Source organism: Apium graveolens, chromosome 1, assembly GCF_009905375.1.
Source record: "Apium graveolens cultivar Ventura chromosome 1, ASM990537v1, whole genome shotgun sequence".
Lineage (NCBI taxonomy): Eukaryota > Viridiplantae > Streptophyta > Magnoliopsida > Apiales > Apiaceae > Apium > Apium graveolens.
The window spans coordinates 31,618,198-31,690,286 of record NC_133647.1 but is presented as its reverse complement, the minus strand read 5'-3'; the positions used below and the strand labels follow the sequence as shown (position 1 = coordinate 31,690,286).

The window sequence follows — 72,089 nt, the reverse complement described above, 5'->3', positions numbered from 1 at the left end:
ATATCTTTAATTAAATAATGTAATAAATAAACTATTTTTTATGAAAAAGCATTAAATATCGTGCCATTTTTCAAATAACATGTTAATGAAAATTATTAATTTTACTTTATAGTTGTAGTTTAATTTTTTCTAACGAGAATGAAAAAAATAGGACTTTAGGAGCACCTCTTTATAAATTCACCATCATTGAATGACATTTTAAACCTAATTTTTTTAAAGTGAATAATTAATAATTAAATCGATTTAGTATATCTTCGTTGTTTTAACGGAGTTTGTGACATCTAATGTCAAATTTTGAATATATTTAAATATTGGATCAAGTTTCGGATGTAATAATGTAAAACCAGTAAGTTAGTAATTTTGATATATAATATCAATTGACTTTATCATATAAAGACCTCAAAATATTAATTTTTATTAATATAAGATAATATAAAATTTATCCTTATTGGTAAGATATTCTCGTCGAGCTAGTAATTTAAATTTATTAAACCTAGATAGTGATAATGTATTTCGGCCGGGTCATGTAGTCAAATTTCAAGTATTTTTTCAAAATGGGTAAAATTCTGATTTTGAATCTAGTAATTTTGATGCTTATTATCAATTGACTTGATTCTATAAAGACATCAAAGATAATAATTTTTACCAACATAAGATATCACAAAACTTTTCTTTGTTGGTAAGATTTTCTAGTCGAACTCGTAATTTAAATTAAATCCAGGTAGTAATGTGGTATTTACGGGAATGTCATTTAGTCAAATTTCGAGTATTTTAAAAAAATAGGTCAAGTTCTAATTTTGAATTCGAAATAAATCGAAATACGCTAATTATAACTTATCTAAATATGTAGTACACATAAATATTATTTATATAAGTGTATCTCTTTTCAACATATAAAAAAATTATTTATATGTATAATATTTTTATTTAAAATATATATATTAAATATGTATGAGACATACTTTTCAAATTAAAAATTATTTAATAAATAAGGGAATTATCCGTTTATGTACTATGATTAACTTTATATCTTAAATTCAATTGTTCAAAACTAACTCTACAAATATTTTATAATCATGTTTAAAGTTAAATAAATTGTCGCTATTTATGACACTCACATATTATGTGTATAATAAAAAACTTAAGTAGCACCGTGGTGTAGTGGTAAGGTGATGTGCTTGTGAATGTAAAGACTTGGTTTCAATTTCTCCTAACAACCTCTTTTATATAAATTTAAATTACAGGGGTAAATTAGTTATTTCACTGAGACTTTTTAATCTCATGAATATTATCACCATATTCTCTTATTATATATAGAAGAGATATAAATATTTGCTCTTGGTGGGGTTCGAACCTGAGAGTTTTAGTATTTTATATATAATAATATAAATATTTGCTGTTGGCGGGGTTCGAACTTGGAAGTTCGAGTAGTATATATTCTTTTAGTTTTTGAATCTAACGGTCCTGATCACTTGCAGTTAGAAAAAGTGTTGTTTCAAAAAGTTGCCGACTATTTGGTAAATTTTGTATCAAATCTGTTGAAGAACGAAAAGCAAATATATAGGTGTTTGGTAAATAATTTGTATAAATGTTGTTTAGCAATGTGAGACATGTTAAGATAAACTAACTAGTTTTTGTCATAATTAAAGTTAATTATTGTGATTTGTCACTAACAAAATCAAAAATAAAAAAGATGACCACTTTAACAAAATTAATGTTATACAGTTTGATAAGTAAATTACAATAAAAAACTCAAATAAACTACACCATTATCAAACTAGAAGCAGTTTAATTTCTATTATTTGTTTGGCTTTACTCTAGTGATGTTGGTATATGATCCGAAAAAATATCTCTTGGCACAAAGTCTGGATTTGCATCAATCCCGTTAAAAATTGTATCTCCACTGGAATTTAGTCAAATATAATTATGCAGTGTCATTATTGCGATAACGATATTCCTTTGAGCATTAAACCAGTAAGAAGGTATATTTGATATAATCTTTCACCGTTTTTTTCCAAACTCCAAAAGTTCTTTCAATGCAATTTTTAAGTGATGAATGTGTTTTATAAAATATTTTTTTTATCCTTGTGCTGGTTGACCACGCCGAAATTCAAAAAGATGATATCTAACTGCTTTATATGGGCCAACATATTTCATTGATTGAGGATATCATGCATCTACCAAGTTGTTTTTACCTGTATCATTCATTAAAATGTTAGTTCACATATATAACTTCAAATGTATTAATGTGATAAATCTTGCCATGTGGTGGAGCTGAAAAATTAGAATTCAACATATTAATGGCTGCATTAAAAAGATGAGCGTCATGAGTTGTGCTTTCCCAACCTGCTAGAACATATGTAAAACGCATGTCAAAATTACAGGCCGCCATAACATTTTACGTTGGTACAATTTTTCTTCCCACGAATCGTATTTGATCATTACGGGTACACATGCATGTATGTGAGTGTTGTCAATAGTACCAATACAATTCTATAAGTAAACACAATAATGAAATCATTATATTTCTTAACTAAAAAAAGAAAGTAAATACAATATTTTTACCTTGAAATGAGGCATATATCTACGATCGTTACGGATGTGAGATGAAATTTCTTTAAATTTTGGATCATCATGTTTTATCATGTCTATTGCCAATAAACAAACTTCATGGAGAAACTCATGAAAAACACGACCAATTATTTTACCAGAATGTTGAAAACGTCCCTGTGTATCCCTATTCGATGCACCTTGCGACGCCATCAAACTCGGGGGTTAGGAATGAGAACCCACAACACTAATATACTAATATAATAAAGTAGCATAAATAAAATAAACCCCGAAAGCTACAAGGATCTAAACAAGATAAAGTATGAGACAATATTACAACTACCAATCAGAAAATAATATATTATACAACCCTTTTATAAATTAAATCAAAATACGATTCTGACTTGGAATCGCCAGATGACTCAAAAGTATCTGAACCGGCTATTACATTCCCCACCAACAAACATCGTTTTCTCACACTGCATCTACCTGATCTGGCACCTGAAATTTGACGGTACGGAAAGGACCGTCAAGGACACTCTTACGAGCGGTGCGCTTAAATCTGACAATCTTCTTGCTTAACTGTTAGGTCACATAATACTGTAGAAGGAAGTTGAATACAGTGATTAATACAATCAAATCGATTTAAAACACAAGTAACAGAAAACAGATGTATTCGATATAATAAACTCTGTTACAACGGAACTGTTCTCTCTCAGTGATAAACAAATATCACGAGAGCTGCTAGGTTACAACGTATGATCTTCTTAATGATCGTAACACATATAGTGTAAACCTATGTCTGTATTTATATAGTACATAGTTACAAGATAACTTCTAATTGATATGAAATATAATTTTATCTCCTAAAATATATCAATCGGATATCTTATATAATTCTTCTAGTCCTCTAACTCTTTCCATGCATATCTTCTTCTGTATTAGTCTCGATCTTCTACTGTTAATCAGCTTCCTTCCTTAAATGTTAGTCCTCAAGTACTTAAGTTCTAATATCCATCTTCTGACAATCTAAGTCCTGATATCCTTAAGTTCTGACTTCCAGTAAGTCCTGATTCCAGTAAGAACTGATATTTCCTGTTTGTTAAGATTTGAGAACTAAACATGAAACATATTAGACATGACATCTCAAATATATCCAACAATCTCCCCCAACTTGTAAATTATGCAAGAATATACAAGTTAATATATTTGATGATATCAAAAACATTTAATTCAAACGCAATAAGAGTTTAATAAGACTATCAATTACAACTTACGGAGCATCCAACTTTTACTATCATCACTGGATCAATCTGAATCCATAATGATTCTTAACAAAAAAAATTACCAGTTTATTTTCAGCTTTCCTCAGAACTTCAACTAACTGTGCTTTGACCTGCATCAGTCTTCTTCTTTACTATCACCAATTTGATAAATGGTTGTTCTGAGAGCTTGAATGTATGTTTTGTCAAGTCCATCACCAAGTCTGATAACTTTAGGATGTGAAGAGTTTTCATTATAACATAAGCATCTTCCTTTCATAATAACTTCCACCTTAGCAGAATTCTTCAGCATAGGAATTTCTCTTTCATCATCTTCAGTAATTATTGGACTGTACTGAGAAGTCTTTGTACCAGAAATTCTGAGTAGATCTCTTATAGCCTTCAAAATATATTCTGACCATCTTCTTGTAACATCAGCTTTTACTTCCAGAAGATAGTGAATATGTTGAAGTTCTCTGACAGACTTCTTTAGCGCATCAGTATCAGCTAGTCTATAAGTCCTTCAATCTTTGAGAAATAAGATCAATTTTTCTTTTAGATTCTCTTTATCATGATCATCTATCATAATTTGAGCAGACAGCACTTTGTCAAGGTGCTTTTGTTTGATTTGTTCATATGGTTTGTTTGTCAACATGAAAGGATCTCTTAGAGTAACTTCTACTCCTGTTTGAATCTTCTCTTCATCAGAACCTAATCCAGCTCTATCTCTAGGTTGCTTGGCTCTCAACCCAAATGTAGCGAGTTGATTAATCATAAGATTGTATTTTGGTTCAACCGGAGTAGCTTTCTTCCATAATAGCTTCTTCTTATCAGCAATTGTCATTTTCTTCAAATCAACTTGAGCAATGTCAGTAGTTGATGTCTTGATAGCTTGATCAGAATATGATGTTTCTTCTATAACTTGTTATCCTTCATTTTGAACAACTTGAGCAGTGTCAGAGGTTGTTTTAGATTCTTCATTTATCTTTCTTCTTTTCAGAATTTGAACAGTTTCATCTTCAACAAGATTATCATCAGTGACTTGAACCATTTTACACACAGGTTTCATCAGAACTTGAGGATTTTTCATCTCCAGTGGCTTGGTTGGTTCATCAACTTTTCTTTTCCCTTTGTCTTTGGGATCACTCTCAGTCTGTGATCTAGTCTTGCACTTTGAATCTTCAGGATTTGACTTTTCCTTGATCATAATGCCTTTTTCCTTGGGCCTTGGAGGTTTCTTTGTATCAGAAGCTTTAGACTTAAGATTTGTCTTCTCAATTGCAAATCTAGCTTCTTCCTCCTTGAGAGCTTCTAAATCCATTCCTATATTATGTTTCAGAAACAATCTTCTTGCTATCTCCTCATCAAGTGTCTGGATTTTAGGATCTTTGTAATCAACAGTAGTCTGCTTCCCCTTTAACTTCAGAGTTTGCAAAAACTTCTGAGAGTCTTCAGATTTCTGACTGAATCAGAATATCAGAACTTAACTTCAGACTTTGTTTATCAGCACTTGACTTCGGAATTTTAACATTCACAGCATCAGAACTTGACTTGTTCTGTATAGAAGATTTTCCTTGAACTTTTCCTTGACCTCCGCTCCTTTCAGAGTTTCCCTGGTCATCACTTTTGTCATCCTTTTTCTTCAGTTCTTGAGTAGGTGAGTATTTGGACTTAACTACCTTTTCCCCATTTTCGGCATCATCAGGAAGTAAGAGAGAGAGAGAGAGAAGAAGTTCAACTAAAGATTGGAATTCATCCAATTGAGCTTTCTAAAAAGCTTGATTAGCCAGGACCTCAGCAAGTTGGGCTTGTTGCCTCTCTTGATTTTTCTCAATGACTTCAACTTTTTCAGAAATAGGTCTGATATATCTGTTCTTGTCAAGCTTGATTTGAAGATCTAGCTTATCAGCATGTTCTTTGAGTGTATCAACCTTTTCATGAGTAGAAGTATGTAGACCTTGAAGATATTTGGTAGACAGAGCTGTGATCTTGAATTGGGTCTTGAAATCAGCATTTGTGAGCAACTCATCAGCTTTTGCAATATGCTCTGTCAAAACTTTAGAACTTGGAATAAAAACTGATTCATTCCACTTCTTGGTCTACTCCACACCTCTGTGAGTATCCTCCCAAGGAATATGTGCTTCTTGTTCAACAAATTTCTTCACCAAATCTTCCTTGCCCAGAATAGGAACTTGAGTCTCAGTAGAAACACTGTCATCAGAACTTGAGCAAGATTCATTTTGTTCTGGTAGCACAATAGTATGTGAAGCAACTGGAGATTCAGGAACAACTTCATTTAAATTCTGATCATCAGAATTTAGCTCCAAAGCTGGCGTGGTTGATGTAGATGGTATCTCAGCATGTAAAATTGGAAATTGAGTTTGAGATTGCTGAGCTTCTTTAGATAGAGCTTCCAGATAAAGAACACTTGGTATATTCAAATTGTGAATATATATTTCAGTATTTTCAGTTTGTTCTTTAGCATCATCTATAGCTTTAACAGGAGAGACATGAGGTGTTGACACAGTATCCTGAGGTTGAGTAGGGAATGGTAGAGCTTCAATTACCACAGGTTCTGATGAGATCAGAGATTTCTGATCCCCTTCCTCAGCTTTAGTTGAATCCTCAATTATAGGCTTGGCCTTGTACCTTTCTGCCCTCATTTTCTTCAATCTCCTTGCCAAAAAAGGAGTTGTTGCAGCATCATCAGTACTTACAGATTTCCTTTTCAAAGTATCAGAACTTTGAGCTGTTGTTTCTTTCTGAGAAGTAACATTCTCAGCTTCACCTATCACAGGTTCTGATGCAGAGACATGTGCTTCAACTGTTTCTTAAAACACCATAATTTATTATGGACCATAATTGAATCAAAACATTCATCAAACGATAAAGTTGAAATGGATGAAGTAATGATTAATAAATTAGAACATTCACAGTCACATAATATAAGAAACAAAGACTAAATCTCGTAATTAAGGAAATTTCATTAATATATCAAACAAGTAAATTTCATGAAATTTATCGATTACATGCAAAAATTACAAGATAGTCCTATTCTAAGAATCTTAATCATCAACAACCTTAGTCTAAGAAGCCTGACAAAGCTGATGGTGAAGAGATACGGATGGATGACATTTAAATCTTCTTCCTATTTTCAACAAAGAGAACAGCAAGACGAATGATTTTCTCCTGCTCTTTAAGAATACGGAGATGAACTTCTCTTTGGAAAGACAACAAATCATTTTTAATGTTGGCTGGAAGTTGAATCCAGATGTCGAAAGGAATGTTGGTGATATGATATGAAGTCGGAATTCCATTTCTAAAAATGGTCACAGTGTTTGTGTCGTAGCAGTAAAACCAACTAAAATGAGCCATTGTTTGAGAGAAATGAAAAGATGTGATTTTACTGATGAATGATCAGTCATTTAAATAGCCAATGGAATACCAAGGGACGCGAGGACTGTTCGAAGTTTAAGAGTAGAAATAATGATGCCTCGTCTCCCTAGACCAAAGTACAATAATAACAGTCAGTAAAAAATAAAGCAGGAGTTAATGAGCACGGGAAATAATTAACAATTACTATGCACATGTAGTTTTTCAGGACATACACGTTAACCACTAACCCATAATGATTATGACTGTTTTTATTTTTACCCAAATATTTTCTGATTTAAATATGACCGTTTTAGTTTTAACCACAGATAAGTCAAGTAAAGAAAAATGCCGCGTAAGCATCAGGGTTTCATCAGGATTTAATATCAGAACTTAACTTATATCAGATTTTAACAGTCATCAGAACATGGCTCCTGTACTCAATAAGTGAATATCTTTTTCTGTAATTCTTCATACAAATACTGACTTGTTTCTTCAGAGTTTAATCATCAAAACTTTCATCAGAACTTGTCCTCAGAATTTGTGCAAATGACACTTAACTGTTTGTCAAAAACAACTTAATCACCATAGTAATTTTCATCGTTCATATGGAGTGAAAGTGTGTGCATTCAGCAGAATATCAGATAGAGATTAAAGTTTGATAAACTTTAGTATATCTTAGAAATAAGGCATAACTGAGAAAAATGCTTAAAATCTGTCATCAATCATGAAGTCTACTATAGAACAAATTTATGCAAGAGTCCACCTCAACTGTTTGTGCTCATTTTATGCATCTTTTAAAATTCCTTTTTATAGTGGCTTCTCAGTGTAAGTGAGTCACGACTGCTTATCAGAATCTATGCTGTTATCAGAGTATTTCTCCAGTAATCAGAGAATGTGAAAAGTCACCAAGAAAAATTTTGCTTTTCTAATGCATATTACTTAATACTGGCAATGCACTTGGGTCTTCCCTTCCACATATTTACTCTAGATCTCAAAGGAGTACCTGACATTTATTCTTCTTTTCTTTTCTTTTCTTTTGATAAGTGAGGCTTATCAGCACTTAGTTCATCCTTAAGATTTACTGACATCAGAATTTGACAGATAAGAAACAAGAATCTAGTTTGTGACTTAGTAATAAGATACACAAAGTAAACTTGACTAAGCTCAATATCAGAATTTGTTTGTGTTAATGAGTTTCCATATAAACAACTAATTCAAACATGGGATTTCTAGTATGTTAAAGACTACTAGGTCAGTATCTAGCACAGTTATCCTCACTGGATTGAATAATCACAGAGAATTCAAAACATTTATCAGAGTATATAGATCCACATCAGATAACAATCAATATTTAATGAATTTTCAAATTAAGCACATATTACATAGAGATAATACAATCGATAAATACTGATCATAAAGTCTGATGCATGATAATAAAAACTAAGCAGATTTAGAGAAAGAACCTGAAACCATTCCAAGTTCATTTAATAATCTTATAAAAGTTGTTTCACATAGTGGTTTTGTGAAGATATCTGCTAGCTGTTGATCCGTTGGGACAAAATGCAATTCCACTGTACCTTCATCCACATGTTCCCTTATGAAATGGTACCTAATGCTGATGTGCTTTATCATTGAGTGTTGAACTGGATTACCTGTCATAGCAATAGCACTTTGATTATCACAGTAAATAGGGATTTTAGAAAATTCTAACCCATAATTCAGTAACTGATTCTTCATCCAAAGTATCTGTGCACAACAGCTTCCTACAACAATATATTCTTCTTCTGCAGTGGATGTGGAAATTGACTTCTGTTTCTTGCTAAACCAAGAAACCAATATGCCTCCAAGAAATTGGCAGCTTCCACTAGTTCTTTTCCTGTCTATTTTGCATCCTGCAAAATCTGCATCTGAGTAACCAATTAGCTTAAAATCTGATTCTCTAGGATACCACAATCCTAAATCAGCTGTACCCTTGAGGTACTTGAAAATTCTTTTCACAGCTATTAAGTGAGGTTCTCTTGGATCTGCCTGAAATCTTGCACAAAGACATGTAACATACATGATATCAGGTCTACTTGCAGTTAAATAGAGTAATGAGCCAATCATATCTCTGTAGTTAGTTATATCTACTGATTTACCAGTATCTTTATCTAACTTGGTTGCAGTGGCCATGGGAGTGGATGCAGTTGAACAATCTTGCATTCCAAATTTCTTCAGTAAATTTCTGGTTTACTTGGATTGACAGATAAAAGTGCCTTCTTCAATCTGCTTGACTTGAAGGCCCAGAAAATAGCTGAGTTCTCCCATCATACTCATTTGATATCTTGACTGCATTATCTTTGCAAACCTCTCACATAGTTTGGAATTTTTAGAACCAAATATGATATCATCAACATATATCTGTACCAGAAGTAAGTCCTTTCCATGGTTGAGGTAGAATAAAGTCTTGTCAATTGTGCCTCTGTGAAATCCACTTTCCAGAAGAAATTGAGCTAAAGTCTCATACCATGCTCTTGGAGCTTGCTTCAGGCCATCAAGTGTTTTGTCAAGCATGTAGACATGATTGGAAAATTTAGGATCTACAAAGTCTGGAGGTTGTTCAACATATACCTCTTCTTCCAATTCTCCATTGAGAAAATCACTTTTTACATCCATTTGAAAGACTTTAAACTTTTTAGGAGCAGCATAAGCCAAAAAGATCCTTATGGCTTCTAATCTAGCAACTGGTGCTAATGTTTCATCATAATCAATACCCTCCTGTTGAGAGTAGCCTTTTGCAACCAGTCTTGATTTATTCCTTGTAATTATGCCATCACTATCAGTTTTGTTTCTGAATACCCATTTTGTGCCCACAAAAGATCTGTTCTTTGGTCTTGGCACCAGGGTCCAGACTTTATTTCTTTCAAATTCATTTAACTCTTCCTGTATTGCTTGCACCCAATCAGCATCTTGAAGAACTTCTTCCAATTTCTTTGGTTCAGTCTGAGACAGAAAGGAATGATATAGACATTCACTTGAAGTTGCAGTTCTAGTTCTGACACCTGCTTCAGGATCTCCAATGATTAAATCAGGTGTATGTGCTTTAGTCCACTTCCTTGCAGATGGAAGTTGATCTCTAGAACTGGATCCTCCCCCATGATCCATGTTGTCTCTACCAGCATTTTCTGATGCTCCCCTGTAGTTATGCTCTCTGAGACTTCATAATTTGATTTTGATTTTTCAGGAGTTGAAGAATCAGAGCTTCCATGATTATCAGAACTTGGCTCATCAGAACTAGATGAATCAGAACTTGAAGAACCAGTGACAGGTTCTGATGCTTCTCGAGAGTCTTGAGATGTGGTAGGATCTTCAGCTTGCTCCCCCTGGACAGGTGCATTTTCCTTTGGAGTAGTTACCACAGTTTCAATGACATCAGAACTTAAACCATAAGTACTTACAGGATCAAGATTTAAATCATCAGAATTTACAGAATCAGAATTTAAATCTTCATTCTCAAATCTCAGCTGATCATGATCATTGAAATCTTCAAGTCCAGTAATCTTCTTATCATCAAAAGACACATTGATAGATTCCATGACAACCCTTGTTCTTAAATTGTAGACTCTGAAGGCTTTTGTAGAAAGTAGATATTCAACAAAAATTCCTTCATCGGCTTTTAGATCAAATTTTGACAGCTATTCAGGATGAGTCTTAAGAACAAAACACTTGCATCCAAATACATGAAAATATTTCAGATTTGGCTTCTTTTTCTTTACCATCTCATATGGTGTTTTTCCATGCTTGTTGATAAGTGTAGAATTCTGTGTAAAACAAGCAGTTTGCACAGCTTCAACCCAAAAGTAGGTAGGCAGCTTTGCTTCCTCAAGCATAGTTCGTGCAGCTTTAATGAGAGTCCTATTCTTTCTTTCTACAACTCCATTTTGCTGTGGAGTTCTAGGTGCAGAAAATTCCTGCTTGATTTCATGCTCTTTGCAGAACTATTCCATGATTGAATTCTTGAACTCAGTGCCATTATCACTCCTTAAGATTTTAACAGAATTTTTGACCAACTTATCCAGCTGTCTGACATGATCAGTTAGAGTAGATGCAGTTTCACTTTTCTTGTGCAAGAAGTACACCCCAGTGTACCTTGTGAACTCATCCATCATAACCATAACATGTTTCTTCATTGTAATAGACATGACATTAACTGGACCAAATAGATCAACATGCAGTAGGTGATGAGGCTCAAGAATTGATGACTCAGTTTTGCTCTTGAAAGAAGATTTTCTTTATTTTGCCTTTTGACATGAATCACAAAGGCAGTCCTCAGGAGCAAATACTGATTTTGGCAGTCCTCTCACAAGATCTTTCTTCATGAGCTCATTTATATTGTTGAATTTTAAATGAGAGAGTCTTTTATGCCAATTCCAGCTTTCTTCAATTGATACTCTACTCAACAGACAGATTGCAGAACCATCAGTACTTGTTGAAAGTCTGGCTTCATAAATATTACCATGCCTGTATCATTTCAGAACCACTTTGCCTGTAGATTTGCTTACAACTTCACAGTGTTCTTCAAAGAAATTCACATGATAACCTCTGTCACAGTTTTGACTTATACTCAACAAATTGTGTTTAAGTCCTGAGACAAGAGCTACTATTTCAATGATGACATTCTCAAGATTAATCTTGCCATATCCCAAAGTTTTTCCCATGTTTCCATCTCCATAAGAAGCTCCTGGGTCAGCTTTCTTCACAAAGTCTGATAGTAGGGCTTTATTTCCAGTCATATGTCCTGAACATCCACTATCCAGAACTAGGATGTTCTTCCTGTTGCCCTTTAACTCAACAGCATCAGAACTGCTATTAGCATTTGCCATCAAGGCATAGTTCTCCTCATCTTCAGAACCTGAAGTGTTTGTCCAGCTTTTCTTCTTTGTGACAAGAGCCTTGCCTTTGTTACTTTTTCCTTTCTTGCAGTCAGGAGATATGTGGCCTTTCGCACCACAGTTATAGCATTTGACGTTCGAGTAATCTCCTCTGTCAGACTTTCCTCCTTTGCCTTCAGACTTTCTGAAGCCTTTCTTATCAGAACTTCCACCTTTCCTGGAAAACTTTTTTCCCCTTCTGAATTTTCTGTAGGCTATCTTTGTGATACCCTTTACCATAAGAGCACACAACTTCATCATCTCTTCATCAGCATCTACTTCTGGTAGACTTTCAGTTTCTGAGTCATCATCATCATCAGAACTTGATGAATCTAAATCAGACTTTATGATGAGAGCCTTTCCTTTGCCTTTCTTTGAGGCAACCACTTTGGGGGATTCCTCATCAGCTTTAAGAGTAAATGTCCTTGACTTTCTTCCATGTCTCTTGCTTCTTTGATCCATCTCAAGTTCATGAGTCTTGAGCATACCATAAATTTCATCAAGAGTAGTTTCATCAAGAGCATAGTTGTCTCTTATTGTTGTAGCCTTCAAATCCCAACTTTCAGGAAGAGCTAAAAGGAATTTAAGATTTGAATCTTCAAGATTATATTCCTTTTCCACCAGTGACAGATTATTCAAGAGTTTGACAAATCTGTCATATAAACCAGTTAATGACTCATCAACTTTTGAGTCAAAGTGCTCATACTCTTGAGTGAGTATAGTCCTCCTGTTCTTCTTGATTACATCAGTTCCCTAACACCTTATTTCCAAAGCATCCCATATCTCCTTTGCAGTCTTGCATTGAATTACCCTGTTTGACATGACATTATCAATGGCACTATGCAACAAATGCCTTACCTTTGCATCCTTGGAAATCAATGAGATATCTTTTGCTGTATACTCACTTTTTTCCTTTGGTACAAACTTTGATGGCTGATCTGCAACTACAACAGAGAGCCTGGTTGGCTTATGTGGTCCTTCATAAATTCTGTCAAGATATTTTGGATCTGTAGCTTCTAGAAATATAGCCATCTTCACTTTTCATATGGGATACTCAGAAGGTCTCAGCATGGGAACCCTAATAGTCTCATATCGAATGTGGGTTTGAGTCTTTGGAGTTTCTTTAGTTTTTGTGGGCTTGGTTGGAGTTTGTGAAAGGAATATGTCCTAAGTCCAATCATGTATTAGGATTTAGGAATAACTTCCTGTGTAATCTGTTTTGATTTCATTGATATTAATAAAAGACTTGTTTTGTTTTTATTACGGGCTTTATCTATTTAAGTGTTTAAATAAGATATACCATAGTTTAGAGTAAAGCTTTTTATGGATTATGATGAGATCATAATAGTGAGACCTAAAAGATGATAACTCTAAACTTAAATAGTTCCTGGTCGTAGGATTACTAACTGGTAATTAATAATCCGCAGAGATCGGTACATACTATGCTTGCTTCATTATGAAGGATGTCTGTTCTCATAGACATTTGTGTGGTGACACTATAGCTAGTATGTAGGTGCTTATTATAGAATAAGTTCACTGAACATGACTCGCCTAGCTGAACAACTGATGGAGTTCACTCACGTGTCAGCAGTTGTTCACATAGTGATAGTTGTACAAGTATCCTTAGACTTGAGGTCATCATAGTCATCTTGTGTACACTGAACTATGCTTTGGTTTAGTTCTTAGTCTCCAGGGACAATTATTAGGGCTCTACTGGGTATAGGAATTTGTACACGAAGATAGTGTATGATCAATAAAGGATCTACCCCTTCCAGTGAAGGAAGCGAATGTTCAAGGCTGATCCACTTATGCTAGTTCAGGAATCTCTGGCCAGAGTGAATGAAATTAGAAAGGAGTTTCTAATTTGCATAGAACTAAGCATAGTAATTGGTAAGCAAGTGATTAAATTAGATAGGCTTGACACAAGATCCATGCCTTGTATTTAATCGGGACATTGTAGGGTAGAAGGAGTTTATTGTACGGTAACTATTCACTGAATAGGTTCTTGGTATTCTAAGCAGTGAATTCGTATTATCCGGATAGTCGCGATATGCTGAGAAGTATCCCTCACGATGTAGAATAAATGTGATTAATTAATTAATCATATTTAATAAATTAGAGAATTTATATAAATAATGATAAAATAGTTTTATTATTATTTATTTCTACTACCGGCTTAATATTGAACCTACAGGGTCACACCATAAAAAGAGAATGATTTAATGGTGGAGGAATTAAATAATAATGGCTAATAATTATTTATTTATGAAATAAATAATTAATTGGCAAATTTAATAATTGATTAAATGAGATTTAATTGATTATAAATTAATTAAGAAAAGTTCTTAATATTATTCATTAAAAGATTTAATTTTTGGAAACTAAACCAAGAGAGAGAATTATTTCTAAAGTGTTTAGAAAAAGGATTAATAATTAAAATGTGTTTTAATTATTAATAAGAATAATAAATGGGTTAATAATAATAATATTTTATGGGAAAATTTCAGCTGAAAATTTTGCCTATAAATATACTATTATAAACCCTATTTTTATTCTAACCCCAATTTTTAGAAAAACCTAATTCTCTCCACCTCCTCCTCCTCCTTAACGTCGTTTTCTTGGTGGATACCGGTGGAGTGCTTCACATTTGAGGAGCAGCTGCTAAGGATCTCCGATCGTTGCTTTTGGATCGCATATTAAAGGTTAGTATTCGTTCCCTATGTTTTAATCACGATTTATATGCTTTTATTTGGATTTTATATGTGTAAAAGTGCTTTTACATGCTTCCGCTGCGATTAAAATCCAACAATGGCATCAGAGCTTAGGTTATATGCATATAGATCTGTGGTAAAAATTTCAGAATTTTATGTGCTTGTATGAATTAATTATGATTTTTACAAGTTATATTATGGATTAATTTTGTATGATGAGAAATCATTTCTCATAATAATTTTGAATGTTGATCTGGGTTCTACAAGTGTTGTAGATCGTCTGGGTATTTTTTTCATAATTTTATGATGTATAGATTTTTTATTATGAATTTTTGAAGTTGTTGCAATTAAAATTCGTAATTAAAAAGTATATATATATGTATATTCTGTTGTATATATATATGGCTGTAAATATACAACTGTTGGTTGTTGGCTGCTGGTTTGAGGCGGTGGAACGGAAGACAGAGTACAGTACGGTGGCACGGTGACCAAGAAAGAAAAAAAAAACGGCGATTGACTGAAAACCGGAAGGAGGACCGCGCGTCGACCACGCGCGCGTGGGGCTCACGCGCTGGCGTGCCACGCGCGGCGCGTGGTAGACACGCGCTGATGACGTCATGCTGACGTCATCAGATGACGTCATGCTGACGTCAGCATAGGGGGTGAGGCGCGTGACGCGCGTGTGCGCGTGGAAGACAGTCACACACGCGCCTGACAGCGCGTGTGCGCGTGGGGGCGCGTTGGGAAGCTTCTTTTGGCGCGTGAGGGTGTGTGGGAGCTCAGAATTGGGTGATTTTGGTGCCGTTGGATTCGTCTTTTCGAGACGCTTCTAATGGTATATTATATGATATTTTATGAAATTGTTTCGAACTGTTTATAGCTAACAGAAGTGTTTTAAAGCTGTTTTTGATCGTTTGAATTGATTTTAAATGCTTCATGTGATACATAGAGATGTATAATGCTTAGACCTACATGCTAGATGATGTAACATGCCTACCTTGATGTTTATTCATGTTTATATATGTGATATATGCTTAGTTTATCATGCGATGATAGATTTAGGTGAACTTAAATGAACATAAGGCGCTTGTTAGACAATATAGTATAGTGAAATTGTTTCATAACCTTAAGAATAATATTATGAATACAATCATGAGATTCTTGTGTTTATGAAACACGTAATTGAATATGAATTTTCGATATGAGAGAAAGGATGATTCTGTCAACAACAGATTTCTATCTGTAAGAAAGGGTTATTAAGTGACGCCTCTTGACAATGCTCCACCCGATCTGGGAATCATCTGATTATTGATTATTGATTTGAAATATTTAATTTAAAAGGAAGAATCTCTTTATAATATGATTATGATTGTAACGTAATATAATCTCTCTAAAATTAAATAATATCAAGTAGTAATTGGCCAATGACACAACGGGCTTGTGTCGGTCATAGTCTTCCAACATGATAGAAAAGTAGTTCTTATTTTTGAATCATTGTCGGTTCGTGCTACAGCCGAGGGCTTTGATTTCGAAATAAGAAATACTTGTCTATTACATAGAGATGTGTACATTGAATAAGAATCTAAAGGTCGTTACGTGCCACAGCCGTGGGCCTTTGGGGACTGATTCAACTGTACGGAATGTTGGGTTAGACTTGACTTAGAATATTGAGTTTTTCGTGCCACAGCCGAGACTCAATTATTCAAGAGGCTAAAGTTTGATTAGGGAATAACATAAGATGTAATTGACAAGAGTTGTCTGCCTATTGAACATTACATGGCGGTTCGTGCTACAGCCGGGGTTGTGTAATGGAATGTAGGATCCCTATTCCCACTAGCATTATGAATGCTTAATTTTTCACGTAGGGGGTTGAATAAATTAGATAAACTAGTGGGAGCCACTTATGAATAAAGACCCAATTCATATAGTAATTTGAAATGAAATCGAATATTTGCTAAGTATTGTTATGTGTTTATCATTTACAGATTTACTTTATACGTTATGTCTTCTGCACTATCACTCAGGAGCATACTAGATGCTCACAAGTTGACTGGTCCTAATTATGCTGACTGGCTTCGAAACTTGAGAATTGTTCTCAGGATTGAGAAGCTGGAATACGTGATTGACTCACCTAAGCCTACTGAACCTGCTAGCGATGCGCATAATGATGAACATGTTATGTATCGTAAGTGGATAGATGATGCAAATGTTGCTCAATGCATCATGCTAGCTTCCATGAACATTGAGCTACAAAAGCAACATGAGCATATGGATGCTCACACTATCCTCATGAATCTACAAGAGTTGTATGATGTGGCGGGGAGGACAGCTCGATATGAGATATCGAAGGAGTTGTTCGGTTGTAGGATGTCTGAGGGATCATCTGTGAATGACCATGTACTTAAGATGATCAATTTGATTGAACGTCTTGGACAACTTAGTTTTTCCATGGATGGGGAGTTGAGCCAAGACTTGGTCTTGCAATCGCTTCCGAGTTCGTTTTTCACAGTTTGTTGTGAACTTTCACATGAATAAGTTGGATGTCAGACTGCCTGAACTCCACAACATGTTGAAGACTGCGGAATCGAATTTTCCCCCTAAGAAGAGTTCTGTTCTTCTAATTGGTGAAGGTTCCAATCCTAAGAAAAGGAAGAGGAACTCTTCCAAGAAGAAGAAAGTAGGTGAAGAAAAGCCGGTTCCACCAAAAGCTGAAGACCCCGAGAGCAAAGTTGTTTGCTTTCACTGTAACAAGGTGGGGTACTGGAAGAGGAACTGCAAGGTTTACCTTGCAGAATTGAAGAAGAAGAAGGGTAGTGAGACTGCCGCTTCTGATTCAGGTATGTTCATGATAGAAGTGAATATGTCATTAAGCCAAATTTCTACTTGGGTATTAGATACCACCTATGGTTCTCACATCTGCAATTCGTTGCAGGGACTAAGGAGAAGTAGAACTCTTGAGGAAAAGGAGGTGATTCTATTGATGGGAAATGAAGCAAGAGTTGCTGCTGAAAATGTAGAATCGTTTCATTTACATATGCCTACGGGCAAGACTATTGTTTGAAATAATTGTTATTTTGATCCCTCGATTGTGAGGAATATTATTTCTATTCCCATGTTAGACTTGGCTGGATTTTCATTTATTATTAAGAATATTAAATGTTCTATTCTTAGAGATAATATTCTTTATGGACGTGGTGCTTTAAATAATGGTCTGTATATATGTGACATAATTTACTTCAGATTGAACAAACTAATAAAAGAAATGGGATGATGAAAATCTCACTTTATAGTGGCACTGCAGTCTCCATTTAGTAGACATGGAGAGAGGACTGCAAATTTGCTAGGAATGGTACACACAGATGTATGTGGACCAATGTCTAAGCAAGCCATGGGTGGATTTTCATACTTCATTACTTTCATAGATGATAGATCTAGATTCGGATATGTGTTTGATGAAACACAAGTCTGAAGCCTTTGAAAAGTTCAAAGAGTATAAGTATGAAGTGGAGAAACAACCAAACATAGTATTATAACTCTTCGATCAGATCGAGGTGGTGAATACTTTAATGGAGTGTTTCTAGATTATCTCAAAGTAAATGGTATAGTCTCCCAGTGGGCTCCTCCAGATTGGTATCTGAAAGGAGAAATCGAACTTTGTTAGACATAGTTCGGTCCATGATGAGCTATGAGAATCTTCCAGTATTCCTATGGGGTTATGCATTGGAAACCTCAACATATTTACTGAATAAGGTGCCTTCCAAATCTGTTCCTCAAATTCCGTATGAGATATGGAAAGTAAGGAAACCGGGTCTTAAACACGTTAAGATTTGGGGATGTCCAGCTTATATCAAGAAAGTTGACCCAGATAAGCTGGAATATCGATCCGTAAAATATAGTTTTGTGGGATATCCTAAAGAGACTTTAGGGTATTACTTTTACACCGATCATCGGGTGTTTGTCTCCAGACATGCTACCTTCTTGGAAAAGGAGTTTATCCTTGAAGGAAACAGTGGGAGCAAAATTGAACTTGATGAAGTTCAAGAAGCACAAACTACTACGGATCAAGTGGAAACACCTGTTCTGACTGAACAACCTTTTGTGGAACAGCCCATTCATAGAACAGGTAGAGTGTCTCGCCAACCTGAGAGGTAATATGGCCTTGTCATTAAGAATGACAATGAGTTGTCGATCATTGATGATGACGACCCTGTGACCTATAATGAGGCTATGAGTAGTGTTGACTCAGAGAAATGGCAAAGTGCCATGAAATCCGGAATGGAATCTATGTATACGGTATACGAAAGAATGATTAGAGCAGATGGGCAGGTGGAGACCTATAAGGCCAGGCTTTTGGCAAAAGGATTCAAACAAAGGCAATGGATTGACTTTGATGAAACCTTTTACCTGTAGCCCTGTTAAAATCAGTTCGGATTTTGCTTGTGATTGCTGCTTACTACGACTATGAAATCTGGCAAATGGCCAGATGGTTTTCTTTCCAAGGGAAATGAAAACCTAGTGTGTAAGCTGCTGTGAACCATATGTGGTTTAAAGCAAGCTTCTCGAAAGATGGAACGTTCGTTTTGATGAGACAATCAAAGAGTTTGATTTTATCAAAAACGTAGATGAACCATGCGTCTACAAAAGGGTTAGTGGGAGCGCGGTAATATTTCTTGTATTGTATTGAAATAGAGTTGACATACATAACAACATAGCAGACCCACTCACAAAGCTACTTTCTGAAAGTCACTTTGATCTTCATAAAGACTAGATGGGTATTAGATACCAGAGTGATTTGCTTTAGTACAAGTGGGAGATTGAAAGAAATATGTCCTAAGTCCAATCATATATTAGGATTTAGGAATAACTTCCTGTGTAATCTGTTTTGATTTCATTGATATTAATAAAAGACTTGTTTTGTTTTTATTACGGGCTTTATCTATTTAAGTGTTTAAATAAGATATACCATAGTTTAGAGTAAAGCTTTTTATGGATTATGATGAGATCATAATAGTGAGACCTAAAAGATGATAACTCTAAACTTAAATAGTTCCTGGTCGTAGGATTACTAACTGGTAATTAATAATCCGCAGAGATCGGTACATACTATGCTTGCTTCATTATGAAGGATGTCTGTTCTCATAGACATTTGTGTGGTGACACTATAGCTAGTATGTAGGTGCTTATTATAGAATAAGTTCACTGAACATGACTCGCCCAGCTGAACAACTGATGGAGTTCACTCACGTGTCAGCAGTTGTTCACATATTGATAGTTGTACAAGTATCCTTATACTTGAGGTCATCATAGTCATCTTGTGTACACTGAACTATGCTTTGGTTTAGTTCTTAGTCTCCAGGGACAATTATTAGGGCTCTACTGGGTATAGGAATTTGTACACGAAGATAGTGTATGATCAATAAAGGATCTACCCCTTCCAGTGAAGTAAGCGAATGTTCAAGGTTGATCCACTTATGCTAGTTCAGGAATCTCTGGCCAGAGTGAATGAAATTAGAAAGGAGTTTCTAATTTGCATAGAACTAAGCATAGTAATTGGTAAGCAAGTGATTAAATTAGATATGCTTGACACGAGATCCATGCCTTGTATTTAATCGGGACATTGTAGGGTAGAAGGAGTTTATTGTACGGTAACTATTCACTGAATAGGTTCTTGGTATTCTAAGTAGTGAATTCGTATTATCCGGATAGTCGCGATATGCTGAGAAGTATCCCTCACGATGTAGAATAAATGTGATTAATTAATTAATCATATTTAATAAATTAGAAAATTTATATAAATAATGATAAAATAGTTTTATTATTATTTATTTCTACTACCGGCTTAATATTGAACCTACAGGGTCACACCACAAAAAGAGAATGATTTAATGGTGGAGGAATTAATTAATAATGGCTAATAATTATTTATTTATGAAATAAATAATTAATTGGCAAATTTAATAATTGATTAAATGAGATGTAATTGATTATAAATTAATTAAGAAAAGTTCTTAATATTATTAATTAAAGGATTTAATTTTTGGAAATTAAATCAAGAGAGAGAATTATTTCTAAAGTGTTTAGAAAAAGGATTAATAATTAAAAGGTGTTTTAATTATTAATAAGAATAATAAATGGGTTAATAATAATAATATTTTATTGGAAAATTTCAGTTGAAAATTTTGCCTATAAATATACTATTATAAACCCTATTTTTATTCTAACCCCAATTTTTAGAAAAACCTAATTCTCTCCACCTCCTCCTCCTCCTTAACGTCGTTTTCTTGGTGGATATCGGTGGAGTGCTTCATGTTTGAGGAGCAGCTGCTAAGGATCTCCGATCGTTGCTTTTGGATCGCATATTAAAGGTTAGTATTCGTTCCCTATGTTTTAATCACGATTTATATGCTTTTATTTGGATTTTATATGTGTAAAAGTGCTTTTACATGCTTCCGCTGCGATTAAAATCCAACAGTTTGTTCTTTTTCAGACATGATTGTTTGGATCTTTACTGTATGTGTGTTAACTGGATAAGCTCTGATACCACTTGTTAGGTCACGCAACACTGTAGAAGGGGGTTGAATACAATGTTTAATACAATCAAATCGATTTAGAACACAAGTAAAAGAAAACAGATGTATTCGATATAATAAACTCTGTTACAACAGAACTGTTCTCTCTCGGTGATGAACAAATATCACGAGAGCTGCTAGGTTACAACGTATGATCTTCTTAATGATCGTAACACATATAGTGTAAACCTATGTCTGTGTTTATATAGTACATAGTTACAAGCTAACTTCTAATTGATATGGAATATAATTCTGTCTCCTAAAATATATCAATCAGATATCTTATATAATTCTTCTAGTCCTCTAACTATTTTCATGCATATCTTCTTCTATATTAGTCTCGATCTTCTACTGTTAATCAGCTTCCTTCCTTAACTGTTAGTCCTCCAGTACTTAAGTTCTGATATCCATCTTCTGATATTATCTTCTGATAATCTAAGTCCTGATATCCTTAAGTTCTGACTTCCAGTAAGTCCTGATTCCAGTAAGAACTGATATTTCCTATTTGTTAAGATCTGATAACTAAATATGAAACATATTAGACATGACATCTCAAATATATCCAACATTAACTATCAAGGTTAGATCAACACAAATAAATGAGCTAAAAGGCTCAGCAAGTAACTAATAAACAATTCTAGATATCAAAACAATAACGACATTCTGATTCTTAATACACTAGGTGGCAGTATCTTAACGATATATCGGAAAGGATTTAAAGAAAGGGTTTCAAGGAATTTTGAGGTTCAAATTCTGTATACTCAATTTTCAAGATCAAATGACAGGGTTCTCAAATAGGCTCTCTCAATATTAAAAATTTCAATCAATATAATTCCATTCAAATCAAAAAGTAATGAATAGCACTTATCGCACAATTAATAATCTTTTACTTCCAAAATTTTGCAAAATAAAACCCTTGATTAGATTATCCATCTTTTATTTATGATAGTTTCATATTTAGCATCTTTTTAATACCTAATTCATGGTCATTTCATAATTTTATTAATAAATAAATTATTTATCTTGTTTTATAGTAAAATTAATAAAATCAAAGTTTTAGTTAGAAAATGTGCAAATAAGGAAGGAGATGAACTATTCTAGAAGTCAACGGAATTGGAAGATAAATAGAATCATTTAGCTGTTAAAATGTGGACTACCCACATTTTCCAACATAAATATAAATAACTCCTTAGTAACCAATGTTATATAATTATTTTCTAAACATTTAGCTGTTTATCTTTGGATCATACAATTTAGTCACTCCATGTAATGGGTAGGTTTTGAGTTATACGGCGAGACGAGGACAGATCATGCTAGCATGTTATATGATGAGTTATGGCCTTTATTTTACGTGACAGCTTTAAGAATTTTCCGATGTTCATGATGATCAACTCTTCTGGTCTAAATACGATATGCATTTGGTTTGTGTTAACAGATAAATTTAGTTAACAAAAATTTGTGATTAACGGCCGAAATCAAGATATGCAGCGGTGGTCGGTGATTGGAGCTCTCAAACACGTACCATCGCAATGTGCCTACGTGCCTCCTTTTATGGAGGATCAAGCCATATGTAATTTTTTGGGGAAAAACCAATGTGGACTTGGCTTCTGAGGCCCAATAGGAGTTGTCGAACCAACTTCCTATTATAACTCGAACATTAATTTACTTTAGCAGTGCCAAAAAACGCGTAGTCATAAAGGCCCAAATCTCGATTACGACTTTAGAAATTCACGAATAAGGAAACTTCCCGGCCGGTGGATATCCCATGCGCTACCACTATCTTCATCGTTCGTAATCGAATGTGTAACCACAACTTATCGCAATTACTTACGCACATCCTTGCCCCCCGATGATAATCCACCGGAATACGGGACAAGTGATCACGGACGTATAAGTGCGAAGTGTGAGATAACCCCAAAGTCTCCCGACGAGGACAACCTGTCCATTGTAGAGACAAGGCTCCCAAAATACACACCAAGTGTTAACAACCATTCCCCTACGAGGATAACTTGCAAGACTATAAAATGACACATTTAATACGTGTTTTTGGAGAACGGGCTCCCGGAGGCCCCTTCATGCTCTAAGGGCTTTAGAGCCCTCTAAAGGCTCCTCTGGACTCCTAGGGTGCGCCTTAGGTGGGATGGAGATCCTTCGGGTTTCTCCTCTTCACTTATATAATTGTTGTGTTTGATTCACTTCTCATTTAAGTTGTGGGAGCAATATTCTTGCTAATTTATTATAGTTATCCATTTTGCATTGTTGAGCGGCCACTTCCCCGGAGCCCGGATCATTATTTACTATTTTATAGTTGTATTCATTCTCCCTTAGCTTCAGAACACCTTTTATAGACTTATTCATCAATATTTATTCTTCTTCGTCATCCCCTGCTATATCGACTGTCGTAACATTCTTGCTGCAGCGAACATCATAAACTTCCCTTGTCGTGGCCGTTGTAAATCTTCGTTATAGTAGTTGTCAAAAAACTTTGTGTAAAAATTTATGAATCATCATCGTAATTCCTCATCATTGATGGTTTTCGCAAACGGTCGATTGTCACCGGTGCTCAGGAGATGTGTTCACCGGAGCTCGTACTTCTTTTTGCTTGACGATGATCCGACCTATTTCCTTTGAAGACCATATAAAATATATGTGACAATTTTATGCCATAACAGTTTATTTTCTGTAATATGCTCATGAACCATTAAAAATAATTTTTCATCATATAGATCGTAAGGTGCATGTACATGTGATGGTAATTTCATATGATACATGGATTTGTGGAGTACCCGTGATCAATTATATTAGCGGGACTCCGACCACTTTTGCAAGTTCACATGGTTGAATGATAGTTTATGTAATATTAGCTATAAAATCTATCTATATAAGTTTTATTGATCTTAGAAAGAAATTTACTGCATTATAACTTGGTGCATTAGACATACTACAATCATGCATAATCGTTGAACCAAAAATGGATGTAATAATTCACGAAAGTTGAATGCACAAGTAAGTTAAATTAGACTTAGCCCAAACAATATTTTATGTACATGCAGTCTAACAAAATCAAATTTTCTTATCATTCAAGTCCAAATAAGCCTAATTTCTTCCAATTTTGAGATTTTTTCTATTTTATATCATAAATATTAAACTATATTTAAAAAAAATCTATTACTAACAAGTTTGAAAATAGTAAATGTGCATACACACACAGACACAAACACACACCTTATCACTTCGAAAAGGTTCATCCCAGGGTTAACAAAATACTTATCAAAAATATATTATTGATGTAACTCATCTTATACTTGTAATCATAAGTACTGAGTTTCAAAAACAACAATAGCAAACAGATGCTTGGGAAAGTATTGAGCATCTTCAACGAAATATTTAAAGGCCAGACTCGTCAAAAGAGATTTTGATACTAGTAAGACATTATACACTTGTAAACATGAGATCATTATTCAATTGAACTGCATGTTCTACAAATTATTGGGTATAGAGTAACTTGTTACTTTGAATTTCTCAGTTGTTCTGGAGGCTCAGATAAATCTGATATTATAGATTAATACTTATTTTGTTTGTATTTAGAATATGAATGGGACAAAAACACTAAATTGATGACCATATTAAAAATTGATAAACCAACATGAATATGTCTTATGTGCCCATACTCATGCAGAACAATAAGAGTGTCTAAGGGTTATTACATTAAGATGTGATCTAAATCTATTGCCAATCTTAAGACTACTTTCAAACAGGTTTCGAAGCCTACATAAGTTGTTGCAAATAATAATTGTCACTATTAAGAAGCCGAGTAATTGGAAGAGAAAATATTATACTTATTTGCAGCATCTGAAAAAAAAATGCCGAGTATCAAAATTTCAAGTATCGAGTTAGGTTTTAAATGGCGCGAAGAATAAAATCGTTGATGGTAAATAATAAAGTCTAAGTTAGGTTTCGAAGTAATATCGATAATTGATAGCCAAAATTCGAACTCAATGTGAGGATTGTATTGTGGTACACAGTTCAAAATTAAATTTCAGAGTGAGGATATAATTGTGATGCGATATGAAAAAAAACATGACAATAGGAAGTTTAAGTTAAATATTTGATCGGGAAGAAATCTAAGCATTGATACTATATAATCATAATAATATATTGATTTATGTCATTTCATTTACAAAGTTGAGTTAATAATAATTATAAAAATGACTAATTACAAAAATTTTTGTTTATTACAATAATTGTAAATTTTCAGGAATAATTATGGAATATTGATTGATAAAAAATATACCACTTGTTATAAACCTTGACTGAAAATATTAGTTATGTTTAATATAGAGGAAGTATAGGAGAATAGAAGATATGGAGAGAAAGTTGTATCTCATTTCATTAGCTAAATGAGCTATTTATAGTAGTTGGTTTACAAGTCTTACTAAGTAAGCTATTCAAATCTTTTTCATTAAGTATTACAAAACTTCCTCGATAAGCTTTACAAGTCTTCCTCGATAAGCTTTACAAGTATTCCTGATTAAGTTTCTTTCTTAAGAAGCCGTGCAAGTCTTCCTCAGTAAGATTTGAGAGACTTCCTCGATACGCTTTGACAATCACTTTATATTTATTTGAATATTTTAACACTCCCCCTTGATTGTCAAATGCGAGTTATTGCAAAGATTGACTACCTCGTTAAAACCTTGCAAGGGAAAACCCAGTGGGATAAAAACCTTGACGAAGGAAAAAGAGTACAACCTCCCCCTGAATAAAATGTCTCACATTTTGACATTTTGATATAACAAACTTTTTAACCTCCGCATACCCATATTATTTCTCAGCTTCTCAAATATCGATTTAGGTAGTGACTTTGTAAGTATATCCGCCAGATTATCGCACGAGCAAACTTGTTGTACATCAATATCATCATTTTCTTGAAATTCATGAGTGTAAAAGAATTTTGGCAATATGTGTTTTATTCGATCCCCTTTTAATATATCCTTCATTAAGTTGTTTGATGCAGGCCGAGTTATCCTCGAATAAAATTGTAGGATTGTCTGAAATACTTGATAATCCACATGATTCTCGAATATGTTGAATGACTGACCTTAGCCAAATACATTCTCTACTTGCTTCATGAATTGCTAGTAACTCTACGTGGTTTGATGAAGTTGCAACCATAGTCTGTTTTGTAGACTTCCAAGAGATAACAGTATCACAATATGTAAATAGGTAACCTGTTTGTGATCGCCCAAAGTGAGGATCTGACATGTATCTAGCATCTGCATATCCAACTAGCCGTGATCTTGAATTATTTGGGAAGAATAGTCCAAGATCGATTGTCCCTCGAAGATATCTGAATATATGTTTGATTCCATCCCAATGCCTTTTAGTAGGGTCAGAACTAAATCTTGCCAACAGGTTTACTGCAAATGCAATATCAGGTCGTGTGCTGTTTGTAAGATACATGAGAGCGCCAATTGCGCTGAGATATGGAACTTCAGGTCCAAGAGCCTCTTCATCTTGTTTTGTAGGACGGAGAGGATCCTTTTCAATCTCGAGTGATCGAACAACCATTGGCGTGGTTAGTGGATGAGCTTTGTCCATGTGGAACCGATCAAGAATCTTTTCAGTGTAGTTTGATTGATGAACAAATATTCCTGAAGATAAGTGCTCCATTTGTATACCTAAACAAAATCTTGTCCTTCCAAGATCTTTCATTTTAAACTCATTTTTCAAATAGTTAGCAGCATTAGTAATATCTTCAGTAGTACCGATAATATTCAAATCATCCACATATACAACAATAATAACAAAACCAGTTGATGATCATTTAATGAAAATGCAAGGACACACTTGATTATTAACATATCCATCATTTAATAAGTATTCACTAAGCCTGTTGTACCACATACGACCAGATTGTTTCAAACCATACAATGATCGTTGTAATTTAACAGAATATAAATGTCGAGGCTTAGTGTCCTCAATATTTAATCCTTCGGGAATTTTCATATAAATATCACTATCAAGTGATCCATATAGGTATGCTGTCACAACATCCATCAAACGTGTTTTCAGTTTTTCCATACAAGCCATACCCATTAGAAAACGAAAAGTAACTCCATCCATCACATGAGAGTATGTTTCTTGTTAATCAAAACCAGGTATTTGAGAGCATCCCTGGGCTACAAGCCGGGCTTTATATCTCACAATTTCATTTTTCTCATTTCGTTTTCGTACAAATACCCATCTATTCCCGACGGGTACTACACCAGCTGATGTTTGGACTACAGGTCCAAATACATTTCTCTTTCGTAAGGATTGCAATTCTTCTTGAATCGCAATTTTCCATTTTGGCCAATCATCTCGGTGTCGACACTCTTCTATACTTTGTGGTTTAGGATCGGAGTTCGTAATAATATCAGATGCCACAGAAAAAGCATATACATCATCAACCTCAATACTCCCACGATCCAGTAATTTTGCGTTATGGACATAATTCATTGAGATCCCATAGTTTTCAGGTACCTTTGCTTATGTGTAAGAATTTGCCACTTTTGGGGCATGTGCCACTTCTGGGGCAACATTCTCTTCTGGAGTTAATCCCACGTATGGGAGTTTTGTTACAGCCACTTCAGGGGCTTGAACCTCTTCAGGAGGCAATACCACTTTTGGGGTATTTTCTGAAACTTTTGCCACTTTTGGGGCAATTCCAATCAATTTATGTTGTCGTGGTATAATATCTTTTGCGCCAATAGGTCTACCACACTTTTGGCGTGGCTTTGAATCACCAATTAATTCCGTTGAAACTGATTTATTGCCAGGGATTTCAATCCTGGCTGGAGCATTAATAGCAGGTATATATGATTTCACAGTATTTCTAGAATCATTAAATGCATCTGGCATTTGATTAGCAATATTTTGCATATGTATAATTCTTTGAACCTCAGATTCACATTATTTAGTACGCGGATCAATAACATTTAATCCTGAGGCATTCCATGATATTTCCGAACTTAATTTATGCAAAATTTCATCTCCCCTAATGTAGGGAACATAGATTCATCAAAACGACAATCAGCATACCGAGCAGTAAAAACATCACTACTTAATGGTTCCAAATACCTTATAATAGATGGAGAATCAAAACCAACATATATACCGATTCATCTTTGAGGTCCCATTTTAGTTCTTTGAAGTGGTGATATAGGAACATACACAACACAATCAAATACTTTTAAATGAGATATATTAGGTACCTGACCAAGAACCAATTCTTGAGGGGATTGTTTGTGGTAAGCAGAAGGCCTTATTCTAATTATATTTGCAGCATGAAGTATTGCATGACCCGAAACAGATATAGGTAACTTTGCTCTTAGGAGTAAGGGACGGGAAATAAGTTGAAGTCTTTTAATTAAGGATTCTGCTAAACCATTTTGTTTATGTACGTGAGCTACCGGGTGTTCGACTGAGATTCCTACTAACATACAATAATCATTAAAAGTTATAGATGTAAATTCAGCAGCATTATCTAGTCGGATTGATTTAATGGGATGGTCAGGAAATTGAGCTCGTAGTTTAATTATTTGGGCAAGTAATTTGGCAAAGGCTGTATTTCGGGTTGTAAGTAGATATACATGAGACCATCGAGTTGACGCATCAATTAAAACCATAAACTACCTAAATGGGCCAGAAGATGGATGAATAGGACCACAAATGTCACCTTGAATTCTTTCTAAGAATTTCAGGGACTCAGTTTGAAGCTTAACTGGGGATGGTCGGACAATCCGTTTTCCTAACATGCCGAACAATGAAGTTCATCTTGGGATTTTATCTTTTGAGTTTTAAGAGGATGTCCCACAAAATTTTCAATGATAAAACGCATCATAGATACTCCTGGATGACCGAGTCTTTCGTGCCAAACGGAAAGTAGTTTTGGGTCTATGACTTTTGGGATGTTGTTATTATGAGATTTAAGAACTCGTATACTCGTAACATATAATCCTGAAGAAACTGAGTGGAATTTTTCTAAGACCCTTTTATTATCAACGGTGTTTGAGGTGATGGGAAGGTATTCTTTTTCATTCTCATTAGTAGTTTCAACGTGAAACCCATTAAGACGGATATCTTTAAAACTCGGTAGGTTTCTAGTTGACTTGCTAGAGTATAGAGCCTCTTGTATGTGTATGTGTGTCTTATTTGGTAGAAGAAAACTAGCTTTCCCAAAACCTTCTACTATATTTGATGTACCCGATACCGTCCAGACATGTGAGTTGGTTTTAATCAATTGTGAGAAGTATTTCCGACTCTGTAAAATAGTGTGTGTGGTTGCGCAGTCAATAATGCATATATCTTCCATCTCTATACATATATAAACGAAAAATATCAAAAACACACTGAGTACATAGATCAACAACATGAAACAAGTACATAAAATGAGTACATAATGGAAATAAGTAAAACACAAAGGAAATAAGTAAAGTAAGACAATATATATGAAGTCTAGTCATCTAAACCATAATAAAGATTAGCACCAATGTCTATTTCATTCGAGGCCTTATTGATTGGTTCATTAACTAGATTATAATTAGCGAAGTTGGTTTCTACTCTCTTTCCATTATTCTTTTTGGATGACTCGTAGAGGTCAACAAGATGTTTGGGTGTGCGACAAGTACGTTGCCAGTGTCCCTCAAATCCGCACCTATGGAAGATGTCTCGGTTTACTCCTTGGGGTGCCTTTATTTTATTTGGCACTTCATGTTGTCATTTCTGGTGGCCAGAGTTGTAACCATCACGTTACCACATCAGGTGGCCAGAATAATATTGATTGCAAAACCGACCACGAAAATTTCCACGTCCACGGTTTCGTCCATAACCCCGTTCTTCTCTATGCCCTTTCCCACGTTCATTCTACAGGAATGACATGTTATGTACTTCAGGTATCTGGGCAGAGCCTGTGGGACGTATCTGATGATTTTTCAGTAGCAACTCATTATTCTTTTCAGCCACAAGAAGGAGAGATATCAGCTCGCCATATTTGTGGAAATTCCGCTCCCTATATTGTTGAGCCAGGATCATAGTGTTGGGGTGAAAGGTTGAGAGGGTCTTTTCAATCATTTCAGCATCAGTAATATTTTCACCACATAAAATTAATTTTGAGCTTATCTTGAAAAGAGCAGAATTATATTCAGCTACAGATTTGAAATCTTGTAACCTCAAATTAATCCAGTCATATCGGGCAGATGGCAAGTGAATAAGTTTCTGGTGATCAAATCTATCCTTGAGATTATTCCAAAGGGTGAGTGGATTTTTGATAGTGAGGTATTCGGATTTTAGATCTTCGTGGATGTGATGCCTAAGAAAGATAATTGCTTTTGCATTTTGTTCAATAGTTGAGATTTTTTCTGGGTCAATAGTATTTTTAGGCCATTAGCACTAAGGTGTAATTCCGCATCAAGGACCCATGATAAATAATTATTCCCCGAAATATCCAAGGCAACAAACTCTAATTTTGCAAGATTCGCCATTTTGAATAGATTTTGAATAAGATATAATATGTCACATAATATTTAAACAGACAAGTTGAAATAATAACTTTATACAAAAGTTACGACAGCATAGCCGGCCATAAAACTTTTGATTATTACTTGACGGCAGCACCATCTTTATAGTAGCATTACTTGATGGCAGAGCCATCTTTATAATATTATTTGACGGCATAACCATCTTTATAGATTTCAATCAGTAACAAATAAATATGTAATAATAATTAGAATAAAATGAGTAAAAGAAATCGTACCTCTTTTATGAAATAGTTTTAGTTGTTAGAGACTCGTGGGTCAGAATAAGTCGTAGCTCTTTTGAGAATAAAGTTTCAGTTGGCAGAGACTCGTGGATCAGAATAAGTTGTAGCTCTTTCGAGAATAAAAATTCAGTTGGCAGAGACTCGTACTGATAACGTGTTATAAACCTTGACTGAATATATTAGTTATGTTTAATGTAGAGGAAGTATAGGTGAATAGAAGATATGGAGATAAAGTTGTATCTCATTTCATTAGCTAAATGAGCAATTTATAGTAGTTGGTTTATAAGTCTTACTAAGTAAGCTATTCAAATCTTCTTCATTAAGTATTACAAAACTTGCTCGATAAGCTTTACAAGTCTTTCTCGATAAGATTTACAAGTCTTCCTGATTAAATTTGTTTCTTAAGAAGCTGTGCAAGTCTTCCTAAGTAAGAATACGTTTTGACAATCACTTTATATTTATTCAAATATTTTAAGACCACTAAAATATTGTAGATATAATAACTTCTAGATAATAATTGTTTTGAATGCTATAAATTGAAAATTGATTTTTTTTGAATATTTTAAAAAGGAAAGAAGGTTATATAAAATAAGATGATGAACAGAGCAATTAATTAATTTTGAAATTGATATTTTGGAAAAATTAACATTCTATTTACCGATAGTATAAAGTGCACAAGCAATAAATAAAGAAATTACAAAACCCCAAAACCTGGAGCTGAGTGAAGAAGGGGCAAGCATGAATTTCCTAAACCCCAAAAACCAAAAACCAGAAGTCCAATTGAAATTGGAGCAAGCCTTGACACATCTCCAAACCCATTTTACAAATCTCCAGAACCAAGCAAAACAACTCGCTTCCAACATTAAGCCACCATTTTTTGCTATTAACAACCACCCTAACCCTAACCCTAACCCTAACCCCAATTGGGCTCGTATCTCCACCAATCTCCCTCCCCCTCCTTCTTCGTCGTTATCGATACGAGAAATCGAAGAAAGGTTAGCCGGGGTTCCAGTCTACGCTCTCAGCAACCCAGCTGATGAATTCGTGTTGGTTTCCAGTGGGAGTTCCGGAAAATCTCTTGGCTTGTTTTGTTTTAAGGAAGAGGATGTTAATACCCTTTTGGACCAGATGAAATTAATGGACCCCGCCATGCGTGACGGCTCCAAAGTTGTTGCTGTTGCGCTTAATAAAGTACTCCCCTCCTACCTTTGCCTTCCCCTTATTATTGTATTCCTCATTTTAAGTTTTTGCAGGTTTTTCAGCTTAAAGTTGATGGTGTCGGGTTTAGGTTGATACCGGACTCTTCCCAGATCAATTATGCAATTGCTGTATGTCGCTCATTTTAATCACTTTATGCCTATCGTTATCACTGTTAACTTTTTTCTGCTATTTTGCCCCGTTCTTTTATGCAATATTTAGTAACTAAAGGAAATATAAAATAATCCTTATTTATTGTTAATATAATAACTAAAGGAAAATCATTAGGTAATGACATAATTTTTTGTATGTTTGTAATATGTTTCTTATGCGATTTTTATTGACCAATGTATTCTCTCAAGCTACATTCTGTTGTTTAAAACTCTTATTGCATCCTTTTGTGATTGAAGCTAAATTTCTAAAAAAAATAAAAGCTGGATAGTTCAACACATAATAAATATAATGTGCAATTTGCGTACTTCATTTGATATTGTTAATGGATACAAATATTACTAGCTTTGGGTGGACAAATATAAAGTCTTATACCTGTTACTCATCTTCTGTCAACTTAAGAATAATTATGATTCTTGCTTATAGGAAAGAAAAAAAGCTGGTTCCTCTGATGGTAGCTTCTCTGGAGTTCCAGTTTTCCAGGTTCTGTTTTCAAACTTATTTGGTCATTTTTCGTTTTCTGTATTCTAAAAACAATATTTAGCAATCTTGACTTAGATTGGGGACACTCCGGAAAAAGTGTGTCCAGATAACGAGTCTGACCTTGAAAGATCTTTATGCAAGAATTCTATGGAATTTCCATGGGCATCATTTAGTACTTAATAACAAGATCATGACTTCAGTAAACAATGATTTCTAGCTTTTGCATTTTGTGTGAGCATCAAAATAACATATTTTCAGCTATAGATTGATGTATGATTTTTTATTTGGCATGTTAATGCAAGATATTTTGGTTTGAACCTATTAAATATCACCTCCTGCTCATGTTCCTTCCCTTTCTCCTTCTCCCCTTGCATGAGGTGCTGGCCTTCTTGAGTCAAGCAATTAACAGGCTCCTCAAGGTGCTTGCCTAGGCGTTGGTCGGGATTTAGGCTGGGTTTAAAGTAATAAAAAATATAAATTACTTAGTATTTAAGTAGAGTTCACTTGAATTTTTTTTTAATCACAAAGTAGAGTTCACTTGAAGTGACTGGAATGGAGGAACGAAATGAGTATTATAAGGGGAATGGAAATGAATGGAATGATTTTTACAGTCTCTCTCTCTCTCTCTCACAAATACACACGGAATCAGATTGCCTTGCATGTAGATAGTTTTTCACCATTAGCTTCTAAAACACCTTACATGTAGAATACTGATTTAAGTAGTTACTAATGAAGATGTGATGGATATGAACACATAAACGAAATGTTAAGTATAAAAGTATAGATATATTTTAACTAGGCAGCTTCCTCCCAAGCATCAATATCAATTATTATGCTCCCAGGCTGCAAACTAGTTTTCCCGGATAACTCTGTATATGGTGTCATAAAAACATATAAATCCATACTGTCGCGTCTTGGAGCGTCAAAATTCTGCATAGAAGTTGAAAACACTAACTCATTAATAATTTAAAGACCTCGTCATCAGAAAAATAAAGTACATACTCAAAATTAAAGAAGAGAATATATATCTGAACGTATATCATAAATCGTACATGGACTAGTCATTATTCAGCAAACACCTTTACACTAATTGAAAAGGATGCAGTCATTCATTATTGGCGGGAACCGCAAAAACAAAAGGCAGCAAAAAAGATTAAGCAAATGCAGGCTTCAGATCACAATGGAACCCCAAAACATAATTCTTAAAATTCCAATAGTGCTAGAATTGAATAAGATAATCTGTCAGTGCTGAAGTTTTAGGATGCTAGGCCTACAACATAAAAATATATTTTTTTTTAGTTTCCATTTTTATAGGTATCACCTCAGAAACTACCTTGTACCATTTAAACATTTCATGCTGCTTCATGGTAGTGTTTTAGGAAATCAGACACCTTTTGGATGTCCTGTTAGTGGCTCCATCAATCCTCAAGATAGCACAACTCTAAAAAGCAAAGATAAGTTCACTTCATTCCAGCCCCACCATATATCAAGCTGAAATCAATGAGATCAGGTTCATTTCCAAGGATTTCAGTTTCTCAAAATTCAGGATTATGAGGCCCTTTTCATGTCAAAATCAAGTATTTCCGTCAGTCCTAACTGACTTACCGCAATTGGGAGAATTACAAGTTTATCCTCTAAGCTGGGGAAAAGAAGATGCCACTTTGTTGCAAATTGGCACCAAGTCAGAGCCTTTTAATTTATTAAGAATAGTATAATTTGACACAGTATTTAATTGGTTATGTATGTGTGTATATAAATGTGTGTGTGTGTATTTATTTGACTTATTTGCTATTGAGTTTAATTATCAGCTTGGTTGTTTTGGGCCTTGGTATATAGTTAATTATGTGTATATATACTTGCTATACACGTCTCTATTAGACACACTTTGATTATACTCTGTTCTTTAGAATAATTTTGAATAACTGTTCTTGGGATATCTTATAACTCTTTGCTTAATATCTGTTTTAGTATATTGTCCTGCATCATGTAGTATTTAGGTTGAAAATACACACACATACGCACACAAAGTTTACGCGTACAACTTAAAAATTGTTAACTAGTTGCTGCATAACTTTTTCCATATTTTATAATTACAGAATGAGGGCTCATAGAACGAAAAATTACCTGTAAACCTGAATTGGATAAATACTTGTGTGCCCTTTATTTATGGGAAAAGTCCTCAGAAGTAATAGATACTTGTGTGCCTTATATTTGTGGGAAAAGCCCTTCTCAGAAGTAAAATGAGAAGAAAAGAATTTAAATCAACTAAATCAGTAGTCTGTAAATCAGTTGGAATAAAACTGTACCACCTGTTGTGAAAGGAATGAAATTTAATGCATGAATAAGGAACGGAAAGTGAATAAGGCATTCTATTTTTCTGACCCTGCCAGACGGTCCAATCTTCACACGTGAATGTGGCATTTGATTCGGCCCTAGTGAAAACAGCCTTAGCTTAATAATAAAATCATGGACTCTTGTAGCTAAGAGCTTGGATAGACTGTAATATTTGGACGAATTTAAAATTACTAAATATGGATTCAAAATAGTAGAAATATAGATTATATACTGCATACTCTTTTGGGCCAGATTAAATAGTAAACCATGAGCCTCGTAAGATAAAATATTAGATAATATTTAATTTTGGTTAAAATAATAGAAACATGGATTATTAAGTCATTTGAGCTGGGTGTTCTATATATGTTAATCTTTATTTAATATTTACCTTTTAATCCACTTTCAAATCTGTATTTTTTTATCCTTGTATAAATTGACCAAAAGTACACGGAGTATTTTATTTTTTTAGTCTTATTTCAAATTTAGTATTAAATGCTATATATATAATAGTATTATTTATACTAAATTTGTATATAGGGCCATGCAATTATGCAAAGCATGGGCTCTCTCTGTTGCTGGTATTGACATATTCTCGGACTAGCTTTGTAAACTACTAAGATAAGATGTTGGAAGGAAATTTTAAATTAAAGAAGACATATACAAAATAGAAGTCCCGCCAAGTCAAGACTCTGAGAAAAGTTCAGGGAATGGAGCTCGGTTTGTACTTTGTATCATGTAGACCTGTTTTATAGTTTCATTTTTGTTCAAAAGTTGTTTAAAGGTATGTTGTGCAACAATGTTTGAAATATGCCAAACAAGCACCTAGTGTGTTTATTCAGGCCCTTAAATTTTAATCATTGATGTCAGAGCCTTGTGGGGTGCTGTTTCCCTCATGGCTATGATTATTCTGTCATGGTGGGGATGCTCAATATCTTTAAACTCCCTGATTGTAGCGAACATTCTGAAATTGAATATATCTTAAATGGTTGTGTCGGAGAGATTGGGTGTTGAGCATGATGGCGAATACGTAAAGAAGTGAACAATCTGAAGCATGCTTATAAAGTTATAATATTTTATATGAAGAGTGTTCATCCTTCTTGACTTTATTTTGGTTATCCTTGGTGACTTGATTGGATATTTTATAAATTGCAGTCCAGGAGCTTATTATTGAAGAGCCAAAAAACGAGATATCGTCCTGTTTTCTTTAGAAAGGTTTGTGTCGTATAACAATTCAGGCACCTAAATTTGTAGTTATGCGCCCTTTCCTATCACGTATATTGAACTAGAAGGATTATTAGGAGGATTTAGAGAACTCTTTGCGTAAAGCTTCTAGCGATCAGAGGAAAATGAATCCTGCTCTGAGGGAGGGAGATATACAGGTACACATTGATTTTTTTTGTCAGGCTGTTTAATACTCCAATAAAGTACCAATTTTTATTTGATCTTCACAGGTGGCTGTTTTTGAAGACATAATTTTAGGGATGAAGGTTAGAGTTTAGAATTCCTATTATTTCCAATACGGATTATTAATGAACCTATTTCTTGTAGTAAAATAGTCTATCATCCATTGTTGTGTACATGGTCCTCAGTCTATATTGGAACATGACTAATTAGCAAAATCTACCGTGCAGGATAGTTCCAGGTCGGAGTGGGATGACGTGGTATTCATCCCTCCTGGATTTGATGTCACATCGGATTCATCCCAGCGGAAGGTTTCACAGTGATATCATTAGTAACGTCCATTTGAGAGCTCCTTGCAAGTTGTGTTGTATTGCCTCCAAGTCTCAGTCCTGTGTATTCATATCCTGAGCTTGAATGTTAGATTGTATTACATTGCTCCAAGTCTTGGTTCTGTTCCTGCATATTTGAAGAGGAGAATATATTAGCTATATGTAATGGTGTTTTTTGCGGCCATTCCTCTTGCATTAAGTGCATGGAGGAAACATCACACCACCCACATTAAGTGCAAAAGCATTAACTGATATTAAGAGCTCTTCTTTTGACACTTGCTCTTCAATTTCTTTTAACCATCTGATACTCACATATTTCACACCCCATTTAATCATCACACATATTCTAATTTTCACTAAAATCTATCAACCCTTCTCATAGTACTTGAACAGTAAATAACCGTAGTTCTTTAGACTTGCACTTATGGCCCATCTCATATTTCAAATCACAGGAAATAGCACAAGCCTTTTGCAATTTTTACAGCTCTTATATTAGCAATAATATACCCCTATTATTTCTAATAGAATTCTGATTTTCTCAACCAGGGCTTGAAAACTTTGTAGCCACATTTGGAGTAGGCAACATGTGTGGGTTTTACATTGGCTGCTAACATTGCTTTTATTTTGAGGGTGAAAATTGTGTTAATACCATTTCCTAACTTTTAATGACTCTTCTTGCAATCTTGCATATTCAATAGATTCTGTAATGGACACAGGCCTTGAGAAAAGGGTTTCACTGTATTCCTTTAGCGACCCAATAAAACTGTGAAGAATATATAGGCCTTTAGGTAAAACATGATTACACTATAGCATTACCGTCCCTAAGGTTCTTCAAACTCATCTACATAAACCCTCTAGTTCACCTACCTGATGCAATTTATTAAACACTTCAACAATATTCACCTCAGCTTCATTCCTAAATATCCCTGTCACATCTACAACCAATTCTTCCCAACTCACATACTAATTGCTACACTTCTTAATTAATATTCTTACGTGAGAGATAAGAAACAAGTAAATTGTTATTGATTTCAGAATGAATCTTTACAAATTAAGAACTACCTACAATTTAATTTATTTATTTTATCATATATAGTTACAAATTAATTATCAAATTAAAAAAAATGTAACTGCAAATTTTTTTATTTAAAAAATAAAAAATTAAAAAAATAGTTTAAAGTGGTTCTGTAGTAGAATCTCATTAGAATCACAAATATTCAAAACTATTACTATAATATAATCAAATTTAAAATCATTTTTTTTTCAAAATTGTAAGTGTTAAATTTTTTACTATATTTAAATATAATTATTATTGAATTTTATACTTTTTAAAATAAAACTTTATATATATTATAATGAAATTCAATGATTTTTCAGATGTGAATTTTGTGTATTCGTGGAGCAATTGCCCGGGCAATCTATTTACAACAAAAGAGGATATTATTTTTTTAGGTAAGCATGCTAGCTACTAGCTAGATAATGAAAGGAGGACGAAGCAAAACGGTTGGAGAAGTGAAGGCCACACAATTTTGCAAATCACATCCTTCTTCTATTCTGTGTTGTGTTTTGATTGGCCTCCGTTATATCCACTTGGGTTTTCCCTTTATTATTATGGCAATGTCATCGTATAATATATATATTAGCACAACTTGTTTTTGACTTTAAAATCAAGATGATGAGGAGAGAGAGATAGTACGAGAGAGAGAGAGAGAGAGAGAGAGTACGAGAGAGAGAGAGAGTACTAGAGAGTGAGTGAGAGAGAGATAGTACGAGAGAGAGAGAGAGTACGAGGGAGAGAGATGGGAATGTTCACACTTTGCTCTGCCACTTCAACTTCCTATTCCTCCAAGGTCCTTCAAGTTTCTTCTCTTTCTGATAAAACAATTTACTATTGTAGTATATATTATTTGAATGCTTTATATTGAATTTTTAATACTTTATGTGTTAGTATACTCTAATATTTGTAACTGCCAAGCTCTCAGCTGCTCGTAGAATATGACTTTGTTACACTCATTAACTTTGAATTTCAATTCTGTATTTTAAATTGTTGTTTGTTTATCTACTTCGTATTCGTGTAAGTTTGAGTTTGCAAGAATATCTGTTCACAGTTTAGACATGATATGGAAGTCTGATCTTGTAGATATCTGTACATGGAGACATTTTTCCAGTTTCATCGTACCACAAGTCGTTCGACGTCAGAGGCATTCTAGATGAAAAAGTAGTTTTGAATTTCTCAAATGGAGTTCATTTACGGCCATTGTCCTCCAGAAGGCAAGCCAACATAGATCTAATTATTTGATGAATTTGTTCAAAGTGAAATTTTTAGGTCCATCATTATACTGACATGCATTTTGTAAACATTAATATCAACCACAGTTCCTCGATAGGTGCAATGAGCAAAGGGTTTATGGTAGGGCTTCAGTTAGTAGACACTCCAAGTGCTTTTGGAGGGGAGGAAAATTTAGACTTTACTGATGGAGTTGCTGATTATGCTGATCTTTTGCACATGACATCTGATCCTCTAACTGCAACAAGTGTTGAAGCTATTTCAGATACTTCGTCCTTGATTTCTGATTCCGTGAGCTTGAAAGCAGAGTCGGTAGCTAATATGAAACCTAACGTTCAAGATATTTTCGGTGGAATTACTGAGTCCATAAGTGCTTCAGTTAGAAAGGGAGAAAATACGTTGACAGGAACAATTGAAAATATCACTTCATCCGTGACATCGGTTATTGAGGGTGCTAATGAAGGTTTTTATACTGCTGTAAGTAAGTTGAAATCTTCTGTTGATCAAACTGGAGATTCTGCCGGCAGTAAATTATCAAGCTTTTCAAATGACTCGAAGGAGGTATTTGGTCGTTCAGCTTCTGTTGCTGTTGATTTATTAAGGGATACAATTTTAGCTGCTGAGGAAGTTCTAGCAAGAGGGGGTACACTTGTTGTTTATGCCTATGGTTCTGCAAAAGGGTTTCTTCCTGCAGAGGTACAAAATGTCTTAAAAGTTTCTGAAGAGAGTGCGGATAAAATTTTGAGGCCAGCTGGGAATGCATTTCGACAGGTATATTAACATCTCTTTTTTTGTAGAAAATGGATGAGTTATGGCATAGCATAATCAAGAAAAACTTGCAGAAAGATTTTGATCTGTTTGATGGATTTATGAATAAATGAAACAACCGCTCAAGTTCTTCGAAGAGTTGATGTGCTCTTTTCAGATGTTTACTCTCGGTGACTATGTTCCCTGATTTCTTCATACATACTGTAAATCTTGTAGCTCACGTGAACACTCTGTCATATGTTTAATAAATTCTATTTGTGTCAATTATCAAATGTAACATTTAGGGGGACGTCCTTTATACTAATGGACATTTTTGGAATTGTGTTAATCAGGTGTATGTTGGTTTGGAAGGTCTAGAAAGAAGTTTTGGCTTGGACCCCAGTGATCCAATTGTTACACTTGTTCTTTTATTTGCAACCTCAGTCAGTTTATGGTATGCATGCTTCTTCTCTTTTTAGTACTTTATGTCCAATGTCAATTACTTTTGTATGTATCTATAGTACAAAGTACAAAACCAGTGGTTTGGTAACTATACAGAAATTTATATTTTTATCAGATTTGTGTAGGAGTGCTTATTGGTTTTTGACCTATGCTGGATACGCTGGAGATTTATCACCTCAACTGACGATGGAATTGTTGTCCGGAAAGGAGAATGCCGTACTTATTGATGTTCGGCCCGAGGCAAGCAACTGTAATTATTTTTTTCTGGCCTTGTATTTATTGTTAAATTAGGAGTGCCAACAATAGGCCTTAGTTTTTCTCCACCCTCAACGTGTTTTTGTGTTCCTTCAACTTTCTGCTCTCCATCTTTAAAGCGAACTTGTAATTCGCTTATTAATGTATAATTGACATGATTAGATTTATTCCTTTTAAGTATTCCATAGAAGCTTTATATTTTGTGATTTCTAAAGCTTCTACTTAATGAAAATCTATTGTGGTCTTTCTTTAATGAAGGAATACCGGGAAAGAGATGGTATCCCTGATCTGCGACGTTCTGCGCGGTTTCGATATGCTAGTGTAACACTGCCCAAGGTTGGTCAATGCAGTACAAATGTATTGCTACTTCATCTTGTCATTGAAGAAAGATTCACACGAAAAGACAAGAATTTTTTTTTGCTAGATCGTTCTGTCTCTTGCAGTTATAATTATACCGTTCATGTGAAAAGTTTCAGGGAGAAAGTTCCTTGAAGAAGTTGTTGAAAAGTGGAAAGGACCTTGATGATGCCTTAATTGCTGTTGTCATCCGGAACTTGAAGATTGTTCAGGTATGTAAAACTGCAGTCTCTTGTTTCTGATTGCTGCAACGTTTTATATGCAACTCCTTACAGTATAGCAGGTCCTTCTCCCCCCTCTTCCCCACCCAAATCATAAGAACAGAACAAGGATAAACTGGACATACAAAAGGATAAGAGGTCACATATTTCAAATTAATAGAAAGAATTTGAAAACAAAGTATATACTGATGAACAGCTGAGGACCTTATTTTATGAAGTAGATGTTACTGTACTCATATGTGGTTAAGATGAATTTAATGAGGATAAATTTTATTTGAAAATTTGGAGTATTTTTTCATTTCCAGCATGAGATTCTTGTACATTATTCAATATGTCTGCATATGTACTAATTTGAGTGATGAGTATTGTGTCTTGAAATGATTTCTTAAACCATTCTATAGGACAGGTCGAGAGTTATAGTACTGGATGTTGATGGTACCCAGTCTAAAGGAATTGCAAGATCCTTGAGGAAACTTGGTGTTAAGGCAAGTATTATATATTCTAAGCAAATGTATTTATATGACGTTGCCTGAAACTAGTCCATTTGATTAGTCTGAAAATATGATCAGACCATTAAGATTTCATATGATATATAGTCGCATGAAATTTTTAAGTTTGGAGATACTTTACCCAATTCTAAAGTTATGGTCCTGTGGAAACTAGCAGTTCTACCGTAAGGATGTTTTATATTCAATCAATATCAATTGATAAAATTATTGTCAATAGTTAAGGCCTAAGCTTTGACATTTTGCAGGGAATGATTTGTCAACCTAAGTGAATATAATTCTTTTCTTATGTTAAACATATTGATGCCCTGTAATCACTGGAAACCATAATTGGTGTTGCTAAAACTTATTATATTAACAAGACCGAAAAGATTTTCCTTTTTATGATGAAAAGGGTCTGCGGTCTGATTTATATCAACCCAAGTTGTATAGTGCTAAAATGTGCTAATTTTAATTTTACACGACAGAGACCATACGTGATGCAAGGTGGCTTCCGGATCTGGGTTAAAGAGGGACTTCGAATAAAGGAGCTAAAACCTGAGACAACACTTACCATATTGAACGAGGTATGTCATTATTTTTCATTTTATTTTGTTGTTTTCTTGAAATGTTGAAAGTTTGGAAATCTTCTCTATATTGTCTTTTTAATCCTTTTCTATTGCTTCCTTTGTAAAGGTTTTAATTTTTTTGAGCGACTTAAGATTGTGTTCGGGAACATTTTCATTCCTTCCACGTGAACAACCTAAGCTCCTGAGGAATTTACATGTTGAACACCATGTGCTATAGAGATATACTCTGTCTGAAAGATCTTGATTTTCTTTTCAAAATTTGACCTAGCCTGATACCATTTCAAACTGTGACTTTCTATTTGAAGTATATAGAACACATATATAACAACAGGGTCGGTGCTTTTAAAAGGTGAATGAACAGATGTTGTCTAGGGAAAGGAAAAAAAGGTCAATGTACAGATCTTTTGTTGTAAAAATAGATCTAACAATTTGCTAGCCTTAGCCTAGTGGAAAACCTGAGGTTGAGGGTTCGTACTCCAGCTGGGTAGGGGTGTATTTGTATTTTAATTCCTGTAATTGACCTCCGCTAATAAAAGAAAAAATATGCGTATTTAAATTTTTCAGAAGGGAATCACTGATAGAAAATCAGGAAAAAGTAACTCATAAGAATCTTTAATGTGTAGCCCGAGTCCGACATGTGGTGTGCTACTTACCGGCATTATAGGAATGAACTTGTAATCTTTTATATATGTGATCATCCATAAAAAGTCCGAAAGAGAACAAGACTTGTTCTACTTTTTAGAAACCCGTGTTTGAAATTATTACAGGGACTTCCATTGCAGGTATCAAGTCTTTTCATCATAAAAAATTCTTTGTTTCATCTAATCATTTGAAGATAATTTATAATTAATAAGCTTTGTAAATTGTTATTTGTTACAGAGATTTTCACATGTTTATGTAATTTTTAAATTTTGCTAATTATAGTTAAAGGGGCTGTTGGTTAGCGCCCAAATGAACAGATCTCTGATCAACTTCAGTTTCTTAGTACATAATAGTGGGATTCGGACTTCTGCTCTGTCTAATTCTTTTTTTTAGGATTCCTTAAGATTTCGCACTAGTTTATTATATAAAACAGGCCTTACGGCATTAGATCAGATAATATTTAGGAAGTATAATGACTTTTTGTTTTGTTCATGTACAATCTGTCATGCTTAATACTTCCGATTTTTTAAGATTTGTTTGGTCTTGTACCTAATAGAATAGTCATCTCTGGCACTATCCTTCAACTGAATATTGCTGATAATTTTAGGAAGCTGAAGCAATTATTGAGGAAGTCAATCTAACTCCACTAAAAGTTCTTGGATACAGCATGGTAAAACTCATGCCTCTTTTATTCTACCTCACGTTACCAAGTGTTTGTATAACTGTGCAAAATTGATATGTGCTATTTATATTAAAAAATAGTAAAATAAAACGAAAGTTAAAGCACATGAATACTTAAAATAAATGTTCTTTATGTCTTGCAACAGAATGTGTAGATTACATGTTCATGTTTCTATACAAGGCTTAAGCTGTAGTGTTGTATCACTACAATTCATGGGCATGTGGCATTAATGTTAGCTGAAAAATGCATTAAGCCTGTAGAAGATATACTTTTAATGATGGAATCTGGGGATAAAAACCCTTATACTGGAACTGGAACTTTTTACGACGTTTAAGAGCGTTTTAAATTATATATATGCTCCTCAACAAATTATTTGTTCTGTGCATTCTGTCCACAGGGTTTTGCTGCTGCAGCCTATGCTTTATCAGGTGTGTATATTTCTCTTCCTAATATTCCAAATGTTCAATGCGAAACATTAAAGACTGAGTACATTGTTTATAAAAAATCTTTTCTACATCAACCCAAACAGTCTCTCTTTCTCTTCTTTTCTATTCCTCCCACTACACACACACATCACACACTTGGCCAATGTTTCACTAATGCTGATTCGTTTTCTGTGACCGAGTATGTAAAATTGACATGTCTCATTTTTTCCAGAATGGGAGACGACCCTACAATTTATTGGCGTTTTTGGTGTTGCTCAGGTATATCCAACAAAGAAAGAAAACTACATATAAGACTCAAACGCAATGTTATTTTATACCAGTGAATGCCAATTAACCTTATTTCTGTTTTGGAACTTGAAAAATCAGAATATATTCATATAGGTCAAATGAATTGAGATCTTGCTTTCAATCTCTCGTGAATGCATTTGTCAGAAACTAGGCACATTACTTTTAAGTTTGAGATTATGCTTCTGTTCTTCACTTTGAGAGTAAAACTATCTTAATTGCTACACCTGCTGGAGATATCCATTTTGTTCAAGCTTTATTGATTTGAGGACTTGTCTTTTTCCCTAACACACTTGCATTTTTTCTCAAGATTTAGGGTGATACCTCAGTTTTAGTACAAAATCTTGATAACATTAATAAACAATTGTTCTGGAGTCCACATAGTACTCTTCTAGGGGACAGTTCACCAATGTCCATGCAGCATAAACTTTGAGTAGTTCTTTTAAAATCATCTCTTTCATCTAAATCTAAAAATGAAATTGTAGCAAGAATGGTCTAGATCATAGGTACATATAATGATTTTGAAAACCAAGCTTCCATGTTTTTTGTGCCTAGAGCTCCAGTCCGAATCTTGTAATCAGTCTTTTATATTATGAAATGGCATCCCTTCCATACGAATTTATGCGCTTCAGGCTAAATGCGGTATGATTGTTGTTCTATTAAAGGTAATTTTTTTCTCAATTTTCTTTATTTTACTACTTGAATTTTGAATATCTACCAGACTATATATCGACGACTAGCTTCTTACGAGGGCTCGGAGGATTTCACACAAGATCTGAGGTAAAAGATATGCCAAGTTTAATATATAAAGTATTTAGCGAATAGTATATTGTGGCAGCTATCTGTTCCACTCTAGTTATGTACTTTATTGTTAACTAAATATAAACGTTTACTTAAAATATTTAACAATCAAACACTGACAAAAAAATGCTTTACATTCGAGAAGCCATAGAGCCTCTGCAGACATTACATCGAAGATATCGATCCTACTGATAATTTGTGTGATAGATTTTCGTGCACATGCTATGTTTCGTTTTTAATTACATTCTTTTTTCTACCACCTAAAAAATGGTATGTTGTAAAAGTGACTTGATAAGTAATTGATCTTGGTTGGTGTTTGTTCAGGCAACTTCTTGTTCCAGTTCAATTAGGAGGTCAAGCTATTTCATGGGCTGCCGGGAAGTTAGAGAGTAATGGTATAGGCCTATCAACGTCACCTTCGTCTTCGGACGTGCAGAGCAGGGTACTGCAAGCTGCTGCAAAACATGAATCACAGCCAGATAGTGAACTCCAAGACCCGTCTACAGAATTGAAGACTTCTGAAAATATAGATATATCTCAAGCATAGAGTTGCTGTGTTTTGTTAATATGTATCTACAACTACAATCACTCTCCACTTTATAATAAGATTTGGGACTGACCGAGGCGCTGTTTGGTATTAATTTCACTTTCCTATTTTCAGATTTGTGTTTTCAATAATAAAAACAGAAAAAAATATTTTCTTTTAGCTTTTAAAAATGAAGGTGTTTTCTTGACGGAAAGCTGGTGATTATATTAATAACGTAATTTTTTCTCAATACAATACTGGATTTGAATAGCAACAGAACTACTCCTATCAAATATATGATCTGAGTATGCATATGATTCTCTAATTCCTATCAAATATACGACATTCTCGAACTCCTATCAAAAGACAAAAATACAATTATGGTGTTTAGCAACTATTTCCAAGACAATTTCCTTTCCTAGAAAGAAACACCATTTTGCTTCGTACAAGGCAAAATATCACGTTGCAAAGTAGTTGGTGTTGGAAAATATGGGTATAAGTCTCATATTGGTAAGTCATATTTTTGAGTATTATGACTAAAAGATGTGTGAGATATGATGATATTCTCTTAATAATGGAAATTATTATTTTCCATTAGAATTTGGCTCAAATATTATGACATAAATTAATTTGATTTTGTTTCAGATTAATTGATATGGTGTATGTCTTGATATATTTAATCTGATTCTGTTTCAGATTATTTATGGAATAGAGTAGCTTGCAAGTATTACACCGATTCCATAATTAATGATATTTAATTATGGAAAAGAGTAGCGCACAAGTCTATCTACACCTATATAAACACCTCTAAGGCGTTAGAGTTAGATACACCCAAAACATATTCGCCTTTAAACACAAAACTCTCTCTCTCGGTGATAGTTTCGTACCCGTTCAAGCTCGCTGAAGGTGCTCGTTATCCGTAACGCCGCCGCTACCTCGTTTTATCCTGGGAGGCTATCGACTCGCACATACGGTGAGAGGCGAAATAGCTTTAAGGAGACAGTTTCAACTGAACTCGAGGATCTCTCTTTTGTTTATATCTTTTCTTCCTCCGTTTGATTTCGTTTACTCACGCACACATTTGTTTGATTATATGTATTAATCGCAGATTGTATTCACAATCTTAAAGCTATACATTTTATATACATCTGTGACTGATACATCTGTATCTGCTTGTTTTGTTGAGTAACAGATCGATGGAGAACCAAACTGTGAACGATTCGATGAACATGACGGCTAATCCCAACGCACAGATCACTGGATCTGATGGGGTTCACCAGCAGCCGATTAACCCTAACGCACGGATCGTACGATCTGATGGGGGTCAAACGCCTGTTGGACATGTGCCTTCGGGACATGTGCTTGTGGGACACACTGTCATTGGACAGTTTAGTGTTCCTCTTGGACAGATATCGGCAGGATTCACTCCTCCGATCATACCTGCGGTGCCTACTGGTGTGCATACACCTGTAGTACAGACGCACGTACCATCTGTTCCACCTGTGGTGCCTGCTGCACCTGTTATGCCAACTGTGCCTGCTGCACATACTGAAAAACCTGAGAAGTTCAACGGAACGAACTTCAAACGTTGGCAACAAAAGATGCACTTTTATCTGACCACGTTGCATATGGATCGCTTCCTTAAGGAAGAACCACCGTTGCTCACTGCTGAGAGTAACATGCAGACTGTGTATGCTGCTGATGCTTGGAAGCACTCCGACTACATCTGTCGGAACTATATGTTAAATTGTTTGTCTGACCCGTTGTATAACGTATACAGCGCGAAGCCAACATCTAAGGTCTTATGGGAGTCACTTGACCATAAGTATAAAACCGAGGACGCTGGGGCAAAGAAGTGGATTGTTGGCCGCTTTCTTGATTATAAGATGGCAGACTCTAAGACTGTGGTCAGTCAGGTGCAGGAACTGCAGGTGATCATTCATGACATTCATGCTGAGGGAATGGTCATAAGTGAGTCTTTCCAAGTTGCTGCTGTTATTGAAAAGCTTCCACCTGGATGGAAAGATTTCAAGAACTACCTTAAGCACAAGCGAAAGGAGATGTCTATGGAGGTTCTTATTGTTAGACTTCATATTGAAGAAGACAACAGAGGGTCCGAGAAGAAAGTTAATGTTGCCACTGAGAAGGCAAACATGGTGGAGCATGCTCAAAGCTCCAAGCCCAAGAAGACTAATTCTAGTAAAGGGGCAAAGCTGGCACCCAAAGGAGGGATTTCGAAGTCGAAATTTCAGGGGAAGTGCTACAACTGTGATAAAGTTGGTCATAGGTCTTCTGACTGCAAGAAGCCCAAGAAGCCCAACAAGAAGAAAGAAGCAAACATGGTAGGGAATATCTCCAAGGATATGGGTGATATAGACCTCTATGCTACGGTCTCTGAAGTGAACCTAGTCGGTTCTAATCCACGTGAATGGTGGATTGATACTGGTGCTACTAGGCATGTTTGCTCAGATAAGGCGATTTTCTCTAGCCTCAAAGCTTCTGATGCTGGTGAGAAGCTCTACATGGGGAATTCAACAACTTCTACCATTGAGGGTGAAGGCACGGTGATCCTGAAGATGACCTCTGGGAAAAATCTGACTTTGAAGAATGTACTTTATGTGCCTGATATTCGCAAGAACCTTGTGTCTGGTTCTCTGTTGAGTAAGCATGGCTTTCGCATTGTAATAGAGTCAGATAAAGTAATTTTGTCTAAGAGTGGTATGTTTGTAGGCAAGGGTTATTTAACCGATGGGCTTTTTAAGCTCAATGTAATATCCGTTAAGGACGATAATGAAATGAAGAATTCTTCTGCTTACTTGCTTGAGTCTCCTAATTTATGGCATGCTAGATTAGGACATGTAAATTATGAAACTTTACGACGTTTAAGTGCAAAAGAATACATACCTAAACTTACTATCGATTCAAAACATAAGTGTGAGACTTGTGTTGAGGCAAAATTAACGAGATCATCATTTAAACGTGTGGAAAGGAACACCAAAGTGCTAGACCTAATACATAGCGACATATGTGATTTAAAATTCGCTCCAACAAGAGGAGGAAACAAGTATTTTATTACATTCATTGATGATTGTACAAAATACTGCTATGTATATTTGTTGAAAAGCAAAGACGAAGCTATAGATAAATTTAAAATCTATAAGGAAGAAGTTGAGACACAACAGACTGAGAAAATCAAAGCGACACGAAGTGATTGTGGAGGTGAATATGTTGAACCATTTGGAGAATTCTGTTCACAACATGATATAATCCATGAGGTCACTGCACCATACTCCCCTCAGTCAAATGGTGTGGCTGAAAGGAAGAATCGCACTCTGAAAGAAATGATGAATGCGATGTTGTTAAGCTCTGGGCTTCCACAATCGATGTGGGGAGAAGCCATCTTAAGCGCAAATAATATTTTAAATATTATGATGCGCAAGAATAAGGATGTAAGTCCTTATGAAATGTGGAAGAAAAAGAAACCAAGTTACCAACACCTGAAAGTGTGGAGGTGCCTTGCAAAGGTACTGATCCCTACACCGAAGAAGGTGAAGATAGGTCCTAAGACTGTGGATTGTATTTTCATCGGATATCCTCCACATAGTACTGCATATCGGTTTCTTGTTCATGAATCCAAGATTCCTGATATTCAAAAGAATACCATTATGGAATCAAGGAATGCCTCATTCTTTGAGACGATGTTTCCCTGTAATCCAGGAAACCAACAACCTACGACGTCTAAACGATCTCATGAGTCTGTAGATGACGATAATGAGAGTGACGAAAGTGAAGACAAAAATGTGGGGGTAGTGAGAAGGAGCAAAAGACAACGAACGGAGAAATCCCATGGGTCTGATTTTATGACCTATTTGCTCGAAGAAGGTGACCCAAAAACCTATACGGAGGCGGTTACCTCACCTGATGGACCTATGTGGAAAGAGGCCATCAAGAATGAAGTTGATTCAATTATGCAAAATCATACTTGGGAATTAGTGGACTTGCCAACTGGTTGCAAACCATTTGGTAGCAAGTGGGTTTTAAAGAAGAAGTTGAAAACTGATGGCACTATTGATAAGTATAAGGACAGACTTGTAATTAAAGGATACAAGCAACAAAAAGGCCTTGATTACTTTGATACATATTCTCCTGTAACGAGAATAACGTCCATAAGGATGATGTTTTCTATTGCTGCAATGCGTAATCTAACTGTACATCAAATGGATGTGAAAACAGCCTTCCTAAATGGGGACATATATGAGGAAATCTATATGGAACAACCCGAAGGGTTTGTTGTCACAGGACAAGAAAGGAAAGTTTGTAGATTGGTGAAATCATTGTATGGTTTGAAACAAGCGCCTATGAAATGGCATGAAAAATTTGATGAGGTCGTGCTGGCCAATGGCTTCAAAATCAATGAATGTGATAGTTGTGCCTATTACAAGGATAACGAGAACAGCTATGTCAAGGAGAATGACAATGGCTATGTCATGATGATGCTATATGTAGATGATCTACTTATTGCCGGAAGCAATGATAAAGTGATCAAATCTACCAAGGACATGTTGAAATCAAGATTCGACATGAAAGACATGTGACTAGCAAATGTAATTCTGGGAATTCAAATTTCTAGAACATCAGAGGGTCTCGCATTAAGTCAACCACATTATGTTGACAAGATCCTTGAGAAGTTTCTTAAGGATGACTTTGAGAAAGCTAGGACACCTGTGGATATGACTTTGCACCTATCCAAGAACAAAGGTGTAGCTGTTTCCCAATTGGAATACTCGAGGATAATTGGTAGTCTGATGTACCTCATGAGTTGTACAAGACCAGACATTGCATACTCAATTAGCAAGTTGAGTAGGTTTACGAGTAATCCGGGAGCTGATCACTGGAAAGCGATCATAAGGGTACTAAGGTACTTGAGGGGAAATCGAGACTATGGACTGCACTATGGCAGATACCCAGCAGTATTAGAAGGATATACTGACGCAAATTGGATATCTAGCAAGAAAGCACTTAAGTCTACGAGTGGCTATGTGTTTACATTAGCTGGAACGACAATATCATGGAAATCCTCAAAACAAACGGTGATAACTCATTCCACGATGGAAGCTGAGTTTGTGGTACTAGATAAATGCGCCGAAGAGGCTGAATATCTACGTCAGTTTCTGGAGGATATTCCAAGATGGCCAAAGCCTGTAACTGCAATAGGGATTCACTGTGATAGTCAATCCGCTATTGGCAGAGCACAGAGCACGATGTATAATGGAAAGTCTCGTCATATACGACGACGACACAGTTCCATTAGACAATTGATCTCAACCGGAATTATCACTATTGACTATATACCGTCAAAAGATAATATCGCAGATCCACTAACCAAAGGGTTATCAAGAGAAGTGGTTGAGAAATCATCGAGAGGGATGGGCCTTAAGCCTATTGCTTAACGGCATCATGGTGGACACCCAACCATTGCTGACTGGAGATCCCAAGAACTTGGTTCAATGGGACAACTAAATCATGATGACCAAATCACTGTGGGGGTAACCCCTGGCCTGTTCCTATGATGAGGAAACAGTGAGACCCGTAAGGTACGAAGTTAAGCTTTGAGCTTTTAATGATCTTTGATGAATACATGGAGCTCAGGAGTGAACGCATGAAATTCAGTTGAGTAAACGCGGGTTACTCTATAAGATAAAGATCACCTATGTGTGAGAGAAGTGGGGCTGCTTCAAAGGAGAATTGCGAGGCACAATTCTTTAGAAACTTCTGTAGAACCAGGACGATGTTCCATGGCCAAAATGGACATACTCATGATAGCTGAATGAGTCAGAAATGATATAGTGATAAGTATATCATCGTTTACACAAACGGTCGAACAGTTCAAGGACAAACACGTCTACTGTCTACCAGTAAAGTCGGTATGCTTACTCGAGCGAAGGTTCAAGGAGCATTCTCTACCTATTGTATGCTATATCTGATCGAAGAAACTATCACCAAGTCAAACTCCGTGTCTGTCTGTCTGTCTGGTGTGTGCTACTAAGATCACCAATCTCACCCATGTGGGGGATTGTTGGAAAATATGGGTATAAGTCCCATATTGGTAAGTCATATTTTTTAGCATTATGACTAAAAGATGTGCGAGATATGATGATATTCTCTTAATAATGGAAATTATTATTTTCCATTAGAATTTGGCTCAAATATTATGGCATAAATTAATTTGATTTTGTTTCAGATTAATTGATATGGTGTATGTCTTGATATATTTAATCTGATTCTGTTTCAGATTATTTATGGAATAGAGTAGCTTGCAAGTATTACACCGATTCCATAATTAATGATATTTAATTATGGAAAAGAGTAGCGCACAAGTCTATCTACACCTATATAAACACCTCTAAGGCGTTAGGGTTAGATACACCAAAAACATATTCGCCTTTAAACACAAAACTCTCTCTCTCTCTCTCTCTCTCTCTCTCTCGGTGATAGTTTCGTACCCGTTCAAGCTCGCTGAAGGTGCTCGTTATCCGTAACGCCTGTAATAACCCCAATTTTTGGAAAATTTTTGAAACCCTTATGAATAGTGTTTTTGCTGAATGAGAAAACTTTTCATGCCACACTAGGTAGGGGTTCTTTAATGGATATTCTGAGATTTTATTGGCACTCTATATGGTATATAAGTGTATGTAAAGATCGTCAGAATCCAATTCCGAACACTTTGATTTTTCCCGGAAATCCACTAGATACGGAAAGAATTGAGTATAAGGTAACATGATTAAAAGGATTTAAATTGAAGGATTATAAGAGAGGATCATAAAAGGGATATAATGTATTGAGAAAGGTTAAGGGAACCCAAGTAATAAGATCCCGGGTATGATCCCTCAAACGAGAAATGAGAACGAAAGTTAAGCGAACCGTATAACAGATCAGCGGTCATTAGGAAAACAATTAGGAAGCTAATCAAAGAGATTAGAGGGGATGATGTCACCCAACCAATGAGAAGAGGGCAAGTAAAGGATGATGACATAACAAATGTGACATAAGCATGACATGAGGGGGAAGGAGGTGTGGTTGATTTAGAACCACACAAAGTTGATGGTTAAAAAGGTAATTAACCAAAAGCAAGCTAAAAACAACCAACCAAAACAAATCAAAGCAAAACACAATTTTTTTTTCATCTTCTTCATCTTGCTCTCGGCTTTTGAAAGAAAAACAAGGAGGAGTTTTTCAAAAACTCAAGCTACACACCTTCAAAAATTATAAGGTTTGTTTCTTTAGCTTCCATAATTCATAACTTAGTTATGCTATAAGTTTGGATCCAAGAATCCAAGGTTTACCTAGTTAATCAATTCCTAAAAGTTTAGGGTGAATAGTAACTTTCAAGAACAAATTTTTGATTCTTGATTTTATTTGTAAGGACAAGGTAGCTTAAGCATAGATCAAGGCTTCCATGGGCATTCCAAGGATCTTTCATTGATTAAAAGCTTCAAGAAGGTATAAAACTTCAAACCCTAGCTTTACTTTTGAGTATTAAGAATGGTTTTGATTGTTATAGTTCATGAGGAACATGATCCTGGTATACTTAGAGTGTGGTTGGATTTGTAATTAGTTTGAAGTTGTAAATCTTGATTATTGGTTAATGAACTTAAGTATAGCTTTTAGTTCATGTTTGAGGGTAGTATAAAGTTGATAATATTGAGTTGTTGGGGCTGTTGGAGTGTGTTTTGGATGGATGTTGGTTGTATGATTGATTTGGGGTTGATTGGTGGTTGTTTTGGAATGGTTTAAATTTGGGAAATCGCGTAAACATAGCCGTCGTAATGCCGGATTTACCGTAGACTGTTTTTGTTCTTAACATCAGAACCCTTGAACTCACTGCTAGGTTTTGACCATTGCCATGATTAGATAGTTCATATTACGAGCTTCGTTTTGATATGTGGTTCGTTGGATTCCGATGAACGGTTTAGGAGAAACGGCCGTTTTAACTAACGACGTTTCGCGAACGAACCCTTACCCCTCGCCTTACTTTGAAACATAGGTTAAAGACCTTAAAGACTAATTGAAGTATGAAACATTTATGTAGGGTGTAATAGGCAGTTGGTAAGACACTCGCGAAAGAATCGCCTTAAAACTCGTAATGGTTAAATTATTAAAAATGGTGGAGCCGAGGGGACTCGAGTGACTTAAGAGAATCAGTAAGCGCAAAATGAGCGTTAGAGTATGAGTTGGTTAGAGTATAGATTTACAAGTAACTTTGGTTTAATTCCAACTTACTTGTTGCTTATAGGTTACCAGACACGTCCCGAGCCATTCGTAACCCCCAGTCGCTCAGGCAAGTTTTCTACCCGTTATACTGTTGTTGTGATGTATATATGTATATGCATTATCTTGCGATAGATGCATGTTGGTTAATTAGCAAATGTTGCGATATATTGAAGCATGCTGATATGGTATATATATGCATGCCTGTTTCATATTCTTGCCATATATATCTGTTGGTTCAGTTGATAATACCTATGCTAGAGAATAGCAGTAATTTGCATATACCCTTAGTATAGGGACCCAAAGGTGAAAACTTTTCTAAAACCGAGAGTCGAGGATCCCGAGTAGATTTTATATATATATATTTATATATATATATGGTTATAGTTTTCAAAACTATTAATCGAATAAGGTTTATTCGATAACTTTATTTTATTATTGAATATTATTTCGAATATTCATCCGAGGACTGATGACTCCTTTATTTTATTATTGAATATTATTTCGAATATTCATTCGAGGGCTTATGACTCAGCTTATTTTATTTATTGAATATTATTTGAATATTCATTTGAGGATCTATGACTCCGATTATTTGCTAAGATATATTCTTTATTTTATTAAAGAATAAGGTGTCGATAATCAAACTTATTTTCGATTATTCAAATAAAGATAGTACTTTCATATAAGTATATCTTTGGTTATTTAATACTCATTTCAAGTATAAGTCTTACAACTTCTACTTCAATTATTTGTATAAAGATTATTCTTTATGGGAATATTATTTAAATAATAATATTCAGACATTTTCTAAATATATTGGGACTGATTTACTTCATTAAATCAGCATTACTCCAAACACTCTTTAAAGTGTTTTCGAGTCTTCAAAATGATTTTTAAAAGTTAGAGCGGATCCCAAAACTCATTTTTATATTTAAGATCTTCCTTTTAAAAAGGGGATTTAAATACTCGCTCAAAACCTGAGAGATCCGGCTCTATGGTGTATTTTATATTCGCAACAAGGTTGCAGTTTTGGTAAATGAATTGATTACTTACCCAACGTTCGGGAAGTAAGTCCATCTATCGAGTCGGCATAAGCAACATGGGCTCAGTGGGCGTCCATGATAGTGTAAGTGGCTCAGTGGGAGTCCATCAAATGCATAAGTGGCTGAGTGGCAGTCCAGCATAAGGTCCTATTGCGACCAGAGTGATGACCAGTGGGGAATCCGTCCATCTACTAGTAGAAAAGGTTACTTATTGGTATCTTTGCCTGATCAGCAAGATATCAGGTTTATGCCAAAATTCTTTCCTTTCCAAATTTATTGGATATTGCAATTTTGTTCATACTTTACATGACAGAGGTTTTCAGGAAACGTATGTATATATATAGGTGTATATATATATCGGGACTTAATGAAGTATATCATAACTTCATTTCCTTCAAAATATTTCGAAGATTGAATCTATTCAAGTCTTATCTTGTAGTCTCATCAGTGTGATGAACTTTTGAAACTAATTATAACTTGAACAGTGGTAGTTCAAGTAGTATTTGGAAAAGATATAAGTATATTGGAGTATCTTGTAACTTCATCTTTTAAACTTATATCTAGTAAATGATTATCTTATGCATGACAAAGATTTTCAGAAAAACGTTGAGACAAGGTTAGATATATGAGATCACCTTGCAATGATATTTTTATACAGTTATACACAGGAACTCTGTGTGTATTATGCAGGGAAGAGGACTTCCCATATTTTGAAAAGTATATATGTATATATATATATACTGAATATTTTGCGACTTCATCGCATTAAGATATCAACTTGGTTCATTTCTTTTGACCAAGACTTTCTTGAGTACTATGAGAAGGCTCATATATTGTTAATCATTATACATATTATTTTGGTGGGCTTGTTACTCACCCTTGCTTTGTTCTTTCATCACACAACATCAGATAGACAAGATGAACAGGACCAAGCTCCCAATTTGCGAGCGGATAGGAAACGTTCCGCAGTTTCCTATAGGCGTTGATGTCGCTGTAGCTGAGGTAGGAACTACCAATAGGCTAGGCTTTCAACTTTTGATGTATCAGATTATGTATATTTATGAATCGTTATAATGGCAAAGAAATGTAAATTTATTCAGAAACCTTTTTAAGGTGTATTGGCATATAATTGTGGAATAAAACGACTTGTGATTATTTTTGGATATTCATTTCTGAGACTATAACTTGTGGTGTGTGTGTTTATTGTGGGGTCACAGTACAGAGTAATTGATAATTTATTAAGATTGGGTGTTATTAAGGGAAATGGAACTCGTGACAACCCGGATCCCCGACCCCGGATTTGGGGGTGTTACAACGCCGCCGCTACCTCGTTTTATCCTGGGAGGCTATCGACTCGCACATACGGTGAGAGGCGAAATAGCTTTAAGGAGACAGTTTCAACTGGACTCGAGGATCTCTCTTCTGTTTATATCTTTTCTTCCTCCGTTTGATTTTGTTTACTCACGCACACATTTGTTTGATTATATGTATTCATCGCAGATTGTATTCACAGTTGGATCGAATAAGTCTAATTTATAAAGAACAATTTATGTGAAACAATATTCGAAACCAAAACAGTATAGATAATAATAACTGTGTTGGGTTTGTGTGTGATTACTTAAGAATGAAAATTGTGTTGTTGAAGTGACATCTAGGCAATTAATTGTTTCCAGCAGCTCTGTCACCAAGGAGCTACTTAAACCCATCTGATTGCATAACCACTGCAAAACATAACATGCAAAACTTAGAAACTTGATGGAGAGCTAAATAACATAGTTAACAAGAAGAATCAACCTAAACCAGTGCACAAAGACTTCAATGCTCAAATAGACTTAGGTGGTGTTTTAATCGTGGTTAATGAAGCTGGTTAACGGGAATCGGAACTTCAATTTCATGCTATAGTGTTTGTATTGGAAATTTGATAGTTAAGAATGGAAGCTTCATTCCCAACAGATGGTTAAATCATACCCTCTTTAATTTCTTGGGTTATCATTTCATATCCATTCCCATTAACCTTCATTCTAGTACCCCTCATTCCCCTTCCCAAATTTCATTCCCATCACCGATACAATCGCCACAAAAAGAGGAGGTTTTGTTAAGGAACTGAACATAATCCTCCATTTTTCATTGAACTGAAATTTCCCAGGAGACGCTGCACAACAACCTCCTCGAGATCTTTTAACCCCCTCTTAGGGACCATTCTCTATTGCTCTTTCTTACCAAATAACAAACTTAATAATTATCAAATGGAAATTAAACAGAAAGAACAAAAATAAAGCAACAGAGATTCTTTGTTATAGCAAGGCTATTGTAACAAGGGTATTTCAGTAAATGAAAATCATTCATTTTAGGCGGGAAATTCTGTTAGAATTTGTTTTCACTTTTTCAATGTATAAAACATGGATTGTTGCTGGGAATTCATTATGAATAAAAATGTTAAAGTCTTAATCTCTCATCTATGTCTCTCTCTCTCTCTCTCCCTCTCTTCTTCTCTTGCTTCCATATATCTGTCAATTCTTATTCTTAATCATCTTGTTCATCTAGTTCCATTAGAGCTTGATTATAGTCGATTGAATTGTTACTTCGATTGTAAAGTTAGATAAAAAGATCTGTTATCTTTATCATTGGTATCAGAGCATTCGATCCAAACAAAACACCTTAGCTAAACAGATTTTGTAAATGATTCGATCGTACACTGGCTAAAACAAGGAAAGTTTCGTCAATGGAAGATCATGTTAAGATGATGGAGAAGAAACTGGAGGCATACAATCAGAAACACGAATTGCAGAATAAACGTGTGGAAGATACTTTAGTTCGATTGATGCAATCTATTGATGAGATTCGAACGCAAATGAAAGGAGCTAGTACATCTCATCAACACACATGAGACAATCATAATCGAGATCCACATCAGGTTCTGGATACAACTTCTAATCGATTCTTTAAATTTACTCCTAAGCTTGATTTTCCAAAATTTGATGGAAATAATCCTAGAATGTGGATTAAGAAATACAATAGTTACTTTGAATTGTGTAAAATAGCTAATGATCAAAAAGTTGATTTGGCATCATTGTATATGATAAATAAAGTAGAAACTTGAATTACTAGCTATCTAGCTGCAAGAAAGGTAGTAGAATGGGATGATTTCATCATTGATTTGGTGGCTAGGTTTAGAGATGATGGAGCCAGTAAGGTAGTGGAACAATTTAACAAACTGCGACAGACTTGACAGTTAGAGGATTATATTGATGATTTTGAGAATACTAGATCATTAATGTTGCAGCATAATCATGCTTTACCAGATGTTTATGTTCTTGATAGTTTCATAGGGGGATTGAAAGCTTCTGTAAAACCTTTTGTTAAGGCTTTCAAACCAGGGTCTATTGCTGAAGCAATTGATTATGCTAGGTTGAAAGAAGAGTCACTGAATGTGTCTTACAAATTCAGCAAGCCTGTAGTTAATAATCCTCCAGCCAAGACTAACCTATCCAATCAGTCTGTACCATTGCTAGCAAACACTTCTCCACCTTTGTTGCCAACTCCAAAATTTAATCAGAACACAAATGAAGGAAATAGGAATTTTAGGTTTATTCCAGCTGATGTTAGAGCTGGAAAGATAGCCAAAGGTCTTTGCTATTATTGTGATCAAACCTATGAAAGAGGACATAAATGTAAGTTTAAAGAGCCTCAGTTGTTTACAGTAGAAGTACCAGGGGAGTTGCTGGATTCAGAGGTGGATCAGAGGGTAGATAATGAGATTTCTTATGAAATCAATGATGATATAGAACCTGTAATTTCAGTAAATGCTCTAGCAGGGAAACCAGAATTTTCAGATTATGAGATTGAAAGGCATATCCATGGGAAAACCAGTATACACATTTTGGTGGATTTTGGTAGTACACACAATTTCTTAGACATTAATTTCGCAGAGCAATTGGGCTGTAAGGTGGAAGAGGTCACAACACAAGCAATTACTGTAGCAGATGGAAATCACATTATTTGCAAGAATGTCTGTAAAGCATTTTGCTGGATTATGAATGGTAAAGAATTTACAACAGAAGTAATGTTAATTTCTTTGGGAAGTTGTGATATGGTCTTAGGAATTCAGTGGCTTTCAACACTGGGATCATTCTATTAGGACTTCAAGAAACTGAAAATGGAGTTCATCATTGATGAAGAAAAAATATCTTTAAAAGGTATTCCCCAGAGGAAGGTTAAGGTAATTGAAGGGTAGCCCTCTATCAAACTCATGTAGAATGCTGCTCATTGTTGTCTTATCCAAGTTAGATCACTACCTTCAGTACTTTTATGCAACACTGAAGTACAATTAGATTTGAGTCACTCCAGTACAATCAGAGAGCTGGGATCACCAGTAGCTACTTTAGTGGAAGGTTGCAAGGAGTTTCAGAACTTAAAACAGACATATGCATCTGTATTTGATGAACCTAAGGATCTACCACCAATGAGGGGAGTATTTGATCACAAGATTCCTTTAAAAGAAAATGAAGGACCAGTGAATATCAGGCCATACAGATTTCCTTTGAAATAAAGGGATATTATTGAACAGCTTGTTCAGGAAATTCTTGAAAGGGGTATAATTCAAGACAACTCTATTAGTGTCTGTGCCCTAAAGACAACACTATGCTATTTTAGTTTAAGACATTAGGATTATTAATGTTTATGTTCTATCGATTATTCCCTTTATAATTTATTAATTCTTAATTTACTGCAATATAAATGTTAGATTAATAAATGTCCTTGGAATATGATATGCAATTCTATATCTCTAAGTACATGACTTAGAAATGAGATTATGAGAATAGTATCCCTAAAGGTCCCTAGTCGAGTATTATTTTTAAGGGACAATAATAATGCATTAAGACTGATGTGTTTGTTGACTGATGATCACATCTTATTGATCATAAGTATAGTGATACTAAAGTCAAAAACACAGTCAGATGTATATGTACATGGTGCTGGACAGACCCAATGTGAGATTCTACATGTCTGTTGTGTCATAAGTAATTCTCACAGTGATAATGATGTAATGGTCCTTAGACCTGAAGTCATTATATTTCTATACGAGAATTAATATACATTGATTCCATTAAAAGTTATCCTTGACCGGGTAATGATAAAAGTGGACATTGGGTATGGAATCTACTTTATAAAAAGCAGAAGGCATCTACTTTATGAAAAGAAGAAGGCATCTACACTTTATGAAAAGCAGAAGACATCTACTTTATGAAAAGCAGAAGACATCTACTTTATGAAAAGCAGATAGCATATACTTTATGATTTATTAGAAGATGACTAGTCTTGTAATATAATCTCTTCCTTACTCTATAAAAGGGGAGCTAAGTTTTAAGAAAGATCATCTTGTAATCTACAACGAAAACTCTTTCTTAATTCCAGAGAGTACTAGTAATGTATTGTGACAGTAGTAACCCCAACGGGGTTTTAAGCTATGTATTATGTAAGGGTTTGAGAAATAAATACTTATGAAGTGTTCCGCGTTTTGGTATCAGAGCCTTGTCGTTTATTTAATTCTTCAGTATCAAGGTTTGATTATATCCTGGAGGGAGTAAGTCATAAGCGAAGTACCGTTTAGGCAGGTGGCCGCTGAGGGAAGAAGCAGGTGCATCCTTGGAGTAATCAACATCAGGATAACTACAGAATTGAATAAATTCTCGGATCATATCTTACAAAGACTCAGGTATGTCAAAAATAGGTATTATATTATTGAACCTTACTGCTAGAGCTGGCCAAATGTGCGGGTTTGAACCGCACATTCGGGACCGGTTCGTACGGAAACCCGTAATTATTCGGTCCGAACCGGGCCGGTTCAAACCCGCACAATTCGTTAAATTAATCGAGCCGGTTACGAATACAGTATTAAAAAACCGGGACCGGGACCGGCCCGCACTAACCCGTCGACACGGAACCCGCACGAGCTGCATGCGCCTGCAAACCCGCACAGCTCGCACAGCCCACACAAGCCCAAAAAATACATACATAATTCATACAATTTTTTCACTCAATCTTAATTCTCTATCTGACTTTCTGCCTCTCTCAATCTCAATTCTCATTCTCTGCCTTATATATTTCCTAATTATTTCCGAGCTTCACCAATCAGTATCACCAATTCACCATCCCTAATTTATTTCTAAATTCTCACTCGCACATCATACATCACAAATTCACAATCACAAATTCAAATTACAAATTCACAGACATAGGACAGGAGCCACAGCCACACAGGTGAGCACATCACAGTTCGCAATTGCTACATTTATTAGAGCTGCGTCGGTGAGGAAAAAGATGGCTGAGACTGCCAATTGCTTGGGCGTAGGTGGATATGACCACAGTATCATTCCACCCCTTCTCTCTTTATAATTTCTCTGTAGCTTGTACAAGACTCTCCCTGTTGGGTCTCTTTGTTCTTCTTTTAAGACCTACCTATACAGTTAAGCTACACTACACTACTGCACTATAAATATAATAATAATTATAATATAATATATCAAAATAATACATGGCACTTGGCAGAGAATAGAATCTGGTTGCTTTTGCACGCGCGGCCCGTGGGTTAACCGCACGAGCCCGCACATCTATCAACAGGTTATTTACCGGTTCCGGTTACGAGTTCGATTTCTGCGGTTCCAGCCCGGCCCGAGCCCGATTCGTTCATCAACAGGCCGGTTCAGTGTTAGCATTTCGAGTGCCCAACCCGTGTGCGGCCCGGCCCGGCACGCACGGACTGCACAAGTGGCCAGGTCTACTTACTGCAAATACAAATGCTTAGAACTCTGTATTTTTAATAAGTGTTAAATCTTTTTAAATCTTCTCATTTTATGAGTAGCAATAATCATCCGTGGATAGTAAACATATCTGGTAATGCCATGATTTCCATGAATAACTATCAATACTTAGAACACCTTTTACAGGTTTCTAGAAAGATTGTCAGTGAAAAAGACAATAGAAACATTAGATCCCTTATCTGGGATCTAGAAGAATTTAAAACTGAACAAGTTCAATTCTATAACAGATATTCTATGCAAATATAAATAGAGATATCTTCTCTTAAAAGAATTCTCAGTTATGATCTTATTAAGAATCCGTAAATGAGTTTGTTAACAGAAAAACATCCTGAGGAAACTCAAGATGAAAACAATTTGGAAATCGAGTTTTCAGAAAATGAAAAAGGTTTTCAAGCAAGCTTTTTGATAAAGCAAGAAATTCTTTCTAAAATCAAAAGAAGCAGACTCGATTTAAGAAAAGAAAAAATATTTAACATTCCTATGTTAAATTATTTTAAAAGGAAAAATAATATATTTTATTATATCTCTACCAAAGAAATGCATGTAGATATAAAAGATACTACAAGTTTAGTTTATCTGCCTTTAATCACTAAGGAAGAGATAAGCAAAAATTTGTTGAAAATAGACTCTAAGATAAGATCTACTATCAGTGTAGTTCACTTAGGTGCTATAAAAATTTTGCTTAAAGCAGAATTTCAAGAAGGAATAGATTCTCCTATTAAAATGGCTTTAATAGATCATAGAATCAATGATCGAAGAGATTGTATTTTAGGTGCTGCTAGAGGTAATTTAGCATACCAAAAATTCATGTTTACTGTCTATCCTAAATTTGGTTTTAGTTTAGAAACTAAAAATCTTGATCAGATATTATCTTTCGTGCATGACTTTGAGAGACATAATATGATGAATGCAGGTGATAAAGTATTTAGCTTAACTTATGTTGTTGCTTATGCTTTAACCAATAGTCATCATAGCATCGACTATAAGAAAAATGAATATATCGAATTGGACGATGTATTCTCAGAGATAAGATCTGTAGAAGAAAAGCAATTTTCAGATATTAGTCCTTTAGATAATTCTTGGGCAATTGATATTGCAAAGAATAAGCCAATTCTAGGACAAAAACCCAGAATGAGTTTTAGAGGAAGAACCTTAGAGGTTGGTGAATCTTCTATTACCTCTAATAAAGAATTACTTCATAGCATGTCCCGAAGAGTTGATGACTTATGTCAGAAACTGGATCATCTATAGTCGTTCTAATGCACCCGCATATTTATAAAAAAGGAAAAATTCTAGAGTTTAAGAAATTAAATGAAGGAATAGACCTTGAACCAAGGAAGTACGTCTTCAGTGGTGTTGCAGAAAGTAATAGCCTTAACACTATTGTGTCTTCAACGAATAATCTTAACCAGATTACAGGAAGATGTTTACTAGGAATCTACAACTTACTGTCCTACTTTGGACTAAGTAAAGATCCCAGTGAAATTTTTTCAAAATCACCTAGTATCTTCAACAGATATTCTACTTCTTTGAGGGGGGGGGGGTAATGTGGAAATAGAAATTCCGAGAGACATAAAAAAGCTCTTAGTAAAACAGAACGCTAATATTGAAAAATTAGAAGTTCAGTTGTCACAGCTTAGAAACACTAAGTGTGATAATGAAGTTATTGACTGCAAGTTCAATGAAATCATAGAATACCTTAAGAAAATCTTAGGATGAGCATTAAGGAATTACTAGAGGATTTCGATAAAAATATTAAGCCACAAATAGGAGAAATCCTTAGGTTGCTTAAAAATCAACATGCTAATCATGTTACAGATAAAATTGAGGCAGCAGCAGCAAAGATCATTACTGAATTGAAAGCAACAATTCAAGAATGTCCTTGCAACCATGAAATCCATGAAGCCCTCAAAGAAAGGCAACAGAAGGGAAAAGAAATCATCACAACAGATGAAGATCCAGAGCACAAATCAAGGATCTGGAAATATAGTTATCCCAACTATAGTGTCGGTAACGAAGAGCTCGGAACTGGGAAAAATCCTGGCAGTCTGACATGGCCATTCGGTGTTGATAAGAAATCAACATGAATTACATAAAAATAGTAGAAAAATTCTTTTGGGATAACATTGAAGAAGAAGAATTGCAGGTTAACGATGACAACTATAAAGTCCTCAAACAAGCAATCAGGCTAATGGAGTTAGATGATGAATCTAAAGCCAACCAGGAAATAGAAGACAATAATGAATTAAAATCTTTATTTGGTTTTAATGATTACAACATTCTTAACATAATTGAAAGTTTCAGTTCTGAAGAACAGGAGGACCTTCAAGAAATAGAAGTTGATAGTTCTGAAGATGAGGAAATAGAAAACCTCAGGATGAACACACATCAAACTTCAACACCTCCTTCACCAAAAAGAGAATCAGGAGAAACATCAGGTACAAAGAAACCTGAAGGAAGCAGAAAAAGGAAAGGTAATTTCTATCCTTCTAATAATTCTGAGGCTAAAGGAAATTCTAATATTTTTGGTAATAATATCTTAAATATTGAAGGAAAGCCAAACAGGAAAGAGCTCATAGACGCTTGGGCAAAAAAAATAGTCTTATTATTCAGACTAACAAAGACGATTATGATGATCAAAACACAGTTTTATTATTGATCGAACATAAGACTCTAGGTGTTTTTAATAAAATTATTAATGACACATCTTGGGAACCAGTCATGAGTCCCGTTACAGCCTTTGAAAATGTATTAGATGGCATCTATACAATATTCTTAGGAATTAATCAAGCTTCTGATAAACTGCAGGAGTTATTAAGAATAAAAGAAAAGACAAGAACTAGGGGATCACTAATATGCAGCTTTGCGATATATGTTTCCTAGATCAATTTTTCTGTGATTATGAAAAATATCTATACCAATTAGATGACCAAGCGGAATATGTGAAGTATGTAAAATACTATCTCCTCAAAATTCCACTGGTATGATTAAAAGCTCTGGAAAGATTTAATCTAGAAGCTACTGGTCCAGCAGAGTATAATTTAGCCTATGCTCAAAGAATTGTTAAAGAGGAAATCTCAAAAATTTGCGATTTAACAAAGAAATAAAAGCAGTTGAAATCTTTTAGCAAACAGTGTTGTGAAAAGATTGTTGAAAAACCATTTGAGTATGGATGTAGGAAATCTTCTTACAAGAAGCACTACAGGAAGAAGTCTTATAAACATAAGACTACTTACAAGTTTATCAAGAAGAAAAAGCCTTATAAACCAGGTAAGTATTTCAAGAAAAAAATCGTCCAAGAAATTTTCTAATAACAAGAAAAAGTTTTGCCCAAAAGGCAAGAAAAATTACAGGTGTTGGATCTGTAATGAAGAAGGACATTATGCAAATGAATGCCCTAATATAAAGAAGAATGACGGCAAGGTCCAAATGCTAGAACAAGTTTATTCTTTAGGATATATTCCTATTGAAGACCCTTATGAAGATACTCAAGAAGTATATTCAATTGAAGAATTGGACCCTGGACCAATAGAATCAGATTCTAATGAATCAACTTCCTCAGAATCTGACTGAAGAAGAAGAAGTGATGACCAACATCACTAATCCAAACTCTATTTATATCTCAGGTAAATTAAAATTTACAGGATATAAACAGATTGAATTACATTGTTATGTTGATACAGGCTCCAGCCTTTGCATAGCAAGTAAGCATGTTATTCCACCAGAACATTGGATTAACGCAGAAAGACCTATACAAGCTAAAATTGCTAATGGGAGCACCATTACAATCAGCAAGGTATGCAAAGACCTTAATATACTGATAGCAGGTGAAATATTTCATATTCCTACTGTTTACCAACAGGAAGCTGGAATGGATTTTTTAATTGGTAACAATTTTTGCCAATTATATGAACCATTCACTCAGTATACAAAAATGATTATACTAACCCTTTCAGGTCAAGAAGTATATATCAAAAAAATAACAACAGCTCGTAAAGTTGGAGTTCCAGGTTTTCTAGAATCAATGAAAAAGAATTCTAAAACCAAAAAACCTGATGCTATTAATATCATCACTAATAAAAATTTTCTTTAACAGAAGGGGAAGGATGTTATTAGAAGATTCAAAGAATTAAATGATTGTAAAAATTTAATTCTTGATATAGAAAAGAAGACTATAATCGAAGGATTATTAGACTCTGTCTGCTCAGAAAATCCACTGTATCCTACAAAGACCAAGAAATGGATGAAAGCAGCAATCAAGCTCAGAGATCCTACAGCTGTAATCAAGGTTCGACCAATGAAGTACAACCCACAAGATCGTAAAGAATTTGGAATACAAATTCAAGAGCTTCTGGATATAAAGATCATCATACCCAGTAAATCACCTCATATGTCTCCAGCATTTCTTGTAGAAAATGAAGCTGAGAAGAGAAGAGGGAAGAAAAGAATGGTAGTCAACTATAAAGAAACCAATGAGGCTACAATAGGAGACATCCATAACCTACCAAATAAGGATGAACTTCTCACCCTTATCCGAGGTAAGAAAATGTTCAGTTCATTAGACTGTAAATCTGGTTTTTGGCAGGTATTGCTAGACGAAGAATCAAAGTTATTGACAGCATTTACATGTCCCCAAGGACATTATCAATGGATCGTGGTTCCATTTGGTCTTAAACAGGCTCCTTCCATTTTTTAAAGACACATGCATGATGCATTCAGGTCATTTGAATCATTTTGTTGCGTTTATGTTGATGATATCCTAATCTTTAGTGATACTGAACAGGATCATTTAAGGCATTTAGCAGCAGTTCTAAAGAGATGTCAACATCTTGGCATAATTTTATCCAAGAAGAAAGCACAACTTTTTAAAGTAAAGATTAATTTCTTAGGATTAGAAATTGATCAAGGAACGCACTGTCCTCAAGCTCATATTCTGGAACATATTAATAAATTTTCGAACAAACTTGAAGACAAAAAATAGTTGCAAAGGTTTTTAGGTATATTAACTTATGCATCTGATTATATTCCAAAACTTGCAGCCATTCGTGCACCTTTGCAGGTTAAGCTCAAGAAAGATATTCCATGGGAATGGAAAGATTCAGACACTGATTACATTTGTAAGGTAAAAAAGAATCTCAAGGGTTTTCCAAAACTCTATCATCTGGAGCCGGATGATAAGCTTATCATTGAGACAGACGCTTCAGACGAATACTGGGGAGGAGTTCTTAAAGCAGTTAATTCTGATAAAGAATTAATATGTAGATATGCTTCAGAAAGCTTTAAAGACGCCGAGAAAAATTATCATTCAAATGAAAAAGAATATTTGGCAGTCATTAGAGTCATTAACAAATTTTCTATTTATCTAACTCCGGTCAAATTTTTGGTAAGGACTGATAATAGAAACTTCACTTATTTTCTTCGTATTAAGTTACAGGGAGATAATAAGCAAGGAAGATTAGTAAGATGGCAGCAATGGTTATCTCGCTACAGTTTTGATGTAGAGCACATCGAAGGAGTTAAAAACTGCTTAGCAGATTTTTTAACAAGAGAATTCCAGAAAGAACAGGTATGAAAAGCTAATACTGTTCATACAGGAATCCAAGGTCACTTTTTGGCTATAAATACAGAAGGAACTGAAGAACAAATCATAAAACATTTGCAAATACCTTCCTTCTTCACAAGTTTCTCTCAAAAGAAACAAATACCATTGCGGGTATAAAAACAATCTTCTTTCTTTGAAGATCCCATAAGCTAGTAGCTATGGAGAAGTTGCTTCTGGAAGAAACAATTCTTTTAAAAGAATGGTCAATTATCCAGGAAATACTACACTTGGTGAGAGCCAAGATAGAGTTCGAAACGAAATTCAATACTCCTCAAGAACAAAAGGTTATTTGTTCACCTTCCTCAACTCTGAGTGAAGAACAAACTAGCCCGAAGCAAACGGCTACCGGTAAAGGCTCAACAAATCCGTTGACACCTGTGGATTTCGTAAAAATCCAGAATGAGGTTAATACCTCACAACAAATGGTTACTTCATCACCATCTTCAGAAATGAACACAGATAAGCCTATTCCTGAGCAAACGGCTCCAGGTAAAGAAATAACAAATCCGTTAAAGGCTGTTGCCTTGCCAGAAAGCAAGACTGAGGTTCAGACCTCCATAACGTTAGAAAAAACCTCTAATTTAAATTTGAGGCCTAACGGGGGAATTCAAATCCCTACAAAGACTGAAGGTCATACTTCAGTTGTCCCAAACGGATACAAAGGCCCTAAAACCTATTATGTGGTGTTTAATGGTCCTAATGCAGGAATATACACTACATTTGAGATAGCTAAGAAAGCTGTAAAAGGATTCTCAGGCATCAAACATAAGAAGTACAAATCCTTTGTTGAAGCAAAAGTTGCAGCAAATATTTATACTACACAAGAATTCAAGTCACCTCTCCAGTTGATTAATTCTGTAGAAGCATTACATCTAACTTATGCGGGGGCAATAACTCACCAAAAAGAAAGTTCTAGGAAAACTATTTTGGGAAACATCCCAAAATCTCAGCAGCTGTTAATGCAGACGGAAGAAGATACCATTGAATCTTATTTTTCAGGATTTAATTATCTTTATCAATATGGAAGAATAGCCACTGAAAAGGAATTCGTTAGTGAACATTTCTTCACCACATACAAGAAGAATGTCAGCTACTTCAATTTCTATCCAAATGCTGATCCAGACATGGTCTATGAAGCATACCAATATGGACTATTAGCACAAGTTTATCCTGCTAATAACCTTTTGGAAATTTCTAGGTTCCCCAAGGAATTTAGAAAGGCAGTCAAGACATTTAAAAACAACCGTCTTAAAGGAAAAGAGATCGACCTCTTCATCAAAACCACCAGTACCATTATATGCTGGGAAAATGAAGAAGAAAACGATTTTCCACCCAATCAACCTTTACATTATATTCAGGTTGGTCCTGCCAAAGAAAAGATCTATTCTCCAAGCCAAGCAATGGAACCTACACTGGAGAAAAATGATTTAAAAAGCACTGACTGAAAATAAGTTATTGATTTTAATCAATAAGTTATTTAGTGTTCAAAAGGAAGATAAGCTAAAAGTCAATTTAGCTACAACGCATGCCTTAATGACCTCTTATTCCCATAAAGGATTAAGTGAAGATGACTACAATAAAGTTGTCGCTTTTAGAAGGCAATTATTACATAAAGATGCTGTTGGATCGCATCAAGAAATCTTCTGCAAGAAAAAGCAAAAGGAAATAGGCAAATTTAGCATCCATCTCGAATGTCAAATATGTGGTATCACCACTCTAGACAAAGAATCTGGAAAAAGAATAATGGAGGACCCCTCCACTTCAGCAGAAGACAAAGGACTTTTGCCTAAAGCAGGAATACTGCTCAAAGCAAAACCAGGACATCATTTTTAATAGAGCATCTTATCTTTTTGAAAAGGTAAGGAATCTACTTTATAAAAAGCAGAAGGCATTTACTTTATAAAAAGTAGAAGGCATCTACTTTATGAAAAGAAGGCATCTGCTTTTTTGATGAGGATGACACATTACATGCCTCTAGTTTAATTTATAATATTTGGTTAAAGGGATTATATTACATTGTACATTATTCACGAAAAGTTTAATCGATCACCGATTTAATTATTATTACTTGGGTAGCAATGATGTATTACTATATGCCACTCATTATTTATAATTTAAATATGAGATATTTAAATTATTTCCAATGTAATAATAACCCATAGGGTTGCACAAAGAAAGCATGGAGGAATATTTAATTCAAATTCGGATTTGAATTAAAAAGGAAATTTGAATTATTTATTATTAATTAAGTTGGACTTAATTAATGGGATAAATAAATTTCAAATTTGTATATTATTAAATCCGAAATTCAGTTGTTATTTAGTAATTGAGTTAAACTTAATTATTAAATAAATAGAATTTCAGATTTTAATATACTTTAACTTGGATTAGGGTTAGGTCTGTTTTTGACCTCTCTATATAAACATCCTTAAGGCTAAAATTAGGGTTACGTTTTTATTAGATAAAAACATAAACCCTAGCAGCTAAAGGTGAGAGAGTGATAGAGGGGAAATCAGGTATGTTCTTGGTGCTAGTACACGCCTCCTCCGTACCAGCTTTCGTGTGGATACCTCTACGGCGTAGATCGTTAAGGCGGGATACGTGGTGTTCGGTTAAAGCTAGGATGTAACACCCCCAAATCCGGGGTCGGGGATCCGGGTTGTCACGAGTTCCATTTCCCTTAACAACACCCAATCTTAATAAATAATCAACTACTCTGTACTGTGACCCCACAATAAACACACACACCACAAGTTATAGTCTCAGAGATGAATATCCAAAAATAATCACAAGTCGTTTTATTCCACAATTATATGCCAATACACCTTAAATAGGTTTCTGAATAAATTTACATTTCTTTGCCATTATTACAATTCATAAATATACATAATCTGATACATCAAAAGTTGAAAGCCTAGCCTATTGGTAGTTCCTACCTCAGCTATGGCGGCATCAGTGCTTCTAGAAAACTGCGGAACGTCTCCTAACTTCTTGCGAATCGGGAGCTTGGTCCGGTTCATCTTGTCTATCTGATGTTGTGTGATGAAAGAAGAAAGCAAGGGTGAGCAGCAAGCCCACCAAAATAATATGTATAATGATTAACAATATATGAGCCTTCTCATAGTACTCATGAAAGTCTTGGTCAAAAGAAATGAACCAAGTTGATATCTTAATGCGATGAAGTCGCAAAATATTCAGTATATATATATACATATATACTTTTCAAAATATTGGAAGTCCTCTTCCATGCACAATATACACAAAGTCCCAGTGTATAACTGTATAAAAAAAAAATATCGTTGCAAGGTGATCTCATATATCTAACCTTGTCTCAACGTTTTTCTGAAAATCTTTGTCATTCATAAGACAATTATTAATTAGATATAAGTTTAAAAGATGAAGTTACAAGATACCCCAATATACTTATATCTTTCCCAAATACTACTTGAACTACCACCGTTCAAGTTATAATTAGCTTCAAAAGTTCATCACATAGATGAGACTATAAGGCAAGATTTGAATAGATTAAATCTTTAAAATATTATCAAAATAAAATGAAGTTACGAGATACTTCATTTGATGTAAACATCATTTTGAAAACTTGACCCTGCCAACACTCAACAATCGCCCAACCGTAGCCTTTCTATCGAAGTGCTCTGGGTAGTGTTGCAGAAATTATCCAATTGGATGATGAACTCATTACGGGAGTTTGCCGCGCCAGGAAGACCACTTACGATGATCAGTCGTAGTAGTACAACCCCACCATTTTCTACATGTAGAGGAGAACCTGTCGGATTTACTTGTCAACCGAACACTGAACTCCTAAGGAATGGACCGCCTTAGCGGAACTTCCAGGCCATTTGGGCCAATATAATAAGGCTGGGCCGGCGCTACTCGGCCACTTACGCCACTCCTAGTTCAGATGAAATCCATGACTCTGAAACGTAAAGCTTGTCCCCACTTTCCCCAAGTAGAAACTTGTTGATACGGCTCCACCAAGAAGTCGTATCTATTTGGAAAGGAGAACTCACCGATATTTCCCAGGCGATGCCTGTTAATGGATTAACTTGTTCCAAGAATTTTACTTCCCGAGTGTTGGGTAAGTAATCAATTCATTTATCAAAACAGCAACCTTGTTGCGAATATAAAACACACCACAGAGCCGGATCCCTCAGGTTTTGAGCGAGTATTTAAATCCCCTTCGAAAGGAGGATCTTAAAAAAATGAGTTTTGGGATCCGCTCTAACTTTTAAAAAAATCATTTTGAAGACTCGCAAAACATTTTTAAGAATGTTTGGAGTGAAGCTGATTTAATGAAGTAAATCAGTCCCCAGAATATTTAGAAAATGTCTGAATATTATTATTTAAATAATATTCCCATAAAGAATAATCTTTATAAAATAATTGAAGTAGAAGTATTAAAACTTATACTTGAAATGAATAGCAAATAATCAAAGATATACTTATACGAAAGT

General features: G+C 34.9%; 4 protein-coding genes across 6 annotated transcripts; 3 read left to right on the top strand and 1 right to left on the bottom strand.

The window, feature by feature from the left end:
* Positions 1 to 26,309: 26,309 nt before the first annotated feature.
* Positions 26,310 to 26,945, bottom strand: LOC141662895 (secreted RxLR effector protein 161-like). The gene has a single exon (XM_074469251.1). It carries the CDS (start codon positions 26,943 to 26,945, stop codon positions 26,310 to 26,312), a length of 636 nt encoding a protein of 211 aa, XP_074325352.1.
* A 4,917-nt stretch (positions 26,946 to 31,862) lies between these two features.
* On the top strand, positions 31,863 to 37,252 carry LOC141662567 (protein TIC 22-like, chloroplastic). Of its 2 annotated transcripts, none has more exons than XM_074469230.1 (7): positions 31,863 to 32,367; positions 32,439 to 32,504; positions 32,971 to 33,027; positions 36,514 to 36,573; positions 36,660 to 36,740; positions 36,813 to 36,848; positions 36,993 to 37,252. In XM_074469230.1, the coding sequence occupies exons 1-7, from the start codon at positions 31,915 to 31,917 to the stop codon at positions 37,083 to 37,085; spliced, it is 846 nt and encodes a 281-aa protein (XP_074325331.1). In that variant the 5' UTR covers positions 31,863 to 31,914; the 3' UTR covers positions 37,086 to 37,252. The 2 variants fall into 2 exon arrangements, with proteins under 2 accessions (XP_074325331.1, XP_074325330.1); XM_074469229.1 differs by having other exon boundaries at positions 32,430 to 32,504.
* Positions 37,253 to 38,737: 1,485 nt separating this feature from the next.
* LOC141662541 (uncharacterized) lies at positions 38,738 to 46,011 on the top strand. 2 transcript variants are annotated; one of them, XM_074469228.1, is made up of 14 exons: positions 38,738 to 38,941; positions 39,232 to 39,362; positions 39,468 to 40,149; positions 40,479 to 40,579; positions 40,713 to 40,827; positions 41,101 to 41,178; positions 41,319 to 41,411; positions 41,822 to 41,905; positions 42,394 to 42,492; positions 43,745 to 43,807; positions 44,217 to 44,247; positions 44,477 to 44,523; positions 45,272 to 45,330; positions 45,676 to 46,011. In XM_074469228.1, exons 1-14 carry the CDS (start codon positions 38,891 to 38,893, stop codon positions 45,896 to 45,898), a joined length of 1,857 nt encoding a protein of 618 aa, XP_074325329.1. In that variant the 5' UTR covers positions 38,738 to 38,890; the 3' UTR covers positions 45,899 to 46,011. The 2 variants fall into 2 exon arrangements, with proteins under 2 accessions (XP_074325329.1, XP_074325328.1); XM_074469227.1 differs by having other exon boundaries at positions 38,743 to 38,941; positions 41,313 to 41,411.
* An 18,084-nt stretch (positions 46,012 to 64,095) lies between these two features.
* LOC141662740 (uncharacterized) lies at positions 64,096 to 67,584 on the top strand. The gene is made up of 5 exons (XM_074469246.1): positions 64,096 to 64,486; positions 65,696 to 65,808; positions 66,109 to 66,550; positions 66,598 to 66,669; positions 67,052 to 67,584. The coding sequence occupies exons 1-5, from the start codon at positions 64,096 to 64,098 to the stop codon at positions 67,582 to 67,584; spliced, it is 1,551 nt and encodes a 516-aa protein (XP_074325347.1).
* The last annotated feature ends 4,505 nt before the right edge of the window (positions 67,585 to 72,089 follow it).

Coding starts and splice junctions, on each gene's coding strand:
- LOC141662541 (XM_074469227.1), top strand. CDS start 38,891: ATGGGAATGTTCACACTTTGCTCTGCCACTTCAACTTCCTATTCCTCC. Junction 44,248..44,476: donor TGCAGCCTATGCTTTATCAG/GTGTGTATATTT, acceptor CATTTTTTCCAG/AATGGGAGACGACCCTACAA. Junction 45,331..45,675: donor GATTTCACACAAGATCTGAG/GTAAAAGATATG, acceptor GTGTTTGTTCAG/GCAACTTCTTGTTCCAGTTC.
- LOC141662567 (XM_074469229.1), top strand. CDS start 31,915: ATGAATTTCCTAAACCCCAAAAACCAAAAACCAGAAGTCCAATTGAAA. Junction 36,574..36,659: donor GTCCTGTTTTCTTTAGAAAG/GTTTGTGTCGTA, acceptor AAGGATTATTAG/GAGGATTTAGAGAACTCTTT. Junction 36,849..36,992: donor ACATAATTTTAGGGATGAAG/GTTAGAGTTTAG, acceptor TCTACCGTGCAG/GATAGTTCCAGGTCGGAGTG.
- LOC141662740 (XM_074469246.1), top strand. CDS start 64,096: ATGAATTACATAAAAATAGTAGAAAAATTCTTTTGGGATAACATTGAA. Junction 65,809..66,108: donor GCACCATTACAATCAGCAAG/GTATGCAAAGAC, acceptor TTTCTTTAACAG/AAGGGGAAGGATGTTATTAG. Junction 66,670..67,051: donor GACATTATCAATGGATCGTG/GTTCCATTTGGT, acceptor CAAAACTTGCAG/CCATTCGTGCACCTTTGCAG.
- LOC141662895 (XM_074469251.1), bottom strand. CDS start 26,945: ATGGTTGTTCGATCACTCGAGATTGAAAAGGATCCTCTCCGTCCTACA.